This window comes from Lycium barbarum, chromosome 12 (genome assembly GCF_019175385.1).
Source record: "Lycium barbarum isolate Lr01 chromosome 12, ASM1917538v2, whole genome shotgun sequence".
NCBI classification, from domain to species: domain Eukaryota; kingdom Viridiplantae; phylum Streptophyta; class Magnoliopsida; order Solanales; family Solanaceae; genus Lycium; species Lycium barbarum.
In genome coordinates this window covers 103,720,934-103,793,022 of record NC_083348.1, presented here as the reverse complement: position 1 = coordinate 103,793,022, position 72,089 = coordinate 103,720,934, and the positions used below count along the sequence as shown (strand labels likewise).

The window sequence follows — 72,089 nt, the reverse complement described above, 5'->3', positions numbered from 1 at the left end:
TCTCGCTGTCAGTCTTCTTTTTCGTGTCAGTTTATATTTGTTAAATTGGTATATATCAGCTATAATAGTTAACCAGATAGAGGGGCATATGTTTTTCATATACTGATAATCCATTTGGATTAACATGGTAGCTGTCTACCTAACGAGTCTAGAGACCATTTTAATTGTATATTTTTTTTATTTCAGAACAGTTTCAAGCTTGGAAGAACAACAACAACATACCCAGTATATTTGTGGGATCTGTGGAGGGTAGAGTGTACACAGACATAATTCAACTTGGAAGGTAGAGAGGTTGTTTCCGATCAGGGACGAATTTCAGGCCTAAATTTGGGGCACGTGCACCCATAATCTCTCCGTAAAATTAGGTATTTTATGTATATTTTATAAAATTGATATATTTTGGACTGTTGACACCCATGCTACAATGCTAAATAGTACACTTGGTTGAATGTTGAGTTATTTAACTGGGGGACTAGTGATCAATTCTCACTTAAGACATTTTTTTCCTTCTTTTTTAAGTGGTGCACCCATATTGTAAAAATCCTAGATTCGCCTGTGTTTCCGATAGATCCTCGGCTCAAGAAAAGATATTTCAAAAAAGGTTAGATAAGAATTAACAGAAGTAAAGAAGTCATCGATCGCAAAATACAATAAAAAGCATAACAAAGCATATACTATAAAAAAGAAACAGTTAGGACAACAAACTAATACGATAATTGAAGTACAAGGGCAACAAATAGTGACAGAAATTGAAATGCAATAAGCTATCAAGATAGTGCTACGCCTGCTAGTATGGAAGGATCCGCTAGAAAACGTTCTACTACTTACTAACCTTCTACCCTAATCCATGTCCTCCACAAGTTAGATAGTTTCTAACTTGGAAGTTGGAGCAAAATTTCCTTCTTGGTTAAATTATTACTCCCCGTTTTTTTTTTTTTTCTATTTTAAAGTGTCGTGTTAGACATTCAATTTGAAAAGTATTACTGCATGTTGCACCATATTATATTCAAGTATAATGATCAAGCAAACAATTCTTTTTTTTTTTTTCCTCTCAAAATTAAGTAACTCTTACGGATGCAGCTGCTATATCTGAATGAAAGCGAACGTCATCGATGTATGTGTGCATGAGGACCAAATAAATAAGTGATTTATTTCGAACAGATAATCACCATTAATTACCAATTTATGATAAAGAAAGATTTCGGGTATCTTTGGTTCAAGAACTAGTTGATCATGTTGCAATTGCATGCAATATGGGGATAAATGACTTTTTAGGCCTCTACAAAAAAAAAGTTTGAAATCTTAATTTTTTATAAATAAAAGATCTGAAAAAATCATTTTCTTCTATTCAAATTGTAAGAGACAGGAAATCTCACTTCATCTACAATTTGTGAATTATTATGCAATGAATAATAATACATGAACTTTTATTTGGTTAATAATATGTAGAGATTGTATGATCAATGTAATACATGAATTACAACATAGTAGCGAGGAGCTAATTTTAAATGTGACTTTATCTTTAGGTACAAGGGACAACAAATACAGACAGTTAGCATATGTCATATATTACAAGATATTTTCATATTTTAATTTATTCTGCATAAAAAATACTACATACTAAATAGATGGGAGAAATGATTTTTTCGATTTTTACAAATTTTTTTTTAGTTTTATGACCCTTTTACAAGAGATTTCATTTTTTACGCATAAGAGATCTGAAAAAATCATTTTCTTCTATTCAAATTGTAAGAGGGTAAGAGATCCTATTTCCTCTAAATAGATTCACAAACTATGTCAATATTAATATTTTGGATTTTAATACTCCTATAAAACTGCGGCACATAAAATTTTGTTCACCTAAAACTGACATAGTCACACGATATGATATCATATTCTTCTTCTCTCCAAGTTACACAATTTTAAAATGTGATATGGAATTTTAAAGTATTTCGTGTATGTCGTTTCTCGTGATACACAATTGACACTGGCATATTTAAATGATGACGCGCGTAGCTCACTTTGAATATGCATGTAAATATAGTTGTTAGACTTAAGCTAGCTGCCAACCTCACTGCCAATGCCTGACTCGACTCATGTGCTATTCTTTTCTACAATTTTTCTTGTTAAAGAAGTAATCTAAATAACCGTCTAGCCAACTTAAATTAAAAATAATCGACAGCTGTATAACATATATATATATATATATATATATATATATATATATATAATTTATGTATAATATGTGTAAAATTGTATATATAAAATTAGTGTATGATCTATGTATAATGGCTGCGAAAAGTAAACAATGAATTTGATCAGCTATTTTTGTGTGTGTATATATTTTTTTTAAAATAAATAATCATATGAGATTCAAATTTACTAACTCTATTAATCCATATTCGCATCGTTTATAAGGGAAAAGCGCTACTTATCAAGAATTTCTCCATTCACAATTCGAATTTGAGACTTCTAATTAAGGGCAGAGGAATCTCATCATTCCATCACATTCTTTGGTGGTTCTGAAAAAGGGGCTATTAATTGAGCCACATAGGGAAATTCAATCATGCATCTAAAACTTATAAGTTCAAATCTGGAGCAAGACACAGCAAATTTCTATTACACTGGATCACAACACATAAAATGTAAAGAAAAATAGTACTATCGTTGTCCTAATTTATGTAAAACACTTTTCTTTTTAGTTTGTATAAAAAAGAATGATAAATTTTCTTATTTGACAACAATTTAACTTTAAACTTTAACTTTTACGCCTTACGAGATGAGCTATAACCACACAAATATCTTTGGCTTATTTTAGACCACAAGATTCAAAAGTCTTCTTTATTTCTTAAATTTCGTGCCTAGTCAAACTATATCACATAAATTGGGACGGAGGGAGTATTTGCAAATTTCAAGTGGATTTGCTTCATTTGGCTATACATTAGAATTGTCAAACCATATCCAACATGATACTTTGTTTTGTAGAATCGTACCAGCTTGTACTTCTGTTATTTATCTCTATATATAGAGAGGATGTGGCCAACATATGTACTCCAAATTAAGCATACAACATCATATTACAAGTGATATTTCTCGTATAAAGTAGGAAACACATGAGTTTGTCTATGCTCAAGAATCTCTTGTTCTCCCCTCTTCGTGGTTTCATCCACAAAGATTTTCATGGGGTCGTTGACAGAATGACTCTCGTCGACAAACTTTTGTTTCTGGTAGTTTTTTACTTAGTTATTTTCTGCCTTAATTCTAAAATTTCCTTAATGCCTTACTGCTTCAGAAAAACTAGATTAAAACTAGATTCTACCTTTAGAACTGCTGGAAAACCCCTCCTATGATAAATTTATTGTTGCTGTTGCAGTAAGCATATGTCATATAGTATTTGGTTTGTTGAAACCACTCTTTCATTTTCAATGGTTATATTCTTTTAAAAAAGTGTTATACTTCAATTATTGAAGTAACTTTTTATGAGAGATGCGTCCTTTGAGCTGAGGGTCTATCGGAATAGTCTTTTTACCTGCGTACACTAATCTCCCCAGACTCTACGTGTGAGATTATACAGGGTATGTTGTTTTTGTCGTATTCGTCCATTGAAAGGAAGATTCTAGATAAAATCATAAGATTTGATTCTAGATCCTCAAAGCTTACCATAATTACTTCATACTCTTTTGATTCATTTTCTTCTCCTATAGAAATATTTTCCAACTTTTACATTCTTTTTTTTTTTTTTTTTTTTAGTCTTAACTGTGACGACATGCATGCAGATTGTTCATTTCGTTGATAAACGGAATCTGTGGCACCGGCTACCGGTGTTCTTTGGGCTACTTTATCTTGGAGCGCGACGGCGCCTTCATCAGGAATACAATTTGATCAACGTTGGTAGAACACCTACCGGCGTTAGATCAAATCCGTTAGATTACCCTTATAGAACTGCTGATGGTAAATACAATGATCCCTTCAATGAAGGAGTAGGCACTGAATTTTCTTTCTTTGGCAGGAATATGCTCCCTGTTGATCAGCATAACAAGGTATATGACTGCTTATTGGCCATTTGTTTAATGGGATTATAAATTATAATTAAGTCAACATATACTATGATGGTGTTAGTATTTTTTACACTAGCAATCAGTGTATTTTAATATATATATATATATATATATATATATATATATATATATATATATATATATATATATATAGTAGTAGTACTATGTAATCTCACTTCTTATGGACAATGCTTTTATATATATATATATATATATATTATACTTTTAGGTAATTTAATGATATAAAAATTATATTATGATGTCACACTACAAGAAAATATAGATATCGCAACAAAAAGTTTTATATTTGGCAACAACTTAGTTTTATTGTTGGCAAATGATTTTTTTGTTGCCAAAAAATTTAATTTTGTTGTCATAGTATTAATTATTGTTGCAAAAAGTAATTTTGGCAACAAAAAAAAAAGTTGTTGCATGTTGTTGCAATAAAAGCCAATGGGAAAAGTTCATGCAACAAAATATTTTTTTTGTTGCTAAAAGTACTTTTTGCAACAATAATCAATCTATGGTAACAAAAAAATAATTATTGCCACATATATTTTTTCTTGTAGTGTCAGTATTGTATAGAGTTGAACTCTATAGGGCTATATATATAAAATTATTCATCAGCACATATGATAGCAAGGGTGCATGCAAACACGCGAGGTTGCTCTTTCCTTGATAAAAATGAAATTATGTTTCACTGGTATGGGTAATTGGTACTCCTGTTTTCATTGCTGTGCACGGTGCACTCAAAAGCTGTAATAGAACATCCACAACAGGCCACATACATGACGTGATCACTGCATTAAAATCGATATCATAGCACTGAACTACGTATCATATATAGTATTAGCTGGGATGTTTCATGCTTTGTAATTCAAAGTTGGATATTATAGCTTTTTTTGGGATGACAAAATTAGATTATTAGCCCATGATCCACCTAACGGGTTCAAGTTGACCTGCGCATTTATTTGCTCGGTCAATTTTAGCCAATTCATTTCAGCCCATCTAATAATTGATTGCTGATGTATACCCTAGAATGTACTGATATGTAGCCCAAATTATTCCATAGAGACCTTGTAAAAATAGTTTCGAAAAGATATTTTTATTTGATATGTTATAAATAGCCATAAGAAAAAGAATAGTTTTATAAGGTACTTAGTTATCAAATAACAAATAAAGAAATTAAAATTTAGTAAAAATTGGCGGGTTGAGTTATGACCCTCTTTTTAGCTCAACCCGTTTCAACCCAAGCAAGCCTATTTATTAACTCAACTCATTTTGACCCGCACAAATACAACTCAACATGCCCATTTGACACCCTTAATTTTCTTGTGAAGGCAAAATCAAGAGATCTAATTTTAATGAATGTTGTGTTTTTCAAACTGGCTTTCACCTTCCGTTTTTTTTTTTTTTTTTTTTTTTTCTTTTTTTGATCAAAAAATGAAATGCAGTTAAAGAAGCCAGATCCAATGGTAGTGGCAACAAAGCTGCTAGCCCGGAAAAATTTCGTGGACACAGGAAAACAATTCAATATGATCGCTGCCTCCTGGATACAGTTTATGATTCATGATTGGGTCGATCACTTGGAAGACACTAAGCAGGTACTGCTATTTATAGGCCTGTTCTCGAAGCAATTTACTAATGATAATCTTTTCCTATTCTAAATCGAGAATATCATTTCTATTTTTATCTTTGTAAAACCAAAAAAGTAAAATTCGATATCAAAAATGAAGTTAGGTCCCTTTTTGTATTTCTCTTTTATATTTTTATTGCAAAAAAGTCCTATTTAATTAGCTTAAACAAAAAATATAGTAAAACTTCCGTATTATGACCTAAGAGCAAATGATGTATAACGCGCAAAAAAAACCTTAGCGATATACTCTGTATATTATTGGAAAGGAAACAAGAAAGTTTCGGCAACACCCTTGTCATAGATTTTTGTACCCAAAAAAATTGTGTTTTTCATTTAATTTGGAAAATTAATTCGTGGTGTATTTTCTTGGTACGGTAAATTTTGTGCACAGATTGAACTTAGTGCACCAAAAGAAGTTGCAAGTAATTGTCCACTCAAGTCCTTCAAGTTTTACAAGTCCAAGGAAACTCCCACGGGCTTGTACGAAATCAAAATCGGTCACTTAAATATGCGTACCCCTTGGTGGTAAGATTTCTTGCTCATATATATATATATATACACACACATACATGCATGTATTTAGATGTTACGTTATTCGTATTTGTACATGAAGGGATGGAAGTGCTATTTATGGGAGCACCGCAGATGTTTTGAAGAAGGTAAGAACTTTTGAAGACGGTAAGTTGAAACTATCAGCAGATGGGCACCTCGAACAAGATGAAAATGGAAAAATCATTACTGGTGATGTTCGCAACACTTGGGCAGGACTTTTGGCACTGCAGGCGCTCTTTGTTCAAGAGCATAATGTTGTTTGTGATGCTTTGAAGGTACTAATCATATTAGACTCAAAGGCGGATCCGAGATTTTATACTTCTATAGTTGCTATTTTTTCAATGAGGATTTTAACGCATATACAGGATCTAAGCCAAATTTATTCAGATAAATCAGTAGCAAATTTATTAAATTCGTGCCCGAATAGAGTTTTAGTATTATACACTATCGGTGTAAAAAAATACACTGTTGGATTACATAAAGATAATTATAGCTAATTGTAAATAAAAAATTGGATAATAAATATGATTTATTACCTAGCACAACATGTTAAAATATAGTGAACCTAAACCCATCACGTTAACAATTATGTATGTTTTCATTGGGCATTTAATTTGTCATGTGTTTTCTAACCTTTTTATAATTACTTGATCTGTATTGTTGTAGAAAGAATATCCAAAATTGGAGGATGAGGACTTGTATCGTCATGCAAGATTGGTGACTTCTGCTGTCATTGCAAAAGTTCACACCATAGATTGGACCGTTGAGCTTCTCAAAACCGAGACAATGCAAGCCGCAATGCGAACCAATTGGTTAATACTTTCATTCACTAGTTATTTTTATTTATCACGCGACTCATTTATTAGGTTGTTGTGTGACTAAATATTTCATATTGCAGGTATGGTTTACTAGGAAAAAAATTTAAGGATACATTTGGGCACTTTGGAGGTTCCATTTTGGGTGGTTATGTGGGATTGAAGAAACCTGAGAATCATGGAGTGCCCTATTCCTTGACAGAGGAATTTGTAAGTGTGTATCGGATGCATCAACTTCTACCTGATAAACTTCAGCTAAGGAGTGTAGATGCAACACCTGGACCAAACAAATCTCTGCCTTTGACCAATGAGTAAGCCTTTTTGTCTATAAAATCTTCTTGATATTAACTTTTACACAGTAACATTGTGAATACTTTCTATACTATGAAATCACCTAATAATAATCACAATTAACTGTACAAAGTGAGATTACTAATTGTCATGAAATTATAGGATCCCAATGAAAGATTTAATTGGGGGCAAAGGAGGAGAGAACTTATCAAGAATCGGGTTTACTAAGCAAATGGTTTCAATGGGCCACCAAGCATGTGGAGCTCTTGAGCTTTGGAATTATCCAATATGGATGAGGGATCTTATTGCCCAAGACTTTGATGGAACTGACAGGCCAGATCCTATTGACCTTGCAGCTCTAGAAAGTGAGTTAATTTTATACTAATATTAGTTCATTTTATACAAATATTAGAATAAAAATAATGTCAATTTCAAGTATGATTAATTAACTTTATCCGCTATAACAATAAAGTTATATAATTATATTCGTTACGTTAACTTAAGTTACTATATACGAATTTTTGAAAATACAAATGATCAAAATATCTAGTTTTTGCATCGAATTATACCAGATACGTTGTCACCTCAACATTTTTTCACTCTATAAATTCAACATTAGCAAATAAAATTTCTACCATGTAAAAATATTTACAATCCATATTTTTAGCAATGACAATCCAAAAAACTTCTTTCTATTATGTTTCATTGAAATGTTATTTTATATATATATATATATATATATATATAATACCAGTAAATTAGATATTCTAATGTTAGTCCATACGGTTAATTGATTATTATGTTTGGATGACAGTTTATAGGGATAGAGAAAGAAGTGTTGCTAGGTACAATGAATTTCGCAGGAGGATGCTGCAAATTCCCATCTCCAAATGGGAAGATTTGACTGATGATGAGGAAGCGATTAAAACACTTCGTGAAGTATATGGTGATGATGTAGAAGAATTAGATTTGTTAGTAGGAATGTCAGCGGAGAAAAAGATTAAGGGTTTCGCCATCTCTGAAACTGCCTTTTTCATATTTCTTCTCATGGCATCAAGGTTAGTAATCCCTCTATTTCAATTTATATAGCTTGATTCGAAGAAAGAGTGAAAAAAGGGTGAATAATTAACTAATAATCGGTGTGAATTCAGGCATAGCAATTCATTTTTTTTTAAAAAAGAATTTACATATTTAGAAACAACATAAAAAGTATTAAGACTAACAAATTGAAATGGAGGGAATACAAAAAATGACAAAATTACTCCATTTATTTGTAACTCGTTTTGTTGTGCTGGTTCGTTTATTGCTTTATCAAAATATCTAGTCAGATTGGTCAAAATTACTCCATATAGTACGTATTATGATTTATATATAAAATTACTAATAGAAAGTTGATTTGAAAAACCGCAGGAGGCTAGAGGCAGATAGATTTTTCACCAGCAATTACAACGAGGAGACATATACGAAGAAAGGACTCAAATGGGTGAATACAACTGAAAGCTTGAAAGATGTGTTAGATCGACATTACCCTGAAATGACTGAAAAATGGATGAACTCCAATAGCGCCTTTTCAGTGTGGGACTCTTCTCCAGAACCTCACAATCCTATTCCACTCTACTTTCGTGTTCCTCAATAATAGACCCCTCATTTATACTTAACGAAGTTGAAATATCCAAAATAGTGTGTTTGACTATTAATGTTTGCCTACAAGTTTAAGGTTCCTTGTTCTATTGTTGAGACAGTTTACATAATTGTTTCAGTTTGTAATATTAATGATATTCATCTTTAACTACTGTTTCTTAATAAGAGAATTGCATTTTTACTTTATAATGAAGTTCAATATTTTTATGTACCAAGTAGGAAACTTTGTAAGATTAATCCTCCTATTTGACGTCTTAAAAAAAGTATTAAAATTTAACTGAATCGAACAGAAATTACAATGATTGGAGTTGGTAGACAATTCTAATTTTATTTATGAACAACAAATTCATTTTCTTGCACGGATTGCCCTTCAAAGGCAATGGTCTTTAATTTTCTCCCCTCAAATTACTATTCTTTAATTTTTGTCCTTCGCCTAATATCCTGATGTTTGGGGTTCGAACTCCGGCTCAGTCAAAGATTAAAAAAAAAAAATCGCAAAGCAGAGTTTCATAGCAAAATTAGGCCTATTCGAGCAAAAGTTAGGCTTTAAGGCAGAGTTTTGCAAAATTTCAGCCTAGTAAAATCGTCTTATGCCTGAAGGCAAAACTCTGCCTTAAGGTAGAGTTTATCTTATGTGTGAAAAAAAAAAAATCTGCCTTAAGTAGAGTTTGCAGTCAAACTCTGCTTGATAAGTTAGAGTTTGCAGTCAAACTTTGCCTTAAGCTAAAGCTTGAAGCTCCGCCTTAAGGTAGAGTTTTGCAGGCTAACTCTGTCTTGCGAACTTTTTTTAAAAAAATTTGACTGCGCAGGGTTTGAACCCCTAATCCAGGAGTTTTATGCGAAGGACAAAATTAAAGACCAGCAATTTGAGGGCCAAAAATTAAAGACCACCCCGAATAAGGGTAATCGTGCAAATTGCAACAATAAATTAACCTTTATTAAAATCAAATAATGATTTTTGTGGCCCATTTTAATCATTTGATCGAACCGAACCGAATCATGAACAGTAGCCCCAGAGAGCCATTTCCGTAAATCATGATTCACAAGCCCAGATTATTCAGCTAGAATGATTGTGAGGAAGTAAATTTGTTTTAGCTCATTAATCAAGTGGTGGGATGGATGATACTTCTTCATCCTTAATCTGATATCCCAGATTAGGATTTTGCGTGTGAAGAAATCAATGAACCGATTAAACAAGACTATTTCGCTCTGATCAATTCAATAGAAAGTAGGGATTTTCCTTCTTAGAATCTCCAATAAAAGTTCGTTCCGAGTATCAATGGGCCCTGGCAAGGACCAATGGATACAATCACTATTCGGGGTGGAAATGGTACGGTATCGAAAATTTCGATTCGGTAAGTTCGGTTTACGATTTTTAAAAATGATATACCATTACCATACCAAATTAATTCGGTATGGTTCGATATTTTTAAGTTCGGTTTCGGTGTTTTGCGGTACGATAGATCGGTAACCATTGTTTGTTCGACATCAACTTACATATACTCATATGATAAAGAATTATGACTTCGACTTTTCAAGAAGCTCCCCAATTATATTTTACTAATATCTTATACATGTAGAAATATTCAAAAGAAAGGATTACAAGCAATTCCCTTCATTAATCTATTTACACAAAAAGGACATTTCAATCAAGATGGAGTAGTCAGCGTTTCAATAACTAAACTATTAATTTTGTACTAACACTAGTTTATATATTTGTTTGTATTAATATATATGAATTGTATATGTAACTAGTTACATACTTCGGTACGGTATTCGATATTTTGATTTTTTTTTATAAATACCGAATCTCAATTTTTTAAAAAATATATACCAAATTTCATAATACCGAAATCGCGAGGATATACGGCATCATGCCCACCGCTAACCACTCTAGGCCTTCATCCATTTATTACCTCAATAAGCTTCTGGATGTACATCCGGTCACACTAATGTGGCTCTAATCCACTACCAAACAAATGGGTAATTTGCGGAGGTTGAAAGTTGCAATTCGCAGAGGTTTTAGCCTCCGCTAGTTGCTAGAAGAGGCTAAAACCTCCGCGAATTGCAACTTTCAACCTCCACAAATTACCCCCTTTTTTTGTAGTGATCGCATCCATAAATTCGAACATGTTCCCAATTTTATGTCCATCTTTTCTTGTTCTTTCAACTTCTTCAATCTTGATCACCAATTTTAACTTCTTTTTTGGCAAATGGTCTTGTTCTACTGCAGAATTCTTCTCCATTCCATGTTGCATGCTCAAATTGACTCGCCGATAATTTGAATTCAAACATAGAATCTTCAATTAATTTTGAAATAAAATTTACATATTTGAAAACTATATAAAAATACTATAAGTCATAATAGTTAACAATTCAAAATATTAAGAAAGTAGTTGAAAAACTCATGTTAAAAAAATTATTTATCTCTCCAATAGTAAGTAAGATACCATAAATTGAAACGGATGGTATATTAGTGTTACACCCCGGAAAATTTTCGTTCGTGCACAGTGAATTGACTGACGAAGGGCAGTTACGAGTATCGAATTAATGATGTCTTAATGACATACTGGAGAAGAATTATAATGTCACTTATATTGGTAATGAAGTGTCAAGTAAGTTTCAAGAAGGACCCATAAGCCAAGTATGGGCATAGGCCATCCAAAAGGGGTGAGTTAAGGAACCATTTTCGGGTGATCTGGTTTGGAGGGACCAAAACGCTACTATAAAGTTGGAATTTGGGAAAAACACCACCGGATAAAAGTTGTAGATAATTGAAATATCTTTCCAACCATAGGTCGTGGGCCCTCACAGCATATCGGGATCAAAAGTTATGGCCATTCTACGACAGACTATTTTGGGGCGAAATATCACTCTCTGACACACTTTGCGACACAACATGCGGCTCGCATGTACGACATGCGGTTCCGCAGTTCAACCTCAAAGTGTGCCAGTGAGAGTTGGTCAGCTGGCAAGCTTTGCGACCCAAGATGCGTTCCGCATGTCATGCTTTGCGTCTCGCAAAGCGTGCCGCATGTCGTGACGGTCCAGAATTTTCTGGACCACTTTAAATATACCCAACTCGCCCAAAATCATATTTTTCCTTCATTTTTGGTCAAGAAAACCTCTAGAACCTTCTCTAACACTCATCCACAAGAGAACTCAAGGGAAATCCATGATCAATAACACCAAATCCATGAACCCAAGTGTATGAAACCTAACCCAAGTGCATCTAATTCAAGAAAACCCAAAAGGGAGGAGATAGGGTTTTGGTGCTAGAAGGGAAAACTTCACTCAAGGCTTGTTCAACCATCATCCAAGGTAAGTTTCATGACCATTACATGTTGTTTAAGGTATTGGAAGGTTAAGGTACTCGACTTGTAGAGAAGCATAGCAAATGGGTCATTCAAGAGTGAATAGTGTCATGTTTGAATAGTAGTTGAATTGAATCATGAATGTTAGGGTGATGTGAATATGAATACGTTACAAATAACTTGTAGACCATGAGGTAAGTGTGATACGTGGGAAAATACGATAGCGAACCTATAACCATAAATGTGAAGAAATTGGAGAGAAATGGTGGATTTTGCCTAAAGTATATGAATGATGATTGTTGCTTGCGATATTGTGAGTTGTGTTGTAGATGTTGGGAGTTGATATAAAATACGGGAAAAGTAGTACAAACAAAGGAAGTGCTGCCCAATTTTCTCTAGAATTAGTAGTGCGTTCTTATGGTTGGTTGACTAATGTTAGTACGAATCCTCTTTTGAAGGTAGAGGCGCGACATTGAAAGAGAATAAGTGAACGCTAGATTGCTTAAACGAGAAAGGTATGTGAGGCTTAACTCTTCTTCCAAAAGGCATGAGTCCTTCAAGTTTTCCATAATCCTCCTATAAGATGAAGTTTATGAGTCCTTCTATATATGGAGTCACATATGAGCATGATAATGATGATAATGAGCTAGACTATAGAGATTCGATAAACTATGACACGATGTTCCTACAATGCTAATGATGCTATTATTGTTAACACTCGCCTTATGTTTTACTTCCTTCAAGGCGAGGCATGATACTCATAAAGGTCCATAATACACTCGGGGGTTCACGACCTTACGTCACCCCGACATAGTGTGGTTGTCTTAAAGCCTAATGTATGCTCCTAATGCTAATGTATGCTATGATGATAAGATAATAAATAATGATAACATGATGTTGTGATGATAAGATTTCCACCGTGCCTATATGGCCGGGCATGTCACCGCTAATGCGGGCTGCTATGTTTACACCGCGCCTAGAGGGCCGGGCACGATCACCACTAGTGGGCGGCACATGAGGGTTACCCGGACGCGGGTGACGACACAGATTATGATGTGATGATGTATATGACGATGTACGCGATGATGTATGGGATGAGATAATATGTATACTATGATTGTATAAAATGTGATATAAGTAAGTAATGCATTTACCTATGACACTTGTGCAGGTTATGTCCTTGTCTCATGACGCATGATCTTTCCATTATGTTTGTTTATTTAATTCCTGCCTTACATGCTCAGTACAATATTCGTACTGACGTCCTTTTTCCTTGGACGCTGTGTTCATGCCCACAGGTAGACAGGGAGGAGACCTTGCTCCAGATTCTTAGAGGCCACTAGCTGACTGAAGGCACTCCATTGTCCCGGAGGTGCCTATGATGCTTATTTTGTGTACAATTGTAGATTTCATCTCTTAGAGGCTCGTAGATACTCAATGTGGGTCATGTGGTCGCATGGTGCGGTTTTTGTGTAAATGTATAAATACCCATATATTGTTTTGCTAGCCTAAGGGCTCATGTGTATAAAACGTTTTGTCTCTAAATGGAAATGAGTTTTTATTATAACTTGAGCATGAAATCAATAAATGATTATTGAATGAATCTAAGAGGTAATATTACGAGTGGTGCTCGGTGGTTAGTCCCGGGTACCCGTCGCGGCCCCTAGCTGGGTCGTGACAATTAGTTTAGTCTATTGCTTAGGTAAAGAGGAGCAGGCAGAATTTTAGTTGATGGTTCTAGACCACAGAATTCTAAATAGATTACTCGGAAGAGGGCAAATATACCCCTCAATTTTGCGATTTAGAGCTAATATACCCCTCGTTAAAAAATTGGCTCACATATACCCTCGCCGTCTAGAAAATAGAGCACATCTGCCCACCCATTTATCGAATTAAAAAATTATTTGCCCTTTATTTTTTTTTTAATTTAAAAATTATCACGTGGCTTTAAAAAATAAGCCCACCCATTTTGTGAAACGAACCAAACGCAACCCACAAGAAAAAAGACTCACTGTTGGACAAGAGTAGTTTGCTCAGATGCTAAGCCCCTTCACTTACAACCTGAAGATTGCAAGTTCGAGTCACCAAGGGAGCAATGGGGAGCTCCTGGGGAAGGGGTTAAAAAAAATAAAAAAATAAAAAAGACTCACTGTTGCTGCCTGTTTTCTCCCTGTTTCATATTTTGCTGAAGTTGCGTATTGTTGACATAAATCTTGTGAAATGTTGACTGAAGAATGGATTTCTTTTTCTTGTGCGTCAGTAATAGTATTGTTGAGTTGGTATTCTGTTCTTTGCAATAGGGAATTGTCTCAATTTCATTTCATTTGGATATGCTGCTCAATCACTTCTAGCAGCTTTAGGATCTATACAATTCATCTCAAACATCGCTTTTGCCTACTTTATTTTGAACAAATCAGTGACAATCAAATTACTGCTACTTTATCCACTGCTGCTTTTGTTGTTGGAAACATTTTCCTTGTAGCCTTTGGCAACCACCAGTCCCCTGTTTACAGGGCAGAGCAATTCGGTGAAAATTACACCAACATTTCAAATTTGCCCCTTTTCACTAGATTATAGTACTTATCAAATGATTTTTTTTAACACAAATACAAATTATGAACCAAAATCATTGAGTTCTGCTAAATCCGTAAGTAGTACACTGGCTCGGCCCCTGACTCAATAACTAGAAACTGCACAAAGTCACACGACATGATATCATTTCTACGTTTTATTATTCTTCCTCTCCAAGTTACACAATTTTAAACTGTTTATCCGGAATTTTAAAATATTTCGTGTAAGTCGTTGCTTCCAATTCTTATACACTATTTAAGGAAGCATTTTTGCTTCAATTCTTGAAGCCGGTGGAAGGAGAAAGAAAACAGAGGACCAACGTATCTTCTCCAATTTTACTTCAATCAGGAAAATATTCGCCTAACCTTTTAATAGCAGTGGGCCACCAAAATTAGTCGTTGCTGCTTGTAGAGATTTCATTAGACAACCACCACTCACACATAATATCTCTTTAAGAGTTTCAGAAAAAATAGGAAAATATAATCGAGAATAATCAACTTTTGCTCGTATACAAATTGGAAAAAATATAAGTAATTTCCTTAAAAATACAACAAAGCTCGTATTATACTTGCAGATTTTTCTTAATCGCGAAAGAAGATCTTAATTATAGAGTTAGCAAAGTGACTATTCTAAATAGTCATCTTATTTTATGAACATACATGTCCATTTAAATTCAGATTTTAATTAAAATCTAATAATACCAAATATATAAATGATTCAAACAATTTTTTCCTTCTAATGTGGGACAATTCCACTTTATATATATTACAAACTATCTAAACACGTCTAAATGTAAATATTTTCTTCTAGTCATATTTGATGTTGTCATCCATATTACTGTTTTCAGCTTTTTTGAGTGTTTGGTTGACCAGCTTATAAGTCATTTTGTGTTTAAAATAAACTCAAAAAATAATTGAGCCCATTTAACTTAGCTTATAAACTGCTTTTTTAAGCCCATCCAAACAGGCTCATATATATTGTAGTGGTCCTTTTCTCAACGTGTACGCTATGATTTCCCACCTTTCAAATTTCTCGTGGTTGGCTGGCAATCTATATGTAATATAAAGTTATGCATAGACAAAGTGATGTGACATCTCTCTATGGCCACCATTCGTATTTATCTTTTTTCTCCTTTTTTCTCTTTTTTTTCATTCTTTAATATTTATTGTAATAAAGAAAGACAATGAAAAAATATGAAGGCAATGAAGTTGTAAAGGAAAATGAACAGTCACAATTGTTTATGAACGGGTAGTCACAACTCACAGTGTGGAAGTCTCCTTTTTATCTTTCCAAATTGATTGTCATATTTAAAAAATAAATGACTACCATTACTACTCATTGCAATAAAGAAAGGCAATGAAAATTACGAAGGCAGCGAAAAGTTGTAAAGAAAAATGAAAATAGTCACATTTATTTTTAAACGAGTCCTCACAACTATCTTTCCTATTCAATTCTCATATTTAAGAAATAGTCGTAACTTACGTGACATTGCTTCTAATCTAATAAGTGGGGCTAAAATGCGGTTATGAGTTTGTCAAATTTTTGGCTAACCTTTTCATATTACACATTAATGGAATGAATGACACAACCTTCCATAACCCATTTTAATGGAGGATATATAAAAGAATCCCTACAAACTCCATCATTCACCAGATTTTCTTATTCAAATTCTAGAACATAATAAGCTTCCAATACGTTCAAGTGAGTCATGGCTACCATTACTATTTATTGCAAGGTAAACTTCAAATGTTAGTACTATAATTTATCTATTTGCTTGCAAGAGTACTTTACAAATATCCTTCCGTTATATTATTTATGCTACATCTTTTATCGGTTCATCAAGATTGTGGTTTGTCAAGATTGCTAAATGAATACATGGTATTCATATTTTGGCATCCAATCTAAAGGTTAAATTGTGAGTTAAATTTAAATTCTTTATTGTTTTCTATGTTTGTACTACTACAAAGGTGTGTTCTATTTTTTCTCTTTTGCACCTCCTCTCTGCACCAGATACAGGTAACCGATCATGTGATTTTTTATTTTTTTTTGCATCATATTGGCACTGTTACTGAAATTTTCATCCTACTCTGGTGATTTACGGCGAGTCATTTCTTTATGAAATATTTTGCTACTTATTGATCATACCTTTACTTTGTCCGGAAAAGATGTAGGTATCTGGTATTATTTCTCACGTACTTGAAGATTTTCATCTACTTCAGAATTTGTTGGATTGAGCTAATTGAATTTAGATATCGTGTTAGCACGATTTGATACACGACATTTCTCCCTTATTTGAATTGATTACTAAACTGAATTTAATTTTAAAAAGTTTAAAATGTGACAAGATAAAGGAAGTTAATTAAGAAGATGTCACAGGAAATTTGAAATAATTACTTTAGGAATTACTTACTCTTTTCATTTTATATGATAGAATTTTACCTGTATATAGTTTAATGTTAATTTTCTTTGGATTGTAAGTGCAATAATCTAGAATTTGAAGGGAGCTGATCGAGCTTATGGATGCCGATTCTACATCAATTGTTCTTGTGATTGTAGTTTGAAAAAATTATAGATCATTTTTCCTCTAATTTAAATACGGAGAGGTCCCATTTGAAGAATCGAGATAGTAGTGGTGTTGATTTGTATCAAGAACAAGTTAACGAGAAATAGTGTATATGCACGTATTATACGTATTTTGGACACTAGCTAATAATGGGGTTCCGATTTGTGCATTATTATATAGTTTACCATAGTGCTTTAAAAGTGGCTTTCACAATCTAATTAATTGAATTGTTCTGTGCTTGCAGTGTATTTGTTGGAAGTACTCAATTTTTAAAAGATGTTATGCCAAATTATTTTGTTTTGAGAAGCTAAGTAAATTGGTGATCAAGTTATATAGGAGCTAATTACCGGTTAAAACATCAGAGTTTAAAGGTGCATGAGGCATTAGTGTGTTACGTTCCCGTATCAATTTTTAAAATAATTGCAACAGCTTAGACGAGATTTTATTTTATTTTTAGGATTTATTGCAATATTTTTTGTATATTTGGTATCTAAATTAGATAGAGAAGACGTGTTTCATTACAATTTTTTGGTAATGGTGAATCACTTGATCTTTCAAATTTTAACATTAGTGAGAGTGCCATATGTATAGTCATGGTATTGATGCTTGAAAATCTACAGAAAATTTCTTATTGTCTTTTTTATTCTAATTGTCAATATTAGTATAGGCCATATGATTTTATTTTCCTATGAAATGCGGAGGCCTAAAGATCAGATATAACTTAACTATTTCAAGCTTTCACTTTTATGGAAGAAGTACTTTTATCTTGCGAATACAAAGGATGAGGTAAAGATTTTTCAAGCGAGATTGGTATTTAATGTCTATTGGGTATTTTATTGCATGAGCTATTTCAGGACCATAAGTTTTAAAATGGTCATTTTATAAGTTTATTATTGTACTGTATGACCGCGCGAAGCGCAGACAATTTCACTAGTATTAGAATAATCAAAGCTCTTATTCAACGTGTTATTATTAAAAAAAAAAAAGGTGTTATTACATGTGTTATTTATTTTAAGGTCAATTACTCTGAATACTCATGTACTATGACTTAATTTTAAATATACCCCTATATTTTAAAATCAAATACCTCCTATACTATAGAAATTCTACACTTACACCCCTAGTGAGATATATCCGAGACTAAGTATATTAAAATACAAATTAGAATTATAAAAATGTCTTTTTAGTGTAATTTTAAGATAATTTTAGAGCCGAAGAATAAATAAACAAACTAAAATAAGAAAATATAAATTCCTATAAGAATAAGTAAAATATTATAATTAATAAAAGTACAAACAAATTGCATATTTAAAGTGTAAGAAAGTTATTGCTAATAGTCAGTATATCTTATTAAGTAATTTGAGTTCATTTCTTATTTATAAGTTTCGAAAGATACATGTTTTAAAAAAATACTTATTTTCTTTTTTAATCAAATGTGTTACTAAAGATATTCAACAAAAATATTTGTCTTCTTCTTTAAATTTCATAAACATAAACACATAAAAACTTCTTCTTTATACTTTTAATTTACTTTGTAATAATTAGATTTTAATATTCTTAGTAACAGATATACCCCATAGGAGTATAAATGTAGGATTTCAATAGTATAGGGGCAGGGGAGGACCCACGTGTTGTGATACGGTGCTCGAGCACCCATTAACTCGAACGCGAACTATGTTTTTATTTACTTAATTGAAATTGCAGGGTTAGCTGAGGATGTAGATTCGATTTCCAGTGACCACAAAATTTTAAGAGCTCCCTTCTTTTTTTCTTCCTTGACTTTTCCTTAAATAACTTAAAAAATATCATGTTTCTTAGTTGTTCCAGCTGAATTTTCCTTCTTTTTCTCCAAAATATTTATATTCTTTATTTTACTTTTTTTTTTCCACTTCTTTTCTTAATGTTCTTCACTTTTTCTTAATGTTCTTCGTTAGTTTTTCTATTATTGTGTTCAAATAATTTTGCACTTCTATTTTATGAGCGGTAGCAACTTTAAGGTAAAGGAACGCCAACACCCACGACATTAAAATCCTGGATCCGCCACTGTGTACGGGGTATACATGTTTTATTTTGTTTTAAAAAAGGTATTTAGTATAATTAACCCTTATTTTTATTCTGCATTTTGCTCCTGTCTCTTATTTCTATATTGTATACATAGAGAGGGTGTTGCTTGCCTCCATAAGTACAAGCGATATACCGTTTATTTCTAGTAGGAAGAAAATGCCTTTTGTTATAGCATCCCTTAAGAATCTCTTGCTATGTCCTTTCCGTAGTTTCATTCACAAAGATTTCCTTGTTGTCGTTGAGAGAATGAACCTCGACAATTTTTTGTTTCTGGTACACTAATTCTTTATTAATTGCGTAGTTATTTTTCTTCCCTAATTCTTGATTATCTTAAACCGATGGGAATTTCACTACAAAAAACACGCCTTTTAGCCAAGGTCAAAACTGTGGCTATATTAAGCTAAAACCGTGGCTACATCATGTTACCCACGGTAGGTTAGCCACGGTTGGGTCCGTGCACAACAGAGGCGTCGCGACCAAGTTAGCCACGGTGTTCGCTCCGTGGTTACATTCCGTTACCCACGGTTATACTTATAGGTAGCTACGGTTAGACCGTTGCTAATTATTGTTGGTGATAAATAAATTATATTCAAATCTCAAAATTTGCCACACAGAGAACCGTGAGTAATTTGATGTGCAGGGGGGAAAAAATTACGCTTTGCTACGGTTTAACTGTGGCTAAATGTTACAGCTTTTTTTTTTAAATATACTCTATTTCAAGAATTCCCTGGTAATTACACATTATTAAGAGGTATACACTACGTGTATTTCATGAAGTTAAATCGATGCATTCGTAAAGATAAAGATGGCACCAACATTTGTATGACTAAGAGCCCGTTTGGATTGGCTTATAAGTGGTCAAACCAGTTTATAAGCTGTTTTTTGGTTTTTTAGGCGTTTGGTAAAGCAGCTTTGTATACGGGCAAAATCGAGGGCGGAATAACCCTCGATTCCCCATTGAAAGAACTAAAGATTATGATATTTGTTACCGGCTCGGAAGAGATCCCGATCGGGGTTGAGATCGGGAAGGAATCATGACAGGATCGAGATCAGATAATCCCGAGCTACGGAACTGGGCTGGAGCCGAATACCGAGGTAGGACAAGAGGCGGTTAGCAACGGTAGAAGAGGGCCCGAAATATCCGCCATCAACCGGATATGACGGCGCCGATTTCGCTCATCAGATAACTGAATATTTTGTGTCTTATTTAGACTTGTACTAGGGTTAGGACTCCCTACTATATAAAGAGGAGGACCGCTTTATTTTTTGTCTGTTTTTTACACGCACAAGCATTCTAAGCAATACAAATCTGATTCTAAGTGTTCCTCAAATATCTTTAAGCCTTCTTCAATTGTTGATCTGTGTAATATTGTGATACGAGCTCGGTTCTGAGAGCCCGAGCTGCCTAGCTGGTAACTCTTGAGGATCCATCACTGCTCATTCGTGGTTTGGCTGTTCTTGCTTATCTTTATAATTGTTATTCATTGTTCTATAATCATCCGTGTTAAATTAAACTGCATATCCTTTGAACCGCGTACAAATTTAATTGTTATCCAATTTTAAGGTTAAACAAGCTTATAATCTAAAAAAGTGCTTAGAATAAGCTAAAAAAAAAATAAGCTGGCTCACCAACTTTTTTTTTTTTGCTTATAAGCTGTTTTTTTATCAAATCAGCTTATAAGCAATTTTTTTAAGCTAAGCCATACGGGCTCTAAAGCAAAGCTTCCTATGCCTTCACTTAATTCACCTCCCAAATTTGAATCATTTAGTACTCTTGCCAAAAAAATAAAGAAATCTATTATAGACTGCCATCCAACAATATGATATACACAAGCAATAAAAGAGAATTCTTACATTCCAGTTACATTGGCATTGACACAAAGTCTAATCCATATGGGACCCATCCAGGAAGCAAAGAGTAGGCCAAGACTAGTACATAAACTATTTATTGCAAATTTTTGGGAGCAAGAAAACAAAACAAAGTCATTAACTTCACCTTTCTTTTTACACAAAAAAATCCAACAAAACAAACTATTTATTGCAAATAAACAAGCAGAAATTTTTCCAATTCTTGTGTCAAATCTTTCATTTTCTTCCGTCTGAAATCTTAATTTTTTCCTTGTGGTCCTTTCTGCAACGTAGGGTATGATTTCCAACCTTGCAAATTTCAAGTGGAACTGCTTTGTTTGGCTAACACTGTTAGAATTGTCAAAGCTATCGTAGGATCGTACCTTCTGCTTCTGTTATCTCTATATATAGAAAGGATGTCTCCTCCATATGTACTCCAAATTAAGCTTAGAGCCCCATATTACAAGTGGTATTTCCATAATATATATAAACATGTCGTTGGTTATGGCATCCCTCAAGAATTTGTTGCTATCCCCTCTCCGTAGTTTCATTCACAAAGATTTTCATGATGTCGTTCAGAGAATGACTCTCGTCGACAAACTTTTTTTTCTGGTAATTCTTTAGTCAGTTAATTTTATTGCCCAGTTCTTGATTGACTTAATGATTTAGAAACACCTAGATTTTACCTTTTCAACTGATGGGAAGACAGCCTCGTACGATAAACTTTTGCTGCTTTGTTTTTTTTGGGTTATATTTTTCTTTAATTAATGTTTTTTTAAAAAAAAAAGAAGGAAAAAAGGTACAATGATCAGTAGAGAAGATTACACCGTGGGATTATCCTGCGTATGTTGTATGTTGATCAATAGAGAAGATTACACCAATACCCCTACATATCAAGTTGAGGAAAGAGGGCATATCCTCTACATTTCTTTTTACACTTTGCATATATTAAACGGAAAAGGGCCAAAATTACTCCTGAACTTTAAAAAATAGTTCATTCATACCTTTCGTTATACTTTAGGGTCAATTATACCCTTACCGTTATACTATGGGGTCAATTATACCCTTATGTCTAACGGCTGCCACGTGGCATCATCTCAGCCCTTTAAAATTATTTTACCCTCAAATAACTTTTTACCCACTAAAATAACTCAAAACGACCCGAATTTTTTTTTCCAGCAAAAATAATACGGAATTATTTTTATATTTTTTCTGGAAAAAAAATTCCGCATTATTTTTGCTGGAAAAAAATATTCGGGTCGTTTTGAGTTATTTTAGTGGGTAAAAAATTATTTGAGGGTAAAATAATTTTGAAGGGCTGAGATGATGCCACGTGGCAGCCGTTAGACATAAGGGTATAATTGATCCCATAGTATAACTGTAAGGGTATAATTGGCCCTAAAGTATAACGAAGGGTATGGATGAACTATTTTTCAAAGTTCAGGGGTAATTTTGACCCTTTTCCGTATATTAAATCTCCCTACATATCAAGTTGAGGAAAGAGGGCATATCCTCTACATTTCTTTTTACACTTTGCATATATTAAATCTGAAAAAACAGAGGATGTGCGAATTGGACTCACAAGTAGGAGTGTTGATGGTTTGGTTAAATTGATCCAAACCGATTAAATAAATTGATATTTTTTTTGGATTTAATTTGGTGATTTTAAATTTTTAAAATCGATAATATGTGGGTTGGTTTTGGTTTTAATCGACAAATTATATTCGACTTTTATAATTATATATATGCATAATATATATATTAAATTGGATCGAAATTACCATAGAATTCACGAAGTTTATCACAAATGTTTCTTCCATATGGATTAGCCAATCTTTCTTGTGTCATAAGAAGATAAAATTTCAAAAATCTTTAGCTTTTGAGTATTTTAACTTACATAGAATATATCCAAAGACACTGTATAGTTGGATATATTTGATTTGTTCTGAGTTTATTTTAACACAATGATGTTACAGTCACCTTATAAATATGTTGTCACTTTATTTGTTTGTTTAATGTGATGAAATAATAGTAGAAAAAGGACAATGTATATTTATGTATGGTTAAAAATCGAATAATCGAACCAAAACTGACAACAACCAAACCGATAAATATATATTATATTTAGTTTGATTTGGTTTTCATATTTAAAAACCGACTAAGTTGGTTTGGTTTTGATTTTGACCAAAAACCGGCCCAAACCACCCGTGAACACCCCTACTCGCAAGAAATGGCGGCTTTCTAGTACTAGTAAAGATATTGATCAGCAAGGTACGTAGTATGATTTTTTTTTGTCCGCCCGAACTGAGTTTTAAACGATATTGAATTTGAAGAATATTTTGAGATACCAATATTGAGCTGATTACGAATCTGTTTCACCTATTATCGCTCAATTTGTTTGTTGTGCTCCTCGATCTGAAAATAAATTGTCTGTTACAGAGTCAAGGTCCAAATAATCTCTTACCTCTTGGCGTTATCTTTCAATGTGTTCTTAGTGATAATTTTACTCAATCACAATTATTTTTATCTTTTTTTTTTTCTGCGGTTTAATTAAAGTGACATGATGCAGATGGTTCATTTCGTTGATAAACTGAATCTGTGGCACCGGCTACCGGTGTTCTTGGGGATACTTTATCTCGGAGCCCGGCAACATCTTCTAAAGAAATACAAGTTGATCAACGTCGGTGAAACTCCTGCCGGCATCAGATCAAATCCGGCGGATTACCCTTATAGAACTGCTGATGGAAAATACAACGACCCTTTCAATAAAGGGGCAGGCAGTGAATTTTCATTTTTCGGGAGGAATATGCTACCTGTTGATCAGCTTAACGAGGTATATAGACTACTGCTTCTTATTAGTTTATAAGCATGTCAAACTGACTTATAAGTAATCTTTAGTTTATGTAAGCGTTTGATAAACACTCTTTCTTATTTAATATAACAAGCCATCGCCATTAGGTTGTGAGTCTAAGGTGTAGCAGGTTTGGCTTGACTCCTATCATGTTATATTAATAAGTCGGTTATCCTCAATTTATGATTTTTCAACTAATAAACGTGTCTCAGTTGACCAAGTTTTTAACTATCTTATCCTTAAATTTTTTCGAATTTCATAATAACTTTTTTCTAATTACATAATTTCTTTCTATTATGACCGGAATTAGACCGGACCAGTGTGTCCGATCACGTCGGTATGAGAAAACCCTATTCTAAGTGTAATATTCAAATTATAATACAATCGTAATTATGGTAATATATGATTTATAGTCTTATTAGAATATTACACTTAGAATAGGATTTTCTCACACTGACGTCACCGGACACACTGATACGGTCTAATTCCGGTCATAATACTTTCTCAAACCAAAACATCTAACTTCTCCTTCACTCTATATCGGTCTTTGCTCCTTTAATTTCTTTACAAGGATACTTTTGAATTTATTACTTTTGTTAGAAAAAGTTAAGGATAGTTTAGTTATTTTAACAAAAGAACAACTTATCGGCACTTTGCAAAACACGTAGTATTATTATTTATTATCCATTTCACCACTTCTTGTTGTTATTACTGCTTACTATTATTGTCTATTATTACTGATGCCTTTTCTTCTCTCCTTGAGCCGAGGGTCTATCGGAAACGACCTCTCTACCTGTCACAAGGTAGAGGTAAAGTCTGGTACACTGCATCCTCCCCAGACCCCACCTATTGGGGTTACACTGGGTCATTGTTGTTGTTTAATTTCACCACTTCTATCTATCTTTTTCCTCTCTCGTTTTTTAATTTCTTTTCTGACCCCAATTTTTTAAAAATGTTCAGTGTGCTAAATGTAATTTGTCGTACCGTCTTTTATTTTAACTTTGAAGGTAGATTTTTGAGTTCTGATTGTCATTTATAAAATCACTTATTAGAAGCAATTTTCTCTTTTTTATTTTACTTTCTAAATCCATGAATAATTTTTAAATTTCTATATAGGCAGTCCAAGTAAATTAGATGAAAAAAGAAAAGATAAAAATACATCATGATACTAGAAATTAAAAAAAAGAAATATAAAAAAATTAAGAGGATGAAGCTTATAATATAATATAATAAAGGCCAAAGTAGACGCTACAGTTTAAAATCACTATTTTAATTACTGACTAGATAAATCTACAGAGGTGCGGCGGGGTGGCGGAGGGGTTGGGGTTGTGGAATTTTTTAATTTCTCTCAGTACGTTATACCCATTGCAAAGTTTAGTTACATGTATTACCAGAAGTGGTGCACTACTAAAAAAAAAAAAAGGAAAAAGAAAAATACATTAAGGAGGAATTGATCCTTGTTCTTCTTGGTAAATAAAAATGTTGTTAATCAAGTGTATCATTAAGTCTTTTTGTAACATGACTGCCATCAGGTAATATTACATCGATTTAAGATATCTAGTATTACGGAAAGACTCCATGTGTTCACGTGCCCCAAAATCCATACATAAAAACGCCCCTGCATATATATTACCTTATAAATACTTAGTTTTGTGTAAATATTAGTTCCTCCATTTTTAGCTGCCTCACTTTATCTTTCGTCCGTGTCAAAAACAAATGACACTCTTCTAAATTTGAAACAACCCTTAACTTTACGTTTATGTTCATTCACCTTAATTAAGGAGAAGTTTTATAATTACACAAATGTTATATGGCATGTTTAAGGTCACAAGTTTCAGAAAATTTATAGTCACGGTCACAAGTTTCAGAAAATTTACACTCACAAATGTTATAACATGATAAGACCATAAATTTTAAAAATCACTATTTCTTTCTTAAACTATAGTCTATTCAAACTATATCACGTAAATTGGACCTGAGGAATTACTTCAAGAGAGCTTATTTGATCTTTGATTAAGTGTTGGTTTCAAACTGGATCAAGTGTTGGTTTCAAACTGTTTTTCACTTTTTCATTTATTTAAAAAAAAAATTGAAAATATTTTTTCATTAATGCAGTTAAAGAAGCCAGATCCTATGATTGTAGCAACAAAGCTGCTAGCACGCAGAAATTTTGTGGACACAGGAAAACAATTTAACATGATCGCTGCATCTTGGATACAATTTATGATTCATGATTGGATCGATCATTTGGAAGACACTCACCAGGTAAGCCTACTTGTATTTTTTTCAATTCAGAAAAGGGTCATATTTGCTCCTGCGCTCTCAGAAAAGAGTTATATTTGTCCTTCGTTATACTCTTTTGATATATTTGCCTTCCATTCAACTCTTTTGAGGGCCCCATTTTTTTCTTAAAGATTTATTTTATGTATAAATTGTTGCCTCAAGTCAGTGGCGGATCTAGGATTTTCATTCAGGGTGTTTGAAAAAAAGAAGAAGCTAAATATACACTGTAATTTTTTGCTGAGGGTGTTCAAAAGTTAATATATGCACATAAATACAAAAAATTTACCCTATATATACACTGTAATTTTTTGCCGAAAGTGTTCGGGTGAACACCCTCACTTGAACGTGGATCCACCCCTGCTCAAGTCAAGGAAGTTTTTCAAAATTAAAATTGATAAAACTTTATCTAAGATCAACAACATCGCAAGGAGATTGATGAATAAGCTATATAATCAATTGAAAATTGTTTGAAAAAATCCATTATAAAACAGTAATTAATAACTTCGCATCTAAAACAATATAAAAGTAGACTTTAAATAAAAATATATATGACATCTTTTCTTTAATAAAAATTAGGGCCTCTGTTTGAAGTTGGCTTTAGGCACTTAATGTTGTTGAGACGATCCTGACTACATGAAAATGCCACTGTATTAAGGCTGCTATGGGGCAAGTTTCATGACATTTTCTTCACAAATTTTATTTGGCTAGGCTAACTGTGTAGCAAAGAGGTTGATAAAATCTGAGTTGCTAAAGTTAGTGATGAATTATTACAAAAATATTAATAATAGATTGAACAAGAATATATGTGAATAAGAAAATCATATTAGTCATATGGTTACGGCACCTAACTATTAAAAATATTGAAGTGCATGATATCCCTGCGATATCTATTTTTAAAGAGAAAATTCCATTAAATGATTAAATGATTAACTAAAAAAATGATTAACTTATGCCAAGTGTCCCTAATCTAAACTAGAACTTGGGAAAAATGGAGAGAGCAGAAATGGAGAGGAGCCAATCCAAGTATTTCTACACAGTTGTTATTCAATTTGTGAAAAATATTTGAGGTATATTAAGGTTTATTTTGGCACTGTAAATTTTGTGCACAGATTGAGCTTAGTGCACCTAAAGAAGTTGCAAGTGAGTGCCCTCTCAAGTCCTTTAAGTTTTACAAGTCCAAGGAAATTCCTACGGGCTCTTATGAAATTAAGACTGGTTACTTGAACAGGCGTACCCCCTGGTGGTAAGATTTCATACTACAATAACATTTTTTCCTTAATGACCTAGAAATTTATCTGAGTATATATCAACTCCGTCAAAGAAATTGTATCATTTATTCTTTATTTTTTCTAATTTTGCTCACATAAGCATTGCATGTATCTAGACGGTTATTTATTGGATTTTTCACATGATGTAGGGATGTAAGCGAAGTATATGGTAGCAACACAGATGTTTTGAAGAAAGTAAGAACGTTTAAAGACGGGAAGTTGAAACTATCAGCTGATGGGCTCCTTGAACAAGACGAAAATGGAAAAATCATATCTGGTGATGTTCGCAACACTTGGGCGGGACTTTTGGCTCTGCAGGCTCTCTTTGTTCAAGAGCATAATGTTGTTTGTGACGCCTTGAAGGTAATAATATTATTAGAGTTTTACTTCTATGTATGTTTATATTGGAGATTATAAATTTTTAAGTATTTTTACAACTTGAGTTGATATTCAAATTTTTAGAAAGAATATCCAGAATTGGAGGATGAAGACTTGTATCGTCACGCAAGGCTTGTTACTTCTGCTGTAATTGCAAAAGTTCACACTATAGATTGGACTGTTGAGCTTCTTAAAACCGACACCCTTCTTGCAGGAATGTGTGCCAATTGGTCAGCACTCTCACACATTAGTTATTTTTCTTTTGTCATACTTTTAATTAGTATGACTGTGACTAGAATTAATTTATATCGCAGGTATGGATTGCTAGGGAAGAAGTTCAAGGATACATTTGGGCACATTGGAGTTTTCGTTTTGAGTGGTTATGTGGGAATGAAGAAACCTGAGAATCATGGAGTGCCCTATTCCTTGACAGAGGAATTTGTGAGTGTCTATCGAATGCATCAACTCCTACCCGATAAACTTCAGTTGAGGAATATCAATGCTACTCCTGGACCAAACAAATCTCCCCCTTTGACCGATGAGTAAGGTATCATCGACTCTCTCTCTCTTTGCACATATATATGTGTGTGTGGGTGGGGTGTACTGTTGAGATGCTCAATCGAGCTTAATCAAGCAATAATGGCGGAGAAATAAGGAGAAGCCCTAACGGGTCAGAGAAGAGAGAAAGTCAAAATAATGAAATGAACTTGTTGTTGTTTTCATTCCCAAAATATCTGTGTATATACAAAAATGAGACTAAAGTGAATTAAAAATAACACAGTAAAGAAATATAATTGGGCCGGGTCATGCTTAAGTGATTGGGCCTTCTGTGTTGGTCTTCACACCCCCCCCCCCCCCTCAAGCTGGAGAGTGGGGACACACCCAGCTTGGATAAGGTGCCATGATGGATTGCACCAGGAAGAGGTTTCGTCATAATATCAACCAACTGATCAGCAGTGGAGATGTAGTGTAAGGTGATTAATCCAGATGACAAACATTCACGAACATAGTGACAATCAATCTCGATGTGTTGTCATACTCCATTTTAACCGGGTTAAATTAGAAGTACGACATATTGGTGATTCCTATTTGTTTTGTTTTAAGGAGTCGCCACCTAATTAATTTAACGGTGAATTAGGACACCTAAATGTTAACTAAGGTAAAGTGAAAACTAAACCTCCGTTAATAGTCTGCTTAACCAGTGTGATTCTAGGTAAGGGCTCTATATTATCCTAAAGGGAAGGAGTTAGGCATCCTTTAGAATCCGCTAACTACGGTTGTCCGGCTAAACTTAGGTTAATTAATTAGGGCTAAAGATGCAAATATAATATTTAAAATTAAAGAAAATAGCTTATAAATACTACTAAAGTTTTAAAGAAAATATAAAATGTTGCTTAAGATGAGGTTTAGAGAAAATATAATGATTTGCATAAAAGAAGATTTTAAATGTCATTTTGAATAAAACTTATGAAAATTGCTAAAGCTCTAAATAATGATGCTTTTTAAAATAAGATTTGCATAGAATATATAAATAGAAGAAAACCCGGGTTTGTGCAGCGTTTTAATAAATATTTGAAACAACTCAAATGGTGAGATATTAATGATTCTTTTTTTTTTTTTACGATTTAAGAGTATAAACAAAAATACAAAATAGCTAGTGTGAATTTTAAATAAAACTTATATTGTATCAATATGGTGATGTAGAAATACTTCATTTTTTCTTTAAATATGATGGAAAAGGGACATAAGCTTCCTTCCTTTTCATTAGCTTTATTAATTATGCTTAACTAAAATGATGTGTGATTGATTCCAAATTTGAAGAGTTATTTAAGAAAATATGCTTGAATTTATATTTACGTATTAGTGGTGTTTTGGAAATCAAAAATATGAATTTATGCCATCAATTATTCTAGAAGCAAATATTATAGATTCTATGAATGATTTTAATGTGGAAAGAAGAAAATGAAACTTATGGGATTAATTATTGGTTTTATTTAAACTAACTACCCATTATTAAAACTAAACCTACTAATTATTTAAGATTTATCTAAACTAAGAAAACAAAACAAGCAAAGAGTTAGTTGCATAATACAAATTAATATGCACAAAATAAATAGAGGAATACATAATTTGAATGGGCTCAGCCCGTTTTAAAGAGAGCTGCTGCAATCGGATTGTTGTTGTTGTGGACCGTTCCAGTCCATTGGGCTTGGGCCACAGAGTTTTATGGATCATTTTTTGCTGCGGACAGAGGGCTGAACACGAGAGGAGTCTTGTTGGGCTTTTAGCCCAACGCCAAATGCGGGAGATGACGAGTCACTTGGACTCGTACGCGATAGTCATGCATAAAATAAAAGTAAAAGGATTAGGAAATGAGCAGATTAGATAAGGAAAATAAATAGACAAAGGTGAATTCTTAGACAAAAAGCATAACCAGCAGAGTCTAACGAGATACAAGTTCCAAAGAAAATCAACATGAAACTTAATTGCAAGCCAAACTAAAATCCATAGAGTTTAAAAATCGCTGTACTAGTCATTTTTAGGGACTTGATTTTTCTAGCTTAGCTACTGGTTCATACAAGTATAAGTTAGATATCAAATCTATGTGATGGTTTTAGTTATAGACTCAAATACCAAAGGTTGAAGACAGTAGCAGCTAGCTAATTAATTGATATTGCTTCGAAAATATGTATGTAGACATATGTAATACTCATTAATGTTAAAGGTTAAAGACTGTGGCAGCTAGCCAATTGATTGATATTGCTTCGAAAACATGTGTGTAAACATATACAGGGAAATCCAATGCACTGCAGCAACAAAAAATAGAACTCCTCATCATCAAAGCATGACAATAAACTACTACCGAGTGCAAAAATAGAACCATATCCGAATAAAACATTACAGATAATCCAAATTGACCAGAAACCTAACAAACTTCAAAAGATAAGAGAAACAGAGGACTCAAATCACCAACCATCACTGATGCGTTCTATATTGCAGTGATTTAAACCTTAGTCAAAACATTAACAAATTAAATTAATGCATGAATGTGTTTGACTGGTTGGACATGAACATGCTTACGGAACCGACACATAAATAGTTCGAACTAGAAAGGAATCAGATAGACTGACTTGGACACTTCAAAATATGGCATGCTACTACCTAAAGGGCATGGCTTCTACAATGAACCGAACAGTTTTGGCACAAGAGGTAAACTAAACCAACTAAAAAAAAGCAACAATAGCCAGCCAAACAAACTTAATCTGCATAAAGATTCTTGCTGCTAGATACTTTGAGCTTATTTGCATACACAGTATGCAGGGATATACATAGATTAAGCATGTTTGAATCAGCCAAGGTAAGTGCTCGCAAACATTAGACTATTCTGATGAACTAAAACCAAACAACTCATGAGCGCAACAGCATAGCGAGCATTTTTAGCAAACTGAGTTTTGAGCCAATTAGGTATACATTTGATTACAAATCCACATGCTTGAGATAAGTTTAATCAGCAAAACATATAAGAGATGCACTTTCTTCAGTTTACTTTAAGCTTTGCATTCATAGATCAATATTTAGCATATCTAAAAAAAAAAAACAATTATCATACTCAAACCTTACACTCATACTTTCCTGTTGTATTCAAGCTAATTTATTAACATGATAACACATATTTGTCATCAGGTAATCCTCGCATTGGTGCAGTTTCTCAAATCAAAAAGCTAATACATGAACTAATACATCAAGGCTAAGCTAATTAACCAAATGTAGTACAAACTCATAAGTTGAATAAACTAATTCATATGTTAAATCATCTAATTCGTCTCACATACTAATCATATGAGGATTAACTTAACTCTTAATTGCATCAGACTAACCAAAAGATCCTTTATCAAGGCTAAATGACCACCACGTTACGCTAATCTAGCACATACTCGACTATGCAACAAGCAATATCAAACTGAACAGAACACCCAAATATTTTAACTTTGAGCCGAGATTAAACTAATTAGACAGGGATATTCATAATGCTACTAAGCTAAACTGAAATTAATTGACTAAAGGAGAGTTGTTCACATACTTAAACAGACTAAACTGAACTATCATAAATAGACATGCTTACTCACACGAGCAGACCAATACAGAAAACATATAAACAGGCTTATCTAAATCAACGCTAACACGTGATTAATTCCAGGACATACAGGCAAACAAAGATGAATTTAAAGCGTCAAGCTAATCTAAATTTGTATATAAAGCTAAAACAGTCACAGAATTAACTGAACGGGACTGAACATGTTTAATTTGACCAAAATAACTACGAACAAAAACGGAAGTACAACTAAGCGAAACAGATCCCATAAACAGTTTCAGACACTACAACAAATACCAAAAATAACTTAAGGGAAGGAAATTTACCTTCTTCGGGTGCAGCGAAGTGAGGCGAAGGTCTCGATATCTACTCGAACACTACAGAAATTTGAACTTGCGTATGCTCGGATTCAAACGAACATCCACAGCAAAAAAAAAAGAACAACATTTAATTTTGTGACGACATCGAAAAATTAAAAGCCGATATTTTGAAGGGGAACTGGAACAATTAAAGACTTGTGTTTCGAAATGACTATCAAGAAGTATTAAGGTATTTCTTAGGGGTTTCTGAATCGAAAAACCTCAGTTTCCTGGGGAATTTTTTAATCGAAAACCTCTTGCTTCTTGGGGGGGGGGGTTTCTTGAACCGAAAAATCCTCTCCTGAATGGATGTAAGGACTGGTATTTATAGTGGCGCATTAGGGTTTTTCTCGTGAAAGAGAGAGAGGAGCGAGAAACAGAGGCGTGGGAGATGACAGTGGGCGTGGGGAACAGGGCATGGTGGAGGCGGCAGAGGGGAGTGGGGGTGTCAGAGAGGTAACGTGGGAGAGAGGAGAGAGCGTGGAAGAGAAGGAAGAGAGAAGGGGGAGGCGCGGCGGAGAAAAGGAAAGGAAAATAAAATGAAAGGGAAACCTTAGGGTTTCCCTTATTTTGAAGCGGATGGGCCGGGTCGAAAGACTTAATGGACTGGGCTATTCAAATAAACGGTGGGCTGATCTGAAAAATATTAGGCTGCTGATTGTAAATGGACTGGATTAATTTGGGTTGGTTTGAAAATAATTGTCTGGGCTTGGACTTGGACTAAATAATTTGGCTGATGAAGAAACCAATTTTGGGTTTCTAATTGCAAATAAAAGACTTGTTTTAATTAATCGCATACTAAGTGTGCTAAAATAATATCTAATATAAAATATGTAATTATTAATGCTCAGATAATAAAAATGGTGTTGTAATAGCCGTGCAATAATATTTCGAAAATCCACAGTAAATAAACACTATTATTTAATTATGCAAAGATAAATGCGATGTGTATGCGTAAGCTGGTAAAGTGCCGAAATGATAAAAATTGTGAATTATAATAATAATAATAATAATAATAATAATAATAATAATAATAATAATAATAATAATAATAATAATAATAATAATGGCTAGTAACTGTAATAGAATAATGAAACGCCGGTATTGATAAAAGGCTAGTAATTATAGTAAAAAATAATATATATTTTTTTTATTTTCCAATAATATTAGAAGCGTAAATAGTAATTTCATTTCCTTGAACAACCCAACTACGTTCAGGTAACGATAACGTCTTTGACCTTGTGATGTAAGGATGGTCGGCCATCGAGTGTCAATACGAATCAACTCTCTATGGGGAATAAGATAAAAGAAACATAAAGTATAAACGATGTTAGTCTCATGAGCATATCTAGGTAAAGTCATGATCACGTAAAGTCACGTAGAATAAAATCAAACATGCTGTCAAACAAATGTAAACGATTATATCAAACAATAACGCGTCCTAATATGCATGTGACCTCTTTGTGCCAGAGGTAGGCCTAACGTTTGTTTGAAGGGTAAAGTGTGCCATAATACGTCATCCCGTTGATTTTGATTAATTAAACAAGTTCTATTTCTCAAAAAATAAAGTACAAAACAATGTAATATTTATTACATGTCAAATGAATACAACATAAAGTGTTTCCTAATAAAGTAAATAAAATTTCCTATGCCTAACTTCTAGTTCCATTTGTGATGTCCTTAATCTGCGTCATTTGTTGTACTCCAATGCAAATCCATACTTGTCATAAGACGTTAGTCATCCTCTCCCTCCTAAAGTTTAATTAATTAGAGCAAATACTCAATATTTAGGCACAGTTATCCTTCAAACATGCACATAAAGTATGTTTAATGTCACTTGGGGTCGTGAACCCGCTTGGACGTTTGGTAAAGTTGTCTAATGGATTTAATACACCAAGGGTATTAAACCTCCTAGGTCATGAAATGTATGCTCTTAATAAAGAGTGTTGGTTTAGCTCTATCTTAGGCTGACTAAGAGTGGGTTTACTGGACGCAAGGCTCCCGAGCGGACAACTCGAGTGAGAAGGCTACGCGGTCACCGTTATTCGGACACCCCGCGCATACGCCAACTCTCCTAAAAATTGGAATTTTGAAAGAGATTTGCGGGTGCGCAAAACACACCTCGTGTGTACGTGTGATAGTGTGAATTTTCCAGAAGTGGAGGAAGTATGAACGGAATGACAGTTTTATCAAAGCAAGTAACACATAAACAGTTTATATCAAACGAACAGTTTATATCAAATAAACAATTAATAGCATGTAAAAACAGTTAACAAATAAATAAAGTAATTAAAATAAGCACACAAAGCCTATTTAAACTAAGTCTGTTATGGTTAGAACCTAAGTGTGAGTCCCCAGCAGAGTCGCCAAGCTGTCATACCCCATTTTAACCGGGATTAAGTAGAGTACAACATATTGGAGATTCCTGTTTTTGTTTATGTTTTAAGGAGTCGCCACCTAATTATTTATGGTGAATTAGGACAGCTAAAGTTTATTAAAGTTATGTTTAAAGTTAACTCTGTTTAAGGTCTGCGAAACTTAAGATTCTAGGTAAGGGTTCAACTAATTTAAAGGGAAGGTATTAGGCATTCTCTAAATTCCATTAATAATGGTTAATCCGACCGGACTCAAATTTAACTAGGCTAAGCGTAAATATAGCATTCTAGATGTTTGGGAAATAACTTATAAATATTGCCAAAGTTTTAAAGGAAAATGTAATGATGTTATCAAAAATAAAACTCGTAAAATATAATAATTTATATGAAAAGATTTGAAAGTGAATTTGGAAATATAAGAGTCTTTGTGTAGGCGATAAGTTTAGCGAATTTGAAACTTTGAACAAAATTGCGTTAATATGATAATGCAAACAAAAGCTAGCTTCATTTTTTAATATGATACAAAGGACCTGAGTTTCTTTTCATTAACTTTAATTTTCCTCGGCTAGAGTATGCCTAGTCGGATGAATTCTTAAAAATAATGTTTATAAAGTATACTTGAGTCAATATTTACTTATCAATAATTCCTTAAGATTCCCAATATAGTAAGAATGAAAATATAATAAAAGTATATGTTCGTGGTTTCACGCCCTTGAAAGATCGATCGTTTTAATAAAAGCGAATACTATAAGTACTATAATCAATTTGGAAATAAGTAAAGTGGAATGGGTAAAAAGGGAAAAACCGATGGAACTAACTAATAGTTTTCTTAAAGTAACTACCCAATGTTTATAGAACTACCCTTACTATTTCTTATAATTCATAGAAAAGCTAAGAGGTAAAAAAAGATAAGATGATAATCATACAAAGTAAGTCAAATACATAGCAAAAATAAGGCAAAGAGAGAGAAGAGCGAATGGATCAGTCCGTCTCTGGACTGCTGCTGCTGTCACTGGGCTTAGTCCAGATTTTTGTACTCTTAGTTGGCTGCGGACAGAACTGGTGGGAAGGAGGTCATATTGGGCTTTTAGCCCGACGCCAAATGCGGAGGGAGATGAGTCCGAGGGACTCGTATGCGGTAGTCATGCATAAAACGGAAGAGAACGATTAGTACATAACCAACAAATAAGACCCAACGTGTATAACGCAAATTCAAACAGACCAGTGGATTGAGTACATATCGTATATACTGGGATACTTCGCGTACTGTCAATGAAACGAACACATGGAGTGGTAGTCTGGGCAGGGAGCAATTGTTCCAGTATGACAACTAAATAAGCAGGCATGTGAATAGAGCAAGGAAAACATTACATAAAAAATGGCAGACCAGAAGAAAGTTCACTACTGAACTAGTGACATATGGGAATAACTAAAATGGGCAGTAGATGAACATTGAGCAGAAACAAAGCAGTGTATTCCTCATCAGTCAGCAAATATTCTAGCCGAAATTCAGTAGCAATTAAAAGGATAACAACCCAAGCTCAGAGAATAGTCATGACTCGAATTTGCAAATACGAATCGCAGATAATGTCAACGGGAAATAATGTTATAGCATTTCAGGGATAGAAGACAACAATTATATTTCACAAAATACTTATTAGGTATGGCAATGTATGAACAACTTGACAACTTTGAATCGCAGTGGACTGCCTCTAGTTAGTATATGTACAGCTCTCGAACGAGCATTAATTCAATGAGTGTGGTAGCCTTTTCAGGTTTTCTTTAAACAGATAGACATTTAAACTAAATGATTTAACCTTAGCAAAAGTCTTAACATGAGGAGGAAGGTAAAAGTAGACCCAAATCCCCTATGATGAAGTAGCAACAGAACTTAGCCTTCTTTTAAATTCCCAAATCTGATACTTACTAGTCCCAGCTATGATGCAAGCTTTTCATTTGCACTAGATTTTTAAAGAACATAGGAAATACTAAAGATGCAGGGGAAGCATCATATGGGTGAAATACGAAATGAACAAGTGTGGCTGACCACATGGTAACTATACCAGACTGAAATCATCTAAACAAGATTTAATAAACTCGCATGGTCTGGACAGGCTCACATCCTTTAACACATAGTGCAACAGATACTATAACCTAAATCCAATCCACATTTACCCCAAAATCCCCAAGGGTAAAACAAGTTGACAGTCTCATTGTTCATGTTATCACACCTATAAGCGCAGACCTAATCAACCATAACATCCTTCCATCATAGTTGTGAATCACCAAGTGCGTCGCAAAGAGGTTTAGACCAAATTAGCTTATACTTTAGCCGAACAGTAATCAAAATAGCATAATCAGAGCATGAAATATATTGATCAATCTAGGTTAACATGACAGATCCACAACTAAGCAAAATTCATGATAAGTCACACCTAATAACTAATGAACCAACAAATATCCAATAGGAACAGGATTTCAACTTGTCACGACCCAACCCCGTGGGCCGCGACCAGTGCCCGAGCTGGGCACCTATACATACCCGATACCCCAAATTAGCATATTAACAGAATAATAATATAATAATAATATTAGTGGTCGCTACAGAACTTAGCAGAAAAGCAGACTTGGCACACATAGGCCGATAAGGCCATCACAGAACAGAATATCCCAAACATATGTACAGAACCCACACAGTTGTATCCACAGACCTCTACAGAACATATCATAATCATAAGACGGGACAGGGCCCCGTCATACCCTGAACAAAGTACATATCCAGATAGCAGTGACAGACTGTACCAAAAGATGGGCTCTGTAGAAGAGAGCGCCCCAAATAGCAGAAATAGGATCCTAAACGTGTGGATCAGCGAACCTGTCGTCAGTACCTGCGCGGCATGAAAACGCAGCCCCCGAAGAAAGGGGGTCAGTACGAAATATGTACTGAATATGTAAAGCGGAATCACAGAAGTCAAATCATAATGGTTACAGAAAATGAGTACAGAATCCAGAGTGTCAAATGCATATTTCCAAAACAGACAGAATGCGTACAGAAACATATGTCATATCATATCATATCCGGTCCCTGACACGGGACTCGGCAGACAGAATGTGGCCACCCTCCCGACGCTGGTGCCACTATACAGAGGAATCAGAAAAAGGGGCGTGGCCCCGTATCATATAATGTCATATCAAAATGGCCATACAGATCAGATCAGAATAGGCGGACATGGCACATCATACTCCACAGACCCATGTACGCGTATACCTGCCCCCTCACATCGGGACGCGGCGAACAATGCAGAGAATTACGCTTGACAACATATCCTGGCCCGGGCTCAGTGTGGGAAACATTGGGACATCCACGAGTGGAGTAGTGAGAGACTAATGCAATTTAAAAATATAATAAATGTTTTCAAAGACTCGATGAAGCGTATCGAAGACAAACAAATCCAATGGGGTCAGACGGAATCATAATAAATGTATTTCGGATATCATAATAAATTACAGAAGTATAACTTTCCCGAAGTCATTCCGAGTGTCAAAATAATTTATAATATTTAACAGAATATTTAAAATAATATTCGTTAAGCGATTAGTAGGGTAATTAAAACATTTCTTTCAAAAATCGCTTAAAAAGGAAGCTTTAACACATTAGGGGCAAAACCGTAAATAGCGGGCCCGCCTTGGGACAAACAAGGCGGCGGGCTCAAATTGTGCCCTCTAAGCATATAGTATCACCTAAAAAGGTTATACAAACATTCTATGATTTTCTGAATAATTTAGAGCAAAATTGCATAATTTCAGAAAAAGCGTATCAAAATGGTTCAATTCTACTGAAGGAAAAACTGAAATTTTGTCTTGCGGATTCCGAGGGCCACGAGGTCCTTCGAGGCCCGGATCCGACCCTAACACACTAGGGGCATGCCAAGGGAAGAATTGGGGTTGCTTTACATACCTTTCGCGCTCCTTAAGCCTTTCCAAACTCACTTCCCGTTTCGTCGAAAAACTGCAATTGGTCAAGTTTACCAATTGTGAATTATTAATGCCATTATTTCAACTTTAAGCATATTTGGCTACCGAAATTTCGGCAGCACTTCCCCTATACATATGACACCCCGAGAATTCAACTCGGCTATAAATCATCAACAACAACCCAAACGACAACAACAATATCAACAATGAACATTAAAAACACAAATATCCTTCAACTAGTCATTTTTCTCACAAGTTGACATAATCTTCAATTCAACCCAACTTTCAACTAAGATCAATAATTTCATATTCAACAACCATCATGATCATCACCATATAGTTCTAGAAACATTTCATATCGTTTTCCTTAAGATATACACTCGATATACATGATATACAATCTTCCGCCAAAATCATAACTTATGCAAAACATCAAATCTTTGGCATACAACTTCATAACAAGTTTCCAACTTCCAAATTCATCAACCATAATCATAATTCACATCTTAACAACTTCATTTCCATAATATCACAAAATTATTCTAAAGTGACATAATCATCTACATTCCAACTTCAACCAAAATTCATTCAACTGTCATTCCCAATATAATTTCCATCATAACCACAACTAGAATGCAACATAAAATTCAACTCATATATGTATACAACATATATACACCCATGGCTACATATATATATATACATACCCACTTTGCAAACTTCCTTATTTCCATAATTTCTACTCATTTCCACATACCACAACATAAACAAACCTTCATAACATAAGAAAAAGGAATTGATTCTTACCTTTTTCTACAAACTTCTTCACTTGAACAAGTTGTCAACTTGAAGAAATAAGTGCTCCTTCTTCCAAAACAATTACACCAAGTTGTAGAGGACACTTAATTTAGTAGGAATTCAACAAGAAAATAATTTTAGAGGCAAGATTTTGAGGGGTGATTTTTCTATGGCCAAACCCGAAATGCCCTCTTTTTGTTCTTGTTTTTCTCTTGTTTTTCCTCCTATTCTTTCTCTTGAAAGTTCTATGGAATTTGGATGATTAAGTGGTCTTTTATTCATTGACCACATGACTTAATTCCATGGGCTTGGATCTTTTTTATGGACCATGGCCGAATGGCTCCTCACTTGGGCCTGAATTTGTTTTCATTTGTTTTTTGGGCCAACTCGGTTGGTCCCGAGTTGGGCCTAGCCCACTGACCTTTCGACCTTAAAACGTTCATATCTCCTTGTACCGACGTCACCTGGGAACCCACGACCTATGGATGGAAAGCTAATTCAATTATCTACAACTTCTATTTCAAGGTATTTTCGAAATTCCAAACTTACAATACAGTTTTTGCCCCCCAAAGTCAGGTCACCCGAAAACGTTTTCTTAAAAATATTCGTTTGGAGGGTTTCCACTTTGATTTGGTCCAAAGGTACTTCATGAGTTGTGTTTAACTTTACATATGTGATTCATATGACTTTTCAGATGTTCCAAAAAAAATCTCGGTATGTGGGCCCCACCCCAGCAGATGCTCCGAGGTTCAAAAATACGGGATATAACATCCTCCCCCCCTTTAGAACATTCGTCCTCGAATGTTAAATTAATCTCATAGGGTTTGAAAATACTTTGGGGGAGTTCATGTTTACAGACATCACATATGACACACGATTGATATTGGAATAAATTAAAGCAGGGATTTAAGGTTACCTGTGGGTATAGAGAACAAATGAGGATATTTCTTCTTCATTTCCTCTTCGGCCTCCCATGTCATTTCCTCCCTATTATCGTTCCGCCACAGTACCTTAACAGAGGCTACATCTTTATTCCGAAGCCTCCTTACCTGACGATCCAAAATAGATACGGGCTGCTCCTCGTACGATAGTTGCTCCGTCACCTGAATATCATCAGCAGAAAATATTCTAGAAGGGTCACCGACGCATTTACGAAGCATAGAGACATGAAATACCGGATGTACCGCTTCCAAATCAGATGGCAAATCTAGCTCATAGGCGACATTTCCAGTTTTTCGAACAATCTGATAAGGCCCAATATAACGCGGACTGAGCTTCCCCTTTCTGCCGAACCGCATAACGCCTTTCATAGGCGATACCTTCAGGAATACCCAATCGCCTACCTGAAACTCCAACGGTCGACGCCGTTTATCCGCGTATGACTTCTGTCGGCTCTGGGCTGCCAACAGTCGCTCCCGAATAAGTTTTACCTTGTCCACGGCCTGCTGGACCATATCTGGGCCAATCAACTCTGACTCGCCAATATCAAACCAGCCAATCGGCGATCTGCATTTCCTGCCATATAGAGCCTCGTACGGAGCCATCTGGATGCTGGAATGGTAACTGTTATTATATGCAAACTCAATCAATGGCAAGTGATCATCCCAGCTGCCTCTGAAATAAATAACGCAGGCCCGCAACATATCCCCCAGCGTCTGTATAGTGCGCTCGGCCTGTCCGTCGCTCTGAGGATGAAAGGCTGTGCTCAGACTCACCTGAGTCCCTAGACCCTCCTGAAACGACCTCCAGAAACGCGCCGTAAACTGGGCGCCTCTGTCAGAAATAATAGATATAGGAACTCCGTGAAGCTTCACAATCTCTCTAATATAGAGCCTGGCATAATCCTCGGCGGAATAAGTAGTCCTGACGGGAAGAAAATGGGCTGATTTCGTCAGCCTATCAACAACGACCCAGATGGAATCATACTTCCGTGGAGTGCGAGGCAAACCTGTAATGAAGTCCATATTAATAACCTCCCACTTCCAAGTCGGGATTTCCATCTCCTGCAACAGTCCACCCGGCTTCTGATGCTCAATCATGACCTGCTGACAATTAGGGCACTGGGCGACGAACTCTGCAATATCCCGCTTCATGCCGTCCCACCAGTATAAGCATCGGAGATCATGGTACATCTTCGTAGACCCAGGATGGACCGAATAGCGAGCATAATGTGCCTCGCTCATAACCTGCTGCCGAAGGCCTGCAATATCAGGTACACACAACCTGCCTCTGTATAACAAAGTACCGTCCGGTGAAAACTCGAACGGAGTCCTCTCCTTATCATAGGCTGTGTCCCTGTACTGAGCTAAGACAGGATCTTCGTATTGACGCCGCTTAATATCGTCCCTGAGGGATGACTCAGAAACCCCTCGAACAGAAATCCGTGTATCTCCAGAATCGGCCAGACGAACCCCGAGACTAGCCAACTGCTGAATATCACGGGCTATCTCTCTCCTGTCTGGCTGTAAATCGGCCAAACTGCCCATAGACTTCCGACTGAGCGCATCGGCAACAACATTAGCCTTACCCGGATGATACAGAATATCCACGTCATAATCTTTCAGAAGCTCCAGCCACCTCCGCTGTCGTAAATTAAGCTCTCTCTGCCTGAAAATATACTGGAGACTCTTATGATCAGTATAGATATCCACATGAACGCCATATAAATAGTGTCTCCATATCTTCAGAGCATGAATTACCGCTGCGAGCTCCAGATCGTGGGTAGGATAATTCTTCTCATGCTTCTTGAGCTGCCGGGAAGCATACGCTATAACTCTGCCATGCTGCATCAATACACAGCCCAACCCCATGCCAGAAGCGTCACAATAAATAACATACCCGTCCGGTCCCTCTGGAAGAGTCAGAACTGGGGCTGTAGTCAGCTTCTCCTTCAGCAACTGGAAGCTCCGTTCACAAGCGTCAGACCACAGGAACTTAGCTCCCTTCTGAGTCAGCCTTGTCAAAGGCGCTGAAATCGAAGCAAACTTCTCCACAAATCTCCTGTAATAGCCTGCTAACCCCAGGAAACTGCGTACCTCTGTGGGCGTCGTAGGTCTGGGCCAAGTCTTCACGACCTCAATCTTCTGTGTGTCCACCCGGACACCATCAGCTGCAATAACATGCCCCAAGAAAGCCACTGAAGACAGCCAGAATTCACACTTAGAAAATTTCGCATATAATTTCTGATGCCGGAGTACCCCTAATACCGATCTCAGATGATCTGCGTGCTCCGCCTCAGACCGGGAATAAACCAGGATATCATCAATGAATACAATTACAAACATATCCAAGAATGGCCTGAATACCCGGTTCATCAAATCCATGAATACTGCGGGGGCATTAGTAAGCCCAAAAGACATAACCCTGAACTCGTAATGCCCATATCGGGTCCGGAAAGCTGTCTTAGGGATATCGGCCTCTCGTACTCGCACCTGGTGGTAACCGGATCGAAGATCTACCTTCGAAAAACACTTAGCGCCCTGCAGCTGATCAAACAAATCATCAATCCTGGGGAGGGGGTATTTATTCTTTATAGTTACCTTATTCAACTGCCGATAATCAATACACATACGCAGCGACCCGTCTTTCTTACGCACAAATAATACCGGGGCTCCCCAAGGCGAAGTACTGGGTCTGATGAAGCCCTTATCCAACAAATCTTTCAGCTGCTCCTTCAACTCCTTTAATTCTGCAGGCGCCATTCTATACGGAGGAATAGAGATAGGCTGAGTGTCTGGGAGTAAATCAATAGAGAAATCTATCTCCCGCTCTGGAGGAAGACCTGGAAGCTCGTCGGGGAAAACATCTGGAAACTCATTAACCACGGGGACTGACTGAAGTGTCGGCGTCTCTGCGTCCAAGTCTTGCACCCGTACCAGATGATAGATATAACCCTTTCTAATCATTTTCTTTGCCTTAAGGTATGAAATAAACTTACCTTTCGGCGATGCTGTATTTCCAGCCCAATCTAAAACTGGCTCCCCGGGAAACTGGAAGCGAACCACCTTATTCTGGCAGTCAACATTAGCATAACAGGAAGCTAGCCAGTCCATACCCATAATAACATCAAATTCAGTCATATCTAACTCTACCAGATCTGCCTTAGTATCACGGCCACATACAATCACAGAACAGTCTTTATAAACCTGTTTCGCTACAATAAAGTCTCCTATCGGTGTGGCTACCTCAAATGGCTCTATAGGTTCAGACATAATACCAATTTTACCGGCAACAAGAGGTGAAATATATGATAAAGTTGAACCTGGATCAATTAATGCATACACAGACCGAGAGAAGACCAATAAAGTACCTGTAACGACATTAGGAGATGCCTCCTGATCCTGGCGGCTGGCCAAAGCATAAATACGGTTCGAAGGACCGCTAATACCAGAAGCTCCACCACGGCCTCTGCCGCGACCCGCTGGTGCCGAAATACCCTGCCCCGTAGGGCGCATAGCCACTGACGAAGATGAAGACCCAGCGGCTGATCCGGTAGGCTGCGCTGCACCACCCGAACTACCCTTATACGGGCAATCTCTCACAGAATGGCCCTGACGGCCACAAGAAAAGCATGCACCGGTGGCTCTGTAGCACTCTCCCGTATGGTATCTGCCGCAAAAAGAACACTGAACCCTGGGTGGCCTCATCTGACCAGCACCTCTATTTGTCCGCGAACCTGAAGCCCTGGAGCTCTGGCCTGCTCCTGAATACCCTGGGCTATCGAATCTGCGACCTGCAGGCTGCGGAGGCGCGCTCTGCGCCGGCTGAGATGAAAATCTGCTAGGCTGCTGCGGCTGTTGGGGCTGTCTGCCCCGAAAGTCTCCAGATGACCTGGCCCTCTTGGGCTGTCTCCGATCCTGGCCCCTGTCAGGCTGGTGTCCTCCTCTGCCCCGATCCTCCATGCCCTGGGCATGGGCCTGGATACGGGCAATGTCCATACCGGGCTGAGCAGCCAATACTAAGCAGCTATCAACAAAATACCGATCCAGCCCCATAATATATCTATGCATCCGGTCCGCCATAGTAGCCACCACAGTAGGTGCATATCGGGCCAAGGAATCAAACTCCAAACTATAGTCCCGAATACTGCGACCCTTCTGCCTCAATAATAAGAATCTATCAGATCTGGCTCGTCGCAACTCTGGGGGCAGAAAGTGTCCAAGAAATGCCTGAGAAAAATCGCCCCAAACTGCTGGAGGAGCGCCGTCCCCCCTGGATAGCCCCCATGACTCGTACCAGTTTGCCGCCACATCATATAACCGATACGAAGCTAACGCGACTGACTCTGTCTCGGAAGCATTAATCAAATCTAGAGTGCGTCGCATCTTCCTAATAAACTCCTCAGGATCCTCCTCGGGCTTTGTCCCGAAGAACTCTGGAGGGTTACAAGTCAAAAACTCACGGGCTCTCGAACTATCACGCCTGACTGCCCGGTCACCTCCCAGTCCATGCCCCTGAACCTGCCCTGCCACAAGTCTAGTCAGCAACTGGACTGCCTCCCTCATAGACTGATCCTCAGTGCCTGGCCGTGGAGCTGGAGGCTCAGGTACTGGAACTGCGGGAGCTGGCAGTGGAGCCGTCCCCCGATCTGCAGCTACGGCTGCCCCAATCTCCTCCACGAGTGGCGGTGTAGAAGAACCCTCTGTCTGGGGCAAAGTCTCCGGAGCAATATATACCTGGGCCCTGGTAGTCCTCTGGACCCGGCTAGTCTCTCCTACGGCAACTGACTTGGCGTTTTGGGCCGCTGTCGCCTTTTTTGGAGGCATATCTGCAAATATAGCCACTCGTTAGGAAGGGGTCATCCTGATAACACCGCTCTATCGCACGATCTAAGACAGAAAGAAGGGTAGTATCCTAAATGCCCTGTAGCCTCCTGTTTATAGGTGTGGTGCACAACACACCGATAAACAAGACTCTACTAGACACGGTCTGTGGACATTCCGAGGACGAACTGCTCTGATACCACTTTTGTCACGACCCAACCCCGTGGGCCGCGACCAGTGCCCGAGCTGGGCACCTATACATACCCGATACCCCAAATTAGCATATTAACAGAATAATAATATAATAATAATATTAGTGGTCGCTACAGAACTTAGCAGAAAAGCAGACTTGGCACACATAGGCCGATAAGGCCATCACAGAACAGAATATCCCAAACATATGTACAGAACCCACACAGTTGTATCCACAGACCTCTACAGAACATATCATAATCATAAGACGGGACAGGGCCCCGTCATACCCTGAACAAAGTACATATCCAGATAGCAGTGACAGACTGTACCAAAAGATGGGCTCTGTAGAAGAGAGCGCCCCAAATAGCAGAAATAGGATCCTAAACGTGTGGATCAGCGAACCTGTCGTCAGTACCTGCGCGGCATGAAAACGCAGCCCCCGAAGAAAGGGGGTCAGTACGAAATATGTACTGAATATGTAAAGCGGAATCACAGAAGTCAAATCATAATGGTTACAGAAAATGAGTACAGAATCCAGAGTGTCAAATGCATATTTCCAAAACAGACAGAATGCGTACAGAAACATATGTCATATCATATCATATCCGGTCCCTGACACGGGACTCGGCAGACAGAATGTGGCCACCCTCCCGACGCTGGTGCCACTATACAGAGGAATCAGAAAAAGGGGCGTGGCCCCGTATCATATAATGTCATATCAAAATGGCCATACAGATCAGATCAGAATAGGCGGACATGGCACATCATACTCCACAGACCCATGTACGCGTATACCTGCCCCCTCACATCGGGACGCGGCGAACAATGCAGAGAATTACGCTTGACAACATATCCTGGCCCGGGCTCAGTGTGGGAAACATTGGGACATCCACGAGTGGAGTAGTGAGAGACTAATGCAATTTAAAAATATAATAAATGTTTTCAAAGACTCGATGAAGCGTATCGAAGACAAACAAATCCAATGGGGTCAGACGGAATCATAATAAATGTATTTCGGATATCATAATAAATTACAGAAGTATAACTTTCCCGAAGTCATTCCGAGTGTCAAAATAATTTATAATATTTAACAGAATATTTAAAATAATATTCGTTAAGCGATTAGTAGGGTAATTAAAACATTTCTTTCAAAAATCGCTTAAAAAGGAAGCTTTAACACATTAGGGGCAAAACCGTAAATAGCGGGCCCGCCTTGGGACAAACAAGGCGGCGGGCTCAAATTGTGCCCTCTAAGCATATAGTATCACCTAAAAAGGTTATACAAACATTCTATGATTTTCTGAATAATTTAGAGCAAAATTGCATAATTTCAGAAAAAGCGTATCAAAATGGTTCAATTCTACTGAAGGAAAAACTGAAATTTTGTCTTGCGGATTCCGAGGGCCACGAGGTCCTTCGAGGCCCGGATCCGACCCTAACACACTAGGGGCATGCCAAGGGAAGAATTGGGGTTGCTTTACATACCTTTCGCGCTCCTTAAGCCTTTCCAAACTCACTTCCCGTTTCGTCGAAAAACTGCAATTGGTCAAGTTTACCAATTGTGAATTATTAATGCCATTATTTCAACTTTAAGCATATTTGGCTACCGAAATTTCGGCAGCACTTCCCCTATACATATGACACCCCGAGAATTCAACTCGGCTATAAATCATCAACAACAACCCAAACGACAACAACAATATCAACAATGAACATTAAAAACACAAATATCCTTCAACTAGTCATTTTTCTCACAAGTTGACATAATCTTCAATTCAACCCAACTTTCAACTAAGATCAATAATTTCATATTCAACAACCATCATGATCATCACCATATAGTTCTAGAAACATTTCATATCGTTTTCCTTAAGATATACACTCGATATACATGATATACAATCTTCCGCCAAAATCATAACTTATGCAAAACATCAAATCTTTGGCATACAACTTCATAACAAGTTTCCAACTTCCAAATTCATCAACCATAATCATAATTCACATCTTAACAACTTCATTTCCATAATATCACAAAATTATTCTAAAGTGACATAATCATCTACATTCCAACTTCAACCAAAATTCATTCAACTGTCATTCCCAATATAATTTCCATCATAACCACAACTAGAATGCAACATAAAATTCAACTCATATATGTATACAACATATATACACCCATGGCTACATATATATATACATACCCACTTTGCAAACTTCCTTATTTCCATAATTTCTACTCATTTCCACATACCACAACATAAACAAACCTTCATAACATAAGAAAAAGGAATTGATTCTTACCTTTTTCTACAAACTTCTTCACTTGAACAAGTTGTCAACTTGAAGAAATAAGTGCTCCTTCTTCCAAAACAATTACACCAAGTTGTAGAGGACACTTAATTTAGTAGGAATTCAACAAGAAAATAATTTTAGAGGCAAGATTTTGAGGGGTGATTTTTCTATGGCCAAACCCGAAATGCCCTCTTTTTGTTCTTGTTTTTCTCTTGTTTTTCCTCCTATTCTTTCTCTTGAAAGTTCTATGGAATTTGGATGATTAAGTGGTCTTTTATTCATTGACCACATGACTTAATTCCATGGGCTTGGATCTTTTTTATGGACCATGGCCGAATGGCTCCTCACTTGGGCCTGAATTTGTTTTCATTTGTTTTTTGGGCCAACTCGGTTGGTCCCGAGTTGGGCCTAGCCCACTGACCTTTCGACCTTAAAACGTTCATATCTCCTTGTACCGACGTCACCTGGGAACCCACGACCTATGGATGGAAAGCTAATTCAATTATCTACAACTTCTATTTCAAGGTATTTTCGAAATTCCAAACTTACAATACAGTTTTTGCCCCCCAAAGTCAGGTCACCCGAAAACGTTTTCTTAAAAATATTCGTTTGGAGGGTTTCCACTTTGATTTGGTCCAAAGGTACTTCATGAGTTGTGTTTAACTTTACATATGTGATTCATATGACTTTTCAGATGTTCCAAAAAAAATCTCGGTATGTGGGCCCCACCCCAGCAGATGCTCCGAGGTTCAAAAATACGGGATATAACACAACTAACAGCACTTCAACTAACAAATTTCACAAGACGATAAACCTAAATAGCATCAGATTGTACCTGTTCGTGGTGCAGTGAAGTGGGGTCGATGTCTCGAATCTACGCTCGAACCCGAACGAACCCGATTAAAGTAGCTAGAGTTTCAAACTGGAAAGTGGAAATAGAGTAATATGTGGTTATTTTTAGAATTGGGGCTACCTATTCGATGATAATTTCAGTCCCAAATCGTATATTTCAACAGAAGGGTTTTTCTGATTTTAAGGAAAATCCAGACAAAAATAAGGAGAAAGGAAATTTAAGACTTGATCACAGAAAACTTATTCCCCCTAAAAGACTAAAAAAAATCTCCCTTTTATAAAACCAAGTTCTGTTCCTCCCTCGAAACGATTCCACTCGCTTTGTATTTATAGAGTTTCCTTTGTGTTGAAGAAAAGAGGGGAGCGTATGAAAGAGACGAAGGAGTGGGGAACAGGCGTGGGGGACAAGGGAACGTGAGGAGCAGGAGCAGGCGTGGGGGAATGGCAATGGTGGAGAGGAACGTGGGAGAAGAGAGAGGTGGAGCGAGAGAGAGATCGGTGAAGGGAAATGGAGGGAGCAGGGAGTTGTGCGGCTGGTTAAGGGATTAGGTTTAGGTTGAGCTGATTAAAACAAATGGGTCGGACGGGTTGCGTACTGTAGTGGGTTGGACCAGGTAGTTTAGGATGTGGGCTGGTCCGTTTGGGCTGAAAATGTGGGTTGGGTATAAAAATGTGGGTTGTTTATTTGGGTAGCGAAATAATATTGTATTTGTATTTTGGGCCATTAATTTGGCTGAAAAATATTGGTCCTTCCTCCGTTATTTTAATTATTTTCGGGCTTCTAATTTAGTAACTAGTACAATATTTATTATGTGAAGATAAATAGTAATTAATATATAGAAAGTAAGGATTTTACAAAGTGTTGTCTTGTATTTAACGAATCTGAACCCGAAACGAAAACGATGACTAACTGTTCAAAATTTATGATAAAGTAATGCTCGTAATGTTAAAAAATAAAAGTAGCGAAAATAATAGTTGTGAAAATAAAGTATTTAACTCGTCAATAAATTTAGACTCCTGAGTGAATAAAATTAAATAAAGGAGGGACAAAATTGGGTGTCAACAAGAGATATCGAAGAACATGCAAAGCAGCCATCATATGTGGGACTTGGGGCTGCTGGAGAAACTGACTTAAGTGTTGGACAGTGAAGGCAATATCGAGCCTTGTATGTTGAAGAAAATTGAGCTTGCCAACCAGCCTTCTGTATACACTAGGATCAGAGAGGGGTTCCCCCATGTCCAAAGTGAGCTTGGTAGAAGGATCCAAGGGAGTAATCACTGGGGAAAAATGATGGCAGTTGAACTCGCGTAACAAATCAGTGGTATACTTAGTTTGACTCATAAGATATCCAGTAGAAGTAGGAGTTATTTCCAGGCCAAGAAAGTAATGCACATTACCCAAATCCTTGATTTTGAATTGGGCATCCAAAAATTGCTTCAAGGAATTAAGCTCAACTAGATCATCCCCAGCCAGGAGAATGTCATCAACATACACGGCCAACACTATCAGGGAACCAGAGGACTGCTTTGTAAATAAAGAATAATCATTCAAACTAGAAGTGTAACCTCGTGAAATCAAGGCCTCGGACAGTTTGGAAAACCACTGTCTAGAAGCCTGTCTAAGACCATATAATGATTTTCGAAGCTTGCCAGCCAAGGGGACAGTAGAAGTGTTGGAGGAAGAAACAGTAAGACCAGGTGGGATCTTCATATAAACCTCTTCATGGAGATCACCATGAAGGAAAGCATTATTCACATCTAATTGAAAAACAGTACAACCCCTTTTAACAGCAAGAGTGAGTAAGCATTTGATAGTTGTAAGTTTGATGACAGGTGAACAAGTCTCAGTGAAGTCAATGCCCTCTTTTTGTGTGTCCCCCCTAATGACAAGGCGAGCCTTGTATCTTTCAATAGAACCATCAGCCCTCTGCTTAATCTTGTAAACCCATTTACAGGGGATGGCCGTCTTGTGAGAGGGGAGAGGGACAATATCCCAAGTGTGATTTGCATCTAGGGCCTTAAATTCTTTCAACATAGCCTCTTGCCAAGCAGGCTGAGAGGCAGCATGTTGATAAAACTGAGGTTCATGTACATGAAAAGCATTACTGGGAACCTTAGATGGACCAGAAACTGAAGTGCATATATAATCAGAAAGGTAAGATGGTTGGGACTTGGTTCTGGTAGAAGCCCTAGGTGGAGGGACATGAGGAACAATAGGAGGTTGAGTCGGTAAAACTGGAAATCCAGGAGGGGAAACAGGTGTAGTTTGTGTTGAAGAAGCTGGAGGTTGTGATGTGGGAGGTGAAAAAGGAGCTTGAGGGTGAACTGGAGCATATGATCTAGGTGGGGAATCCACAAATAGAGGAGCAGGTGGTGGAGGAAACAGAGATGTAGAAGGGGAAGAGTAAGGGAAGATATGTTCATGAAAAATCACATCTCTAGAGTAGAAGATTGAGTGATTGTTGAGATTTAGAAGTTTGTAACCTTTCTTACCACAAGGATAGCCTAAGAAGAGAGATTTGGTTACCCTAGGTTGAAATTTATCTCTACCAGCCTTAGGAGAGGTGGCAAAGCAGAGACAACCAAAGGATCTAAGGTGGTCATAAGTAGGTGGAAGATGATGAAGTTTTTCAAAGGGAGAGATCTGGTTTAGCACAGAGGAAGGCATTCTATTTATTAAGTATGTGGCAGTAAGGACACAATCACCTCAATATTTGAGAGGAAGGTTTGATTGAAAAAGTAAAGCTCTAGCCACTTCAAGAAGATGTTTGTGTTTCCTTTCCATAACCCCATTTTGTTGTGGGGAGTGTGGAATGGTAGTTTGATGAAGTATCCCTTGGCTGGAAAAGAAAGCAACAGCTTCAGTGCTACTACCAAGCTCATAAGCATTGTCTGACCTAAAGGTCTGGACTTTAGATTTGAAATGGACAGTAATCATGGAGGTAAAAGCTTTGAGAACTGCAAGAGCATTGCTTTTGCAAGAAAGAAGGTGAGTCCAGGTTATTCTTGTGTAATCATCTACCAGAGTCAAAAAATACAGAAACCCATTATAAGTCCTAGTGTTATATGGTCCCCAAGTGTCTACGTGGATCAGTTGAAAAGGAGCTGTGGAGTGAATTGTGCTATCATGAAAGGGTAATCTTTGTTGTCTAGCCATAAGGCAAACTGGACAGACAAAAGGTTGTGTGGAAGAAACTTTATCTGATAAGAAAGGGATAGAGGCCATTTTGTGAAAAGGCATATGGCCAAGTCGTTGATGCCAAAAGATGTCCATTTTATTCACAACAGAAGCTTGATTACAAATAGAAATTTGAACACAAGTAGCAGGGAAATTCTTAGGACTATTTACAAAGTTGAATTGCATGTTGGAATTATCAGGGAAGCAAGCAGAAATAGAAGAATCAGAAGGAACAGTATTACAAACATTTGAAAAAAAAATTGTGATGAACTAGTGGAGGAGGATGGAAAAAGTGCAGCATCAGGATGCAAGTAGTAGAGCCTCCCAACAGCCTTACCAATTACCAGTGGCCTCTTCTAAGAAGGGCCCTGTAACAAGCAATGATGTTTAGTAAGTAGTGTTACACAGTTCAGCTGAGAAATGAGTTGATGTAAAGAAATTAAGTTGAAGTGGAAAGAAGGAACTAAGAGAACATTTAATAAAACTATGTTGTTTCTGAGATGTAAGGATCCAGTTGATATAACCTTAACCTTGTATCCATTTGGAAGAGTGACAAGAAAAGGTTTAGGTAATGGTGAGATGTTGTGGAGTAAATGTTTGTGGGGGGGGGGGGGGTCATATGGTTAGTTGCCCCAGAGTCTAGGATCCAAGGAGTAAGTCCTAGTTGTGAAGTTGCACATGCATGGGATCCTACAGAATTTACAGCATATGCAGTAAACAAACCTGCAAAATGAGCAAAACCTGATTCCTCTGAAGAAATGTGACCAGAGCCATAACCAGCAGATGACAAGGGAGCCTGATGAAACATGGCCTGAAGTTGTTGAAGTTGCTCAGGAGAAAAACCATGAGCTGCAGCTGGAATACTTTTTGGAACAGATGGGGGAGTAGGATCAAGTAGAGGGACCTCAGTTTGGACACAAGATGCTGACTTTCTGGGTTTTATGAACTTGAAATCAGGGGGTACCCATGCAACTTATAGCATTTCTCAATGGTATGATTGGTCTTTTTGCAATACTTACAATGAAGACCACCAGGTTGACCAGTAGTTGCACCATGCCCCAAACCCCTTCTCGTGTCAAAACCAGTAGGTCCATTAGGAACTACACCTCTTCTTGATTCAAAATTCACCTTCTGAGTGAGCTTGTTGGGATTGTTGTAAGGCCCAGAACTTAGAAAGGCAGTAGAGTCACTTGAGAAACTTGAATTAGAAGGAAGAATTTCTCTTTGACTCTCATCTTGCTGTATGAGGGAGTATGATTTACTTATGGAAGGAAGTGGATGCATCATTAAGATGTTACTCTTGACTGTGGAGTATGAATCCTTCAGACCACTTAGGAATTGAAAAAGCTGCTGGTCCTGAATGAATTTGGGTAAGGCTCCACATGTGCATGTTGGCCCAACATAAGCACCATTAAGTTCATCCCACAAGTTTCTAAGCTTAGTGAAATAAGTAGCTATATCAGAGGAGCCTTAACTTGTGGAGGCAATCTCTCTCTGAATCTGAATGTATTTAGAACCATTAGAGTTTCCAAATCTTTGGTTAATGTCCTACCAGACTTCCTTAGCAATTTTCATACACACTACACTAGTAGCTATCTCCCTAGACACAGAGTTGGTTATCCAAGCTTTCACCATGTCATTACATCTTTCCCAATAAGGAAAAAATGGAGAATCAACTACTGGTTTATCATTTCTACCATCAACAAGCCCTAGTTTGTTCTTAGCTGATAAGGAGGTTAACATACTACTTCTCCAGGTAACGAAACCACAGCCATTGAAAGGAGCAACCACAAGTTGGCAACCAAGACTATCAGACGGGTGGACATAGAAAACATGGGAGGAATCAAGTGTGAAAGGACTAAAACCTTCAGTACCAGGGTTAGAATTACCAGACGTGGTAGTTGTACGGGTCGCATTAGCAGGATTTGTATTCGAAACCATGATTATACACACAACAACACACAGCTACGATATGAAAAATAGCAGAACTCGACAAAGCAGCGGAAATCAAATTCTATCAGATGAGATATGAGAATAGAGTAGGTAATACCAGGCTTTTTCTTCAACCTGAAAAAGTAAAGGCCTTGTTCAACTGTGAAACCCTAGATACCGTAAAAAATCCCAAAATCGCTGAGAATCACCACAAATCGAAACCACAATAACCTGATTAACACTCGAAATTGAAAACCAGATGAGAAATTCTTTGATTTCAGTAACAAGGAGAAGCAAAACCAAAATTGAAACTGAAAATCGAACTCTAGACTTGACAATGAAATCTTCAACCATAAATGTCAAAATTACTATCGGAACAAAGCTTGTAGCAATGTGATTCTTATACTCCGCTCTGATACCATGTTGAGATGCTCAATCTAGCTTAATCAAGCAACAATGGTGGAGAAATAAGGACAGCCCTAACGGGTCAGAGAAGAGAGAGAAAGTCAGAATAATGAAATGAACTTGTTGTTGTTTTCATTCCCAAAATATCTGTGTATATACAAAAATGAGACTAAAGTGAATTAAAAATAACACAGTAAAGAAATATAATTGGGCCGGGTCATGCTTAAGTGATTGGGCCTTCTGTGTTGGTCTTCACATGTACGAGGGGTGTAAATGGCGAGTTAGGTTAAACTTAGGTAGGTTAAACTATGATTTGGCTTCTCTTCATTTTTCACAAATTGTTATTTGAATGAGAGACATTCTAAATCCATCGGTGAAATATAGCAAAGATAAAGTAAATAAGCACTTCTTGAATCTAGAGTTTACTTCTAGTATTTTATATCTTTGAATGAGAACGTGAGCAGATCCCTATGAGATTGAAGATAAACAAATAGAGGGATGGAAAAAAAAAAGCCAAAAAAAAAAAAAAAGATGCACGACAAAAATTTACTCAAAGTAAGTAAGAAAAGTTTTTAATATATTTGGGAAAGATATAATGTACAGCTAAATTGTGGGATTGTAAATATATTTTGGGAGAAAATGGAAGTATTTTTCAATCATAGTTAGAGTTTTGTCTTAGTTAATTAAATCTCAATCATTAATTTTAAACTATAACATGTGTCTTCAATCTAAGCAAGAAATTGGAAAAAATAGAGAGAATAGAAATGGAGATGAGTCGAATCTAATAAAATAAAAAGTAATGGTCCAAAATTTACTAATTAGGTAAAAATGGATCAAATAACGGGTTATAACTCAACCTGTCAAATATGATCCACATCTCCACTTTTTTTACTATGCTTTTTGAAAAAAGAAGAAGCGTAAAAGCTACTCCCTCCGGATAAAAAAAAAAAAAGTCCACTTAGCCATTTGCGCACCTTTTAAGAAAATACCAACTCCTAGATAAAAATAGATAATTTGACTAAATTACCCCTAATTAAATAAATATTGAGATTTGATCATATAACACTTAATATGGGCAAATATGAAAAAATAAGGTTAATTCTTTCTTGATTTGCTAAGTGGACTCTTTTTTTTATCCAAAAAAAAGGTTAAATGAATACTTTTTTGATCCGGAAGGAGTATATGTTTATGAATAATTGACTTAATATGTTTGGGTTGCGTTGCATTTTGACCCGTTGAGTTGCAAATGTTTGGCCTATCTTAATAGAATAATAATGTGATGGGTTATTTTTGTTTAACATATTGGGTCAAGTCTGCAGACATGATATGAGCAACCAATTTCAACTTGAACGAATTGGGAGAATTATTAAAAATGAATTAGTTTCAATAAATGTTTCATCACCTCTATTTATTATTACTTTATTTCTACTATTTAGAAGAGTGAGTTTTGCTCACTCTTCGTCTTCCGTCGTGGGCCCTCCATAAATTAAAAAAAATTAAGCCCCCCCATAAATTAAAATTAAAAAAAAAAATCCCCCCCCCCCCCATATTAAACAAGCCCACAAAAATAAAAAATAAAAAATTGTAAAAAAAATAAAAATTTTGGGCCCCCCCATAAAAAGTGGAACCCATCACATCCAAACTCACGGGAAAAAAAAAGTGGACCCCATATTAACAAAATCAAGCAATATTAAAAAAAAAAAGTGAATCCCGTATTAAAAAATTAAACATTGTTAAAAAAAAATGTGGGCCCCATATTAAACATCATGCGTATCCGTAGCAAACACTAATATAATAAAGTTTTAAATACGGGGGCCCCATATTAAACACCATGCGTATCCGTAGCAAACACTAATATAATAAAGTTTTAAATACGGGGGCCCCATATTAAACACCATGCGTATCCGTAACAAACACTAATATAATAAAGTTCTAAATACGGAGCACAAACTACAATGTTATATTAATCGTGTTTTGAACATAATATCCCATATTGACAAAATCAAGTTATTATGTTCACTAAATATACTTAAAATATTTATATTTTAAAATAAGATAGAATTTAATGCAAAAGACAACATGACAAGTAAAATGAGCTAAACCGAGAATATTTACCAACAATTAAAAAATAGTATTTCTTCGTTTAGATAGAAAAACAATTTCTACAACAAGTCTTCTCTTTTAAAAAATATTAATAAATTTGCCGATTTTGTATTCGTAGCAAACATTAATATAATAAAATTTTAGATACGGAGCATAAACTACAATGTTATATTAATCATGTTTTAAACATAACATATACTCTATATATTAAACAACAACTAATATTTAAAAAAATTGTGGGCCCCATATTAAATACCAACCAGTATTATAAAAAAAAAGCGAATCCCATATTTAAAAAACAAACAATGTTAAAAAAAAAAAATTGGGCCCCATATTAAACACCATGCGTATTCGTAGCAAACACTAATATAATAAAGTTTTAGATACGGAGCACAAATTACAATGTTATATCAATCGTGTTTTGAACATAGTACATATATAAAAAAAAAAATTAGGCCCCATATTAAACAGGCCCATACAAAAAACAAAATTGTAAAAAAAAATTGTGGGCCCATATATATTAAACAACAACTAATATTTTAAAAATGTGGGCCCCATATTAAACACCATCCAGTATTAAAAAAAAAAGGTGGAACCCACCACATCCAAACTCACGGGAAAAAAAAAAGTGAACCCCATATTAACAAAATCAAGTAATATTAAAAAAAAAAAAGTGAATCTCATATTAAAAAAATAAACAATGTTAAAAAAAAATGTGGGCCCCATATTAAATACCGTGCCTATTCGTAGCAAACACTAATATAATAAAGTTTTAAATACGGAGCACAAACTACAATGTTATATTAATCGTGTTTTAAACATAGTATCCCATATTGACAAAATCAAGTAATATATATAAAAAAAAAAAATGAATCCCATATTAAAAAAATAAACAATGTCAAAAAAAAAAGTGCAGACTTTGTATTCTTAGCAAACACTAATATAATAAAGTTTTAGATACGGAGCACAAATTACAATGTTATATCAATCGTGTTTTGAACATAGTATATATATAAAAAAAAAAAAAAAAAAAAAATTAGGCCCCATATTAAACTGGCCCATTAAAAAAAAATTGTAAAAAAAAATTCTGAGCCCTATATATATTAAACAACAACTAATATTAAAAAAAAAAATTGGGTCCCATATTAAACACCATCCAGTATTAAAAAAAAAAAGTGGAACCCATCACATTCAAACTCACGGGAAAACAAAAGTGAACCCCATATTAACAAAATCAAGCAATATTAAAAAAAAAAATGTGGGCCCCATATTAAACACCGTGCGTATACGTAGCAAACACTAATATAATAAATTTTTAAATATAGAGCACAAATTACGATGTTATATTAATCGTGTTTTGAAAATAGTATCCCACATTGACAAAATCAAGCAATATATATATATATATAAAAAAAAGAATCCCACATTGTGGGCCCCATATTAAACACCATTCAGTATTAAAAAAAAAAAAGTGGAACCCACCACATCCAAACTCACGAAAAAAAAGTGGACCCCATATTAACAAAATCAAGCAATATTGAAAAAAAAATGAATCTCATATTTAAAAAACAAACAATGTTAAAAAAAATGTGGGCCCCATATTAAACAACATGTGTATTCTTAGCAAACACTAATATAATAAAGTTTTAAATACGGAGTACAAATTACAATGTTATATTAATCGTGTTTTGAACATAGTATCCCATATTGACAAAATCAAGTTATTATGTTCACTAAATATACTTAAAATATTTATATTTTAAAATAAGATAGAATTTAATGCAAAAGACAACATGACAAGTAAAATGAGCTAAATCGAGAATATTTACCAACAATTAAAAAATAGTATTTCTTCGTTTACATAAAAAATCAATTTCTACAACAAGTCTTCTCTTTTAAAAAATATTAATAAATTTGCCGATTTTGTATTCGTAGCAAACATTAATATAATAAAATTTTAGATACGGAGCACAAACTACAATGTTATATTAATCATGTTTTAAACATAACATATACTCTATATATATATATATATATATATATATATATATATATATATATATATATATATATATATATATATATAATCACTATTCAAAGACAACTACATACACATAGATGCACTATAATCTAAAATTTTGGGCCCGTGCGCAGCACGGGCATAAGCCGTCTAGTACTATATATAAGCATGAGTTTGGAGGTGGTTTCATCGTTCACTTCCAACTCATGTTAAAAAAAAACGTGAATCCCATATTTTAAAAAATAAAGCAATATAAAAAATAAAAAAAGTGGATTCCATATTAAAAAATAAGCAATATAAAAAAAAAACGTGAACTCCATATTAAAGGATCAAGCAATATCTATGTAATTCTCAAAGTATCCCCCATTAAGTCAATAATGGTGATTAATTTTTCAAAAGTAATTCTGAATATATTATTATCAAGTTTCATTTTTTAAAAGTTGCTATTACAACTGATTACATTTTGTAGTTGCATGAGTGATATCTTACCTCACCAATTGTAATTCTATAATCAAATTAATTGAATATTATTACAACTGATAAAATAAATTACTCGGATATTTATTATAGTACTGTTTAATATCCTAAAAAGAAACTAAGATGAGTATTACATTCTCAAAAAGAATTTTCCAATGTCTTAAGTTTCTAATTACATTCGGAGCACCATAATAGCCAAAATAATTTATTAATACATACTTATGATAGGTTAAATAAAAAAAAAAAAAGGATAGAAATCTTATACCGCATCTATGCCCATGTTATATGACACAATATACATAATCATCATATGTATAAAAAGTTTCACGTTTTAGCCTAGGGAATGGTATTTCAAATGACATTTCTGTATTTAGAAGTAGTTAAAAATCCAATAAGTTTTGAAATTTTGATTCAAATTTGATTAACATATAGTTTAAAAAGTGTCTATTAGCCTTTTTCTTAAATAAAGTCATATAAACTGAAACAAAGAAATAACATCATGACACAAATTATTAAATCTGTGCTTCCAAAATTTCTATATTTACATGCGTGACTTTCAAAAAATGTTGGACAATATATCAATTTTTTTTATAATTACATAAAAATAAAATTATAAATATATGTTGAATAAAATTATAAATATATATTGAGCCCGCGTTGACACGGACTCTGATATTAGTACAATTAATAAGTGTCCAGAACACACAGCTGATCGTCAACATGCGTGCTTGCTGAAAGTTTCATTTTGCCCCTTCTTTCGTATTTATTCACAGTAAAGGCACCTGTATATTTTTGTAAATCCAAAAATACATTAGCCTTTTTTCAATGTCCAAAAAGGCATTTTTGCTGCTGATGTCACGTGAAAGTGACAACACTCTCACAAATCCAAAACTTTCAGCCCAGCATAGGTTTGGTAGATGTATAGCCCGTTTGGATTGGCTTACAGCTTAAAGCTGTTTGCAGCTTATAAGCTGAAAAAAATAAATTGGGGTAATCTAACTTATTTTTTTTGGCTTATAAGCTGTTTTCAGCTTATAAGCTGCTTTAGATAAACTAAGTCAAATAGGTCCAATTATTTTTTTGAGCTTATTTTAAGCATAAAATGACTTTAAGCTGGCCAGTCAAACACTCAAAAAAGTTGAAAACAGCTTATAAGCCAACTTATAAGCCAATCCAAACGGGCTCGTACTTCCAAAATTTCCCTCTTGAGCATGAACTTCACATTACATTAAAAAGCTCCTTTCTGTAAATTAAATTTGATCTAAATTTCTTTAATTAAAATTGTTCTAACTTTACCATATTCATTTGTAAAATCATACAAAAAATAATAATGAATTCCTTTTTCGGGTTAACAGAAGCTCACTTTGGGGTATTAAAATTGATCTATCATTACGCCATTGTACATTAAAATTGATATAATTTTATTTGCTGATTTGGGGTCCACTTTATCACCTAACTTCTTTATTTGTTTTCCTATTATTTGGTGTTGCATATATTCACTTTTGGATCTGTATAATAACTCAGATGGGATTGCCGCATAACGGAAAATATAGAGAGAAAAGCGGAAAATAGTATTGAGTTAATATTGCAATGTTTGATATCTTAAAAAGAAACTAACATAACATAAGTATTACACTATCATAATACTAAATAAAGATTATCTCATATTATCAATCCAAAAAAAAAAAAAGTTAATCATCAATTTCAATATTTTGACCTGCGTTTGAGCTCGTGCACAGCACTGGGTTTTGTATCTGGTATTATTATAAGTAGTTAATCTTAATGCGATTGCTCTGAAACTGTAGGATACCAATGGAAGATTTGATTGGGGGTAAAGGACAGGAAAATTTATCAAGAATTGGATTTACTAAGCAAATGGTTTCAATGGGCCACCAAGCTTGTGGAGCTCTTAATCTTTGGAATTATCCAATGTGGATGAGGGATCTTGTTCCACAAGACATCGATGGAACTGATAGGCCAGATCATGTCGACCTTGCAGCTCTTGAAAGTAAGTTCAATTTACATTAAAACTATAATAAAAAGAGTGTCTATAATTTCATGTATGGCAGTTACTATTTAACTAGAAGAACAATACAATTATAAAACTATTTGTGTCACCATACATTCAATTATACGTCAATGCTAAAAAATACAAATGATCATAAGGACAAATATTTTTGGAGATATAACACTTCATTCGTCACTTCAATGATTTACTACTCGATAAGTTCCGTGTCAGGAAATTATTTTTCTTACAACGTACCTATATTTTTAAAGAAAAGACAATTAAAATTATATTTATTATATTTTCCTTTTCTTTTTTTTTGTTTAACTTAAATGTTTTTAAGTTTATTGAAAATATTAGTGAATTGGTCTTTTGAGTAATTGGTGTTAATTGATCATGATGTTTAATGACAGTTTATAGGGACAGAGAAAGAAGTGTTCCTCGGTACAATGACTTCCGAAGGGGGCTGCTGCAAATTCCAATTTCTAAATGGGAAGATTTGACGGATGATGAGGAAGCTATCAAAACGCTTCGTAAAGTTTATGATGATGATGTGGAAGAATTGGATCTGTTAGTGGGACTCATGGCAGAAAAAAAGATAAAAGGCTTTGCCATTTCTGAAACTGCCTTTTTCTTATTCCTCGTCATGGCAGCAAGGTTCGTACTCAAAATGACAAAATTAGTCCATTTATATGAAACTCTTCTACTAAACCAGTCAAGTTAAGCGTATCACGTGAAAATTCATTTATTAACTTGACTTAATATGTCAAATACGATATAGTCAATCAAAATATCTAGTCAAATTGGTTAAAATAATGTAAAAGAACATGGCAAATTCAACCCAAAAGAAGCGTACAAAAATTCAGGAATTGAAAATTATATGAATTTGAAAGAATTCGAGAAATATCAGTTTAAAAGGATTATGTGAGAAAGAAAAATTAAAAAAATGAGAAGTGTTGATTCGTGCCGGGCAGTTTGAGTTATGACTCATTGTCTGACTCATTTTTATTCTATCCATGTTGATCCAAGCTAAGTTTGGACAGATTGATTTATGACCAGTTTATTAATTTGACATTTTTTACTAGTCCAGATTTGAGTCAAATCACTCATTTTCCACTCTATTTGGTCAACAAAGGAGAGAAATTTTCATGCATAGTATTATGATTTATAGAATTGCTAATAGAAAGTTGATTTAAAATACAACAGGAGACTAGAGGCAGATAGATTTTTCACTAGCAATTACAACAAGGAGACATACACGGAAAAGGGACTTGAATGGGTGAATACAACTGAAAGCTTAAAAAATGTACTAGATCGACATTACCCAGAAATGACTGGGAAATGGATGAACTCCACTAGCGCCTTCTCTGTATGGGACTCTTCTCCAGAACCTCACAATCCTATTCCCGTCTACTTTCGTGTTCCTCAACAGTAGACCCCTCCCTCATCAGTGTACTTATCAAAATAAAAAGAAGTGAATTGCGTGTTTGTTAACTTTTTTACCTGCACGTTTGTATTTAGACCCATGTACTATGCTCACTTGTTTGATTTGGTAAGCCATTTTATAAAACTAGTCCAGTTTGTAATATGATTTTCCTGATTTGAAGTTAATGTTGTTCATCTTTTATGTAATGTTTCTTGACGAGTGAATTGTAATCCCTTTTATGTTGAAGTTTAATATATTTTATGTAACAAGTGAGAATCCTAGTAACATTATTTTTATTTGACAATTTTGCAAATAAAGCATCGAAAATTAACCAAATAAATCGAAACTTAAGTCTAATTTTAGTTAAACGGATGCTAATCAATAAAGTGATATAACTGGTTGAATCGAACTGTTGACATCCTTGTATACGTCAATTTGACATAATTTACACTTGTTACTCATTTCCATTACTTATATTTCATGTCCTCCCTACCTCAACTAATAGAGCAAAATCTTGAATTGAATAAAAATGAAATTATTTCTCGACGAACTTCAGTGGAAGGTGGAGAGTTTTCTCCTTAATATTTCCAATAGAAGTTCGTTCCATGCATCAATAGGCCCTGGTAAGCACCAATGGATACAATCACTAAAGCCCTTCATCCATTTATTTCCCCAATAGGCTCCTGGATGTCCATCTGGTCTCATTAACATGGCTTTTGTCACATCCATAAGTTCAAACATGTTCCCAATTTTTTCTCCATCTTTTCTTGCTCTTTCAATTTCGTCAATTTGAATACTCCTAAATTCCCAATCTTGATCACCAATTTTAAGTTCTTCTCTAGCAAATGGTCTTGTCCTGTTACAGTTACCTCCTTCATTCCATGCTCCATGCTCAAAATGACCCGCCGAGAATGTCCTCAAAAGTACAACAATACCTAATCAAAGACGGTGCAGACTTTTAGCAATGAATTTAATTTAACTGAACCTAGTATTTTCGAATGAAACATCATAATTTCAAATGTACGCTTTATTCAGTACTAAAATCTTTAAAATTGTACTCATCAGGATTAAAACCTGAATCCGTTTATGTACCTGAACATTCCTCACATTCGTTTATGTAGCTGAAAGCAGCTTGAAATGCTCTTCTGATGGCATAGCCAGGGCCAAGATCCTGAACCCCTGGTTCCCCACAATAAACACATCCAATCAGATTGCCATTTTCATAAAGGTAATTGGGCCGTAGGAACCAATGCCCGTCTGAGAAAATAGCATAATCAATGCTAGGTAAATGTTGGGTCCAATTGCCATTTAATTTGTCCAAATGCAAGTCAAATCCACCCGTGAATGAACCATTGATAATTCTCTCAGTAGCAAAGACAAGGAATTCTGTGCGGAGTACCATGAGAGTAAAATTGTAACGAGGAAACAACCATGTTCTGAATTTGTCTTCGGCATCTTTGTACATGTTTGTTGGACTTTCTTCCTGCAAATTGTTGAGCCAAAATCTCACTTGTTGCATAAAAATATTGCAAAAACCTCACTTGTTGCATAAAAATGATGCTAACTTAGTTGTCTTGCAGAAATTCACATGATGTTTGTGTAATAATTATCAAAGAAGGCATAATTTGAAAATAAGTTTTAATATAAAATATTTGCTGTGTGTGTGAAGGGCGTATTAATTAATTACTGGATCTAGCCATCTATCCAATAAATAATTCTAAGTTTCTAACATGAAACTTGGATCTACTCCATTAGTTATGGGAAATAGTAGTGACATGTGAATGTACTTCAAAAATTATAAAAGATCAAATATCAAAGGGTTAACATGCAAATATCAAATGGTTGACATGTGAATGTACTTCAAAAATTATAAAAGATCTAATATCAAATGATTAAAATTGTAAACTTTAACATTAACCGCCAAAGTCACTAACAACAAATAATTTGTAAAACCGAAGAAGCAATAGTCAAATCTAAAATCCATATCACGTCTATGAAAAATGGCAAGAGACTGGAGCAGTTAGAGAATGAGTCAAGAGTCACACATGTTGTTCAACTACTCCTCCTAATTTGACAGGGCACAAGTAGTAAAATGAAGTATAGTAACATAATAATTTGATTATTATTTGTTGAAGATAAAGTTATTCAGTTGACAGTTATATATTTTAAGAATAAAACAGAAGAAAGTTTGTGTTTTACATAGAGGGTTCTATGATATGTTAAACGAATCTTTCATTTGCTTCGGAATACACTCGCATCAAATATTTGGACACATTTATACTAAAAAGTATCAAGTAATTTTGTTCATTAAAATTTAAATAGATTAGAAAAAAATCATTGAAATTTGAACTTAAAATGTAATGATTCTTAATCAACTTTATTGACTAAATACTAGACTGTACCTTTGGATGCAGGAAAAATAACTACTTTACTTCTGTTTTTTTAAGTAATAATAAAATCCACAGCCTCTACCCTTCACAAGACAAATTCTCTTCAGTACAATAGCTCATAAATCACATCAGAGAAATAAGACAAAAATAACAACTGTACTGTTAGTATTTTCTTATGAGCATTTGTGGATGAAAGAAAAATGGGAGGTACAATAATGTCTTGATTGCGAAATTAGCGTCCAAATAAACGGAACATCCGGAGAAAATGTCTGTCCTTGTCCTCCAAGTGTCAGTGTCATACTGACAACAAAAACCTACTACACCTTTTCATAATTTAGCTTATTCAAAGACCCTAAAAGTGCCCACGATCTCGCATCTCTATACAATTTAAACCTTCTTTTAATCCTTTCGATAATTATTCGGAGCACCAACTCGCGCAGTTCCACGAGATGTACGCGAACTACAATTTTCATCCTTTCCTCAGATTCACTACTATCCGACTAAGATTTCCTGTTTTCATTGCTAAATGAAATTGATTTTTTGTTTTGTGAACTGACAAATATAAGAAATTTAGACAATTAAGTTAAATTGATATCTCTGTACCAAGTCTGATGAGGTAAGTTATAAAATAAACTACGCTTAATAATCTCCAACAACTAGTTAAATTGGACAAAAAATGTTCTGTCTGTTTCACTCTATGCGACACTGTTACTATTTAAACAGTGAAAGAATCATAATCTTTTTCATATTTTTCTTAATGATTGACTATTGTGAGTTAAGAGTATTTCTAGTACTAATTTCTTAATCTGTAAGTTTTACTATGAGAAAAACAGTCATACCACACAAAGTGGAAATATCTTTACATTATCAAACGTATGCAACTTGAACTTAGTGAAATTTAGCCAAATAACAATAAAGTTTCTTTTCCGATTCATCCTGACCTCATTCAAGAATTATTTTCAGTTGTCAAATAGCATAAAAATGTAGGGAAGAAAAGTAGGATCACTAACCGAAGATAAAAGACAGAGAAGGGACTCCATATGGTTCCTTGCGAGGGAGTCACCTATGAAGGCCATCGTCTTTCCCTTAACAAATGATAAAAACGTTTCAGCATTGAAACGAGGTAGTTTACATTTATCAGGTTTCCATCTCCAGTGCATGAATTCTTCATCTGGCCTTCCGTTCAACAAACAGTTTTTCGAATATGGAATAGTTGGACAGCTGAAGTTTGTATAATACAGGGAATTATCCTTCTCCTCAACAACCCAACTACCATTGAACAAGTCACAGTAATCTGCCGTGTTATAATCTGCAGAGTAACAGTTAATTAGCATTGGCATCGGGGCATGTACAAATATTATGGAGCCGGCGCGATCAATTTTCACTGATCATGTCGCTCAATTTATATCTCCAGTATTATTACAAGAATAAAAAGTACTACTAGAATTTCTCTATGTATACTTAATACTCTATGACAAGATTTATGAGCTAGCCTAAGTTGCCTGTCTCAAACTCGGATAAAAGAGAAGGATTATAGTAGAGGCTGACAACCAGGTAAAAGTAGTGAATAATTTATAAAGAATGTCGTTATATAGAAAATGGAGAAATAAAAACGAAATGAGTATTTAAACTTACCAAGTTCAGGTTGATTAATGTGTAAGGAGTTAGTACGAGGAACTGAATCTTGTTTGCTTGTGAACTTGAGGATTGGGCTGAAGGGAAAATGAAGCATGTAGAAGCTGAAAATCAGAGTTAAAAACAATGAATAGAGTAATAAAAAACCTGCGCTTCCCAAGTTAAGAAACTTCTCCCCCTTGGAAAGATAATCCTGAGCATTTTTTCGGGTCTGTGCAGAATTACGCAAATCCATCTTTAATTTTCTCTAGCTAAGCCACGTTAACAATGATAGGTACAAGGAGAGAAGTAGATTAAAGAGAAAAAAATGGTCATTCCTTTGAATTAGGATCGGAAATGTAAGAAGAAAATAGCAGGGAAGAAGTGGGAACAGAGGAAACAGAGAGAGATGTTTGGACTGGGTTAAAATATTACTGCCCTACTCTTACAGATGGCACGGAAAAAGAAAAAAAAAACCTCTTACAGATGGCCATTGATAAGCCATTGCCGGTTCATTTTTCTTCAGCACGTACACTGATTAGGTAAACGCCCTCAGTGATCCAACTGCATGACAGGTCATAATCCAAACCCCTCAAAATAATACTCCCTCCATTCCCTTCTATTTGTCCAATATAGACTTTATGCATTCCTTAAAAAATTATTTTCTCTGTTCACTTTTATTTATTTAATATTTTAAAAATAAATTTTTATTTTTACTTGTCATTTTTAGCTTATCAAATATAAAACAATTTATTTTTTTATATTTTACTCATAGTATTAAATACTCACTTCAAATTATTTTTCAAATCAATTAAAAATATGCACCAACTAAAAATATGTACTAATTAAAATGGATACATTAATAAATTATGCACTTCATTTATTATTTTTTAAGGAATATACATAATCAAAAACGGATAAGTAAAAGTCGAAGGGAGTAATAAATGAAGTGCTTAATTTATCATAATATTCATATTAATTGGTGCGCATTTATAATGAATTTGAAAGATAATTTGAAATAAGTAATTAATATTATAGGTAAAACAAGAAAAAAGATACACCCTTCGGATAAAAAAATAAGATTAATTCTTTTTTGATTTGTTAAGTTGATTATTTTTTTTATTTAAGGAAAAAAATTTAAATAAACTCTTTTTTTTTTATCTGAATGGAGTATTGTCTTCTTTTGATATGTTACAAAGTGATAATTAAAAATAGTAAAAACGAACGTAGGGAGTAATATCATCAGTTGACCCGACAGATATAGGAACTACAAATTTCGCAATTTCTTATTGGGATTAACTAAGGTGCTTGGCCATAAATATCAAAAATAAATTTACTTTTTTTGAAATTTTTTAAGTTGGAGTTGAAGTTGTGTTTTATTATAGTTTTTACAATTATAATTTTTAGTAAAATGTAATGTAAAAAAATGAAAAAAATTTAAAAAACAAGTTTTTTTTATTTTTGATATTTCAAAATATAACTCCAAAGTTATATTCCGAATATTTATGACCAAACGCCTAAAAGTAAAAAAATGAAAAAAAAATGAATAATTTTGATGACCACACGGCTACTAATATTTCGTGTACACTAAAGGGTCATTTTGACTCGCATTGGAACAAGCAATTTCTCAATGTTCGAGCACCTGAAAGAACACCTACTCCTAGACCTAGTACACGCTATACGCCTTGAGTTGCTCAATAAACATGCCTTAGGGAGTAGGTACACTCCATGCATTGCTGCTTTACAGTTCACACCTTAGAATTCTCCACTCTACATGGTTGGACAGACTTTCTTTTATCTTTTATAGAAAAGGCTGAATAACCTTAACCTATTGAAAATGGATTAAAAATGTCCTTTATTTATTTATTAGATTAAAAATACACCTAATATTTTCTTTAGGCTCAAAATTGCTCTTTAATTAACAAAAATATGACATGAAATTTCATTAAATAAGGGATCACTTTTTATTGATCCACATAAATTTCTGATCTAATTAAAAAATTCGACCCGAATCAAGCACTCAAACCCATTTCTAATATTACTAGATGATGGAAGCCCGTTCTATCACGGGCCCAACATGAAAAATAGTATCATATTTTTTAAAATTATCTAAAAAATAATGATATGTTTTTATATTTAGAAATCATTTAACTTGAAATTTTCTCTTTTACCTTTAATGAAGTTATTTAAATCACACAAATATCTATGACTTATTTTAGACTACAAGTTTCAAAGATCTTTACTTTCTTTTTTAAATTTCGTACCTAATCAAATTATGTCGCATAAATTAGGACAGAGAGAGTACCTTTTAGTAACATAATTATGAAATTTTTATTACAGAAAGTATTATAATTCAATTAACTGAAAATATCAATAAATTATTTTACTTAGTCCGCTTCTCCCATATATGACTTTCTTGATTTGGTTCTCCAATTAAAAGATTTGTAATACACTTTCTCCGATCGAGTTTCATGCCATCATCTCTTTCCACTCAACAACAATGAAAAGCGCTTTCATGTGTCAGCATCTCTTGTAGTCTTAAATTTTTAAGTATAGATCAACTTCATCATTTTAAGAAAATATGTGTATACATTTTTTGACCGTTTATATTTCGTCTTGTTGATATTATTCCTTATTATTTGTGTGAGACGTATGTGTCTAAACTTATGCCAAAGATATAAGTTTTAAATCTTTTGGTTTTATGACTTCTTTAGCGTTTTTTGTGTTCAATTTAAATCGTTATTTTTTTCACTGAATTTCTCTTTTTAAAATTTTCTCTAAGCGTACCTTTATCATTTTCTCAACTTGTTACCATTATTTAAATGTCCAATTTTTTTCTTCTTCACGTGGACCCCACCTTAATTTTTTTTTTCAATTATCTCCTAATTCTTCACCATGATCCCACTTTGTAATTTTTTTTATCTCTAATATTATGGAAGAGTGGACCACACCTTAAATTTATTTTTTTAATTTGTACTATTATAGAAAAGTTGGCTCCAACTTAATTTTTTTAAAATCGTTATTTATTTTTTCCTAAATTTCTCTTATTTAAATTTTCTCTAAACGTACCTTTACCATTTTCTGCACTTATTATAATTATTTAAATGTCCTTTTTTTCTTCTTCACGTGGACCCCATGTTTTTTTTTTGTAATTATCTCCTAATTCTTCACGTGAATTCCGTCGTAATTTTATTTTTATCTCTACTATTATGGAAGAGTAGGCCCCACCTTAAATTTGTTTTTTTTTATTTATACTATTATAGAAAAGTTGGCCCCAAATTTATTTATTTTTTAATTTTGTACTATTATAGAAGAGTGGCACCACCTTAATTTTTTTTTTAATTTACTATTATAGAAGACCGTTTATATTTCATCTTCTTGATGTTATTCCTCATTATTGGTGTCAGACGTATGTGTCTAAACTTATACCCAAAGGTAGAAGTTTCAAATCTTTTGATTTTATGACTTCTTTAGCAATTTTTAGGTTCAATTTAAATCGTTATTTCTTTTTCTCGAACTTCTCTTCTTTACATTTTCTCTAAGTGTACCTTTACTATTTTCTGAACTTATTATCATTATTTAAATATCCTATTATTTTTTTTTGTTGCAATTGTCTCCTACTTCTTCACATGGACCCCACCTTATTTTTTATTTTATTTTTGCAATTGTTTCCTAATTCTCCACGCGGATCCCACCTTAATTTTTTTAATCTCTACTGTTATAGAAGAGTGGCTCTACCTTAAATTTGTTTTTCTTTTTTTTTTCATTCCTACTATTATAGAAGATTGGGTCCCACCTTAATTATTACTTTTTTTACAATTTTTCTTTAATTACAAAAGAATGGGGCCCACTTTTTTTTAAGTGACTGACGACGATCCTCCTATTTAGAAACATTTTTCTATATAGTAGTAAAACTCGTCGTTGAGCAAATACGAGTCCGGAATCAAAATGCCCAAAAAATAACATTTTGAACTAAAATACCCTAAAAAAAAAATGTTACCAAACTACCTTTAGCGCAGTAATTTATTGTGCTAAATTACTGCGCTAAAGCAGTTAACGGGGACGGCTCCGTTAACTGCTATAGTGCAGTAATTTACTGCGCTATAGTGTGCCTCTTTTTTTTTCGGCCCTTTTGGTTAACCCTTCTTTCATTACACTTTTTAACGTACTTTGACCATAGATTAATCATGCTTCGAGACCCCGAAACTTCAATATTTTATACAAAAACTTCGGGACCCCGAAACTTTAATATTTTATACATAACCCTACTTATTTTTGTGCGATTAATAAGGTAGGATCAATACATCAAGGATACACAAAAGTTCAGATGGCCGTTTTAGTGGTTGAAAAGTGCTCGAACGCCATTTTCGTTTGAAGGTTCAGTGCCATTAGCTTGAAGTTCTTTACGAATACTTAAAATTGTTCATTAATAATTAATCAAAAGTTAGTCAACATGGCAGCATTCATACAAAAAAAAAACTTGATTAAATTGCATTATTCATAACCTTGAGTAGATGAAAATACTTAACATACTAATATTCTTCAAAATAACAGCATCATCATAAATTAAACTTAAAACTAAAATCACAACATTCTTAATCATCATCAGAGTACAAGTCCTCAATATCGTCCTCAGAAAAATATTGGCGGTTCTTAAGACACATCTTTTTTCAGTAGCAGTTAGTTCTCTACCGGTTGATGATGCTTGTTCTTCGGCCAACTTTAGCATGTAAAATCTACATCGTCTTGCCAGCATTATGTTGTTTTCTTTTCTAATCCTTTGCACGACAAGCTCGCAAGTTTCTAGACCTACTTGAAGCATGGTTAAGGAGTACCTTGTTGGGATTGGAGCGTTGAGCTTTTCCAAGTCACGAACAAGACGTTCTGATTCGGCAAGCCGATGTGACCATTCTCGGCGTAAACCGCAATAATATTCCCGCGGATCTGAATATTTCACACTGCAGAAATCATCATTACGCTCTATAAGAAGGTGGGGATTTAGCTCATCTAGTTTGAAATCACTAGTATCGCTCGAAAAACTGCTATGATTTGAACTCTCATCATCACTACTATTTGATTCTTTTGGAAGGAGTAAAGACCAAGCTGAGTTTCTACTACTCGACATTGAATATGGTGCAGTCTAATAACAAAAGAAGGGCTACTTATATAGTTGCAAACCCCCAAGTACCCTCAGGGGGGGATCTTTATGACCCTACCTACTTACCTTATTATAAGAAAAATATTAATCTTCATTGGACATTTCACAATCCGAATCCCACTTGGATCTAAATCTTGTGCTACCATGTATACCATATTCTACCCTATGGTAACGTATTTGCATCTGATTGTTCTCTTTGCGAAAACTATTAAGAGCCAAATGATACTCCTGTGGAGTTTCACGAGGCATTGACATAACACGTATTTTTGGGCGTTTAAGCCCTACTGACGCTAACTTGTGCTCCAGTGTTGCAGCCTCCCTAACACACCAATCCCACTCCTCTCTCATTTTATTATTATATTCTTGATTGAATCTGTCGTTAGGGTTATTTGAGTAATGAAAATCATCATCATCTAATTCCCAAGTCCTACCCATTGCTTCAAATGTGTTTGCTAGACTGAACGATATAACACGACTAATATCTCTAAATTGGTCAAAAAATGACATATTAACTCAATTTTGTGTGGAATGTTGTGTGGTT

At 34.9% G+C, this 72,089-nt stretch overlaps 5 protein-coding genes and 1 long non-coding RNA gene across 7 annotated transcripts; 4 read left to right on the top strand and 2 right to left on the bottom strand.

Annotated features, from left to right (window-relative positions):
* The first annotated feature begins 3,065 nt into the window (after positions 1-3,065).
* Positions 3,066-9,174, top strand: LOC132625028 (alpha-dioxygenase PIOX-like). Its single transcript, XM_060339791.1, has 10 exons — positions 3,066-3,227; positions 3,777-4,040; positions 5,513-5,662; positions 6,086-6,219; positions 6,308-6,521; positions 6,913-7,058; positions 7,145-7,372; positions 7,515-7,717; positions 8,167-8,410; positions 8,763-9,174. The coding sequence occupies exons 1-10, from the start codon at positions 3,114-3,116 to the stop codon at positions 8,986-8,988; spliced, it is 1,923 nt and encodes a 640-aa protein (XP_060195774.1). The 5' UTR covers positions 3,066-3,113; the 3' UTR covers positions 8,989-9,174.
* Positions 9,175-16,381: 7,207 nt separating this feature from the next.
* LOC132623334 (uncharacterized) lies at positions 16,382-20,836 on the top strand. Of its 2 annotated transcripts, none has more exons than XR_009576201.1 (2): positions 16,382-16,613; positions 20,400-20,836. It is a non-coding gene; the product is annotated as an uncharacterized LOC132623334 (long non-coding RNA). The 2 variants fall into 2 exon arrangements; XR_009576202.1 differs by lacking the exon at positions 16,382-16,613 and adding an exon at positions 16,620-16,793.
* A 5,477-nt stretch (positions 20,837-26,313) lies between these two features.
* On the top strand, positions 26,314-28,717 carry LOC132624759 (alpha-dioxygenase 1-like). Its single transcript, XM_060339487.1, has 5 exons — positions 26,314-26,469; positions 27,597-27,730; positions 27,905-28,118; positions 28,218-28,363; positions 28,448-28,717. Exons 1-5 carry the CDS (start codon positions 26,314-26,316, stop codon positions 28,677-28,679), a joined length of 882 nt encoding a protein of 293 aa, XP_060195470.1. The 3' UTR covers positions 28,680-28,717.
* A 22,830-nt stretch (positions 28,718-51,547) lies between these two features.
* Positions 51,548-53,959, bottom strand: LOC132624758 (uncharacterized). Its single transcript, XM_060339486.1, has 4 exons — positions 53,576-53,959; positions 53,038-53,455; positions 52,722-52,990; positions 51,548-52,288 (listed from the first exon to the last, which is right to left on the bottom strand). Exons 1-4 carry the CDS (start codon positions 53,957-53,959, stop codon positions 51,548-51,550), a joined length of 1,812 nt encoding a protein of 603 aa, XP_060195469.1.
* A 6,798-nt stretch (positions 53,960-60,757) lies between these two features.
* Positions 60,758-62,684, top strand: LOC132623638 (alpha-dioxygenase 1-like). The gene is made up of 3 exons (XM_060338421.1): positions 60,758-60,963; positions 61,374-61,617; positions 62,167-62,684. Exons 1-3 carry the CDS (start codon positions 60,768-60,770, stop codon positions 62,393-62,395), a joined length of 669 nt encoding a protein of 222 aa, XP_060194404.1. The 5' UTR covers positions 60,758-60,767; the 3' UTR covers positions 62,396-62,684.
* Positions 62,685-62,820: 136 nt separating this feature from the next.
* LOC132623637 (xyloglucan O-acetyltransferase 3) lies at positions 62,821-66,974 on the bottom strand. Its single transcript, XM_060338420.1, has 4 exons — positions 66,412-66,974; positions 65,787-66,085; positions 63,479-63,869; positions 62,821-63,321 (listed from the first exon to the last, which is right to left on the bottom strand). Exons 1-4 carry the CDS (start codon positions 66,644-66,646, stop codon positions 62,939-62,941), a joined length of 1,308 nt encoding a protein of 435 aa, XP_060194403.1. The 5' UTR covers positions 66,647-66,974; the 3' UTR covers positions 62,821-62,938.
* Positions 66,975-72,089: the final 5,115 nt, after the last annotated feature.

What these genes read in the sequence shown, in the direction of transcription:
- LOC132624759 (XM_060339487.1), top strand. Translation starts at nt 26,314, where the DNA reads ATGCAGTTAAAGAAGCCAGATCCTATGATTGTAGCAACAAAGCTGCTA. An exon ending in ATTTGGAAGACACTCACCAG is followed by an intron (nt 26,470 to 27,596) that starts GTAAGCCTACTT and finishes TTTTGTGCACAG; the next exon opens with ATTGAGCTTAGTGCACCTAA. An exon ending in AACAGGCGTACCCCCTGGTG is followed by an intron (nt 27,731 to 27,904) that starts GTAAGATTTCAT and finishes CACATGATGTAG; the next exon opens with GGATGTAAGCGAAGTATATG.
- LOC132624758 (XM_060339486.1), bottom strand. Translation starts at nt 53,959, where the DNA reads ATGGTTTCGAATACAAATCCTGCTAATGCGACCCGTACAACTACCACG. An exon ending in GTATGAAAATTGCTAAGGAA is followed by an intron (nt 53,456 to 53,575) that starts GTCTGGTAGGAC and finishes TATTTCACTAAG; the next exon opens with CTTAGAAACTTGTGGGATGA. An exon ending in TCAACCTGGTGGTCTTCATT is followed by an intron (nt 52,991 to 53,037) that starts GTAAGTATTGCA and finishes AAATGCTATAAG; the next exon opens with TTGCATGGGTACCCCCTGAT.
- LOC132623638 (XM_060338421.1), top strand. Translation starts at nt 60,768, where the DNA reads ATGGAAGATTTGATTGGGGGTAAAGGACAGGAAAATTTATCAAGAATT. An exon ending in CGACCTTGCAGCTCTTGAAA is followed by an intron (nt 60,964 to 61,373) that starts GTAAGTTCAATT and finishes GTTTAATGACAG; the next exon opens with TTTATAGGGACAGAGAAAGA. An exon ending in TTCCTCGTCATGGCAGCAAG is followed by an intron (nt 61,618 to 62,166) that starts GTTCGTACTCAA and finishes AAAATACAACAG; the next exon opens with GAGACTAGAGGCAGATAGAT.
- LOC132623637 (XM_060338420.1), bottom strand. Translation starts at nt 66,646, where the DNA reads ATGGATTTGCGTAATTCTGCACAGACCCGAAAAAATGCTCAGGATTAT. An exon ending in CATTAATCAACCTGAACTTG is followed by an intron (nt 66,086 to 66,411) that starts GTAAGTTTAAAT and finishes GTTACTCTGCAG; the next exon opens with ATTATAACACGGCAGATTAC. An exon ending in TTCTCTGTCTTTTATCTTCG is followed by an intron (nt 63,870 to 65,786) that starts GTTAGTGATCCT and finishes AACAATTTGCAG; the next exon opens with GAAGAAAGTCCAACAAACAT.
- LOC132625028 (XM_060339791.1), top strand. Translation starts at nt 3,114, where the DNA reads ATGAGTTTGTCTATGCTCAAGAATCTCTTGTTCTCCCCTCTTCGTGGT. An exon ending in CTGTTGATCAGCATAACAAG is followed by an intron (nt 4,041 to 5,512) that starts GTATATGACTGC and finishes AATGAAATGCAG; the next exon opens with TTAAAGAAGCCAGATCCAAT. An exon ending in AATATGCGTACCCCTTGGTG is followed by an intron (nt 6,220 to 6,307) that starts GTAAGATTTCTT and finishes TTGTACATGAAG; the next exon opens with GGATGGAAGTGCTATTTATG.